Below are 70,430 nucleotides of genomic sequence, written 5' to 3' on the forward strand. Positions count from 1 at the left end.
TTGATTAAGGTTTGGAGGATGAGCTGCTCACCTGGGGGGAGGTGGGAAGACTAATTGAGGCATGGAAATGATGCGAGCAAAGGCAGAGAGATGTGAAGATGCTGATGTGCTCGGAGGGCTCGGGTGGGACAGGAGCATCAGGTGATAGGAGAGGGAGTGGATGGGCTGGGGCTAGGTTCTTGTAAGAGGAATTTTCCCTGTGGACAGTAGAGTAATATCAAAGGTTTCAAAGCAGAGAAATGACTTGATCAGATCAGTCTTGGAAAATACACACCCTTCTTCTTTTCTAAAATTAGCAATGAGAGCACAAGACAGAACAGAAAGCAGAAGAACCAATGTAGGAGAATACGTTGCCCTACCTCTCTATAGCCTTTTATGTATAGTGTGTTAACATACCTACACACACACATACTATATGTGTAAGTACAAGGTTATGTAAGTGTATTTAACTGTGTGTGTGAGACGTGCATATATATATATAGAGAGAGAGAGAGAAGGCAGCTCTGCGTTATCCTATTTATTTAACTCGCTTCCTGCTTGGTTGTTTGCATGGCCTCATGGTAAGAATCAGTAAGCTAGTACTGTTGTTATTTGACAAGAATCTTCCTGATTCCACAATGGAAAAATCAGTGATCTCTGAGCTGTGGTTCTAGCTTCTGATGCCACTTCTATTATTAATTGTTTAACATTAGAATTGGACTTCAGCTTACCTAACATAAAATGAGTTATCTAAGTTATAGATGATCTCCAGGTATAAAATATGTTAAAAATCGTAAGACTTCATTGTTCTATAAAGTCTAACTTCCTTCCTTCCTCTCTTCCTCCCTTCCTCTTTCCTTTCCTCTCTTTTTTCTCCTGATTCCTTTTTTTTTTTTTTTTTTTGGATTTTCCATTAAGAATTTCTTCGAATACAGTACTCAACAATCACCTTAGAAAAAGTCATATAGACTCTGTTTTAGCTAGAAACGTGTTTTGAACTACAAATAACAGAATATCCAATTACCGTGGCATAAATGAATTTGGGGTTATTTTACTCCCTTTATACAAAGCGTGAAGGCCAAACACTGCTGGCATTGCCCTTACTAGTGAATGCACCATCTGATCTGTTGCGGGCCTGACTAGAACAAAAAGGTGGAAGGACAAATTTGTTCTCTGCTTAAGCTGAAGCATCCATCTTCTCTTGCCCTCAGATACCAGTGCTCCTTGTTCTCAGGTCTTTGGACTCAGACTGAATTATGCCACCAACTTTCTTGGATCTCTAGGTTGTAGGTCATGGGACTTCTCAGACTCCATTGATGAGGTAATAATTATAATAAATATCCTCACATTATCTATATGTATTCTATTGGTTCTGTTCTCTGGAGAGTCCTGATAGACATTGGTTTAGGGGCTTGACCCCATCAAGGCCAGCATTTCTGAAACTGTGGTATTTCCCTCACACTTTCCATCGCTTGGGTATAAAATGCCTGAAAGAGGAGGGAATTGTGACACCAGGAGCACCTACTCCCTTCCATCGGGAAGGCAAATGTTTTTCCAGAACCATCTTTTCTCTTTCTCTCCACCAGCATTCCTCCAGTTAGGTTTCCGTGTCCAGAGAGTGTTGTGGGACAGCCTCAGCATCAGGAGAGTCTGCTAAAGATTTGTGATCTCAACCTTTACATACAGTTTAGGGGATTCGAAAACTTTCTAAAGCCCATCATGGTACCTGGCTTCAGAATCCTTGGTTTAAAAAGTGGGTCTCATTATCTCTGAAACTTTGCTTTTCAGATCCTCCCTCTTCAGAGAAAAACTAAAATCTAAACGGATTTTTAATAATCTGGTTTGAAGCAGCAACTTGTTTAAAGACCAGAGAATCAAATAATATAATGTATTATAAAAGTATACAAAGTATAAAAAGCATTCTAAAACCGTAACATTCTCCTTAATACAAAGGCATGTTTTTATTGTGAGAGGTCTGTTTTATTTATTTGTATCGGATCACACATCTTGGTTTCCACCTGTGTTGTGTGTGTGTGTGTGTGTGTATGTGTAAATAGTAAGAGGAGGACAAAAGAAAAACACAAGCAAACCAATGCCAATAACACACAGAAAATATTTTATTAGTTTCCAGATTGAGAAATGATGAGGAACTTATTTCAGAAGTAATCCATGACTCTCCTCAATGAGCCCACTCGGGCACTCGGGGCCCCCCAGTCGTGGTAGCGCCTGTAGTCCCCCGGTCTCAGCAGGTACTGCCGCCCCCGGTAGTTGGGCAGCTCGTAGAGGACCCAGGAGCCCTCCAGCACGTTGAGGGAGTAAATCTCATTGGAGCGGAAGCGGTCCTGAAGAGAGGAGCAGTCCTCCGTGAACTCCATCATCTGGCCTCTGTAATCTTCCCTCTCATAGAGTCTGATCCTGTGAGAGCCAGCCTGGCCCAGCCAGACATGGAAAGAGGAGGAAAGCAAGGCATGACACGACACGGTTGCAACAAATTCATGCAGTCCAGCTCAAGCTATTTGGAAATATAGGGTAAGCTTCAACTAATTCTCAATATTTATATATTCCCCATTTTCAAAGGCGGAGATTCACTACCCTTTCAAGACCGTGAAGTATGATAGAAAGAATTAAGAAGGAAATTTCACTGTTTATATATATTTAAATATTTCTCAGGATGAAATACTAACCACGCTTAGTATTCCATGCCAGAGAGAAACTCAAACCTTGAACAGTGTATTACTGTTTTTGCCATTTGAAGATATATTTTTATCTCTTATATTTTTCAAGCATGTGTGTTTGAACAGTAAAGTGAGTTCATGAAATGAATGGCCTTGCTTTTGGTTTAAGGTAAATCTTAGAAAAATCACCAAGGACTTGGATATTTCTATTTCTGTGGAAAGCAAAGTTAAATGTCCCAAGTTTCCCAGACAATAACGGATTCTCATTTAATAACTTAGGAATAGAATGAGGAAAAATGAGAAAGAAATATCAGTAAGATGCAGGCCTAATTTTTCAAAAACCTTAGCATTTTAAAACACATACTTGAAATGTATGTGGGTACGTGCATAAAATTTCTCTGTGTTGCTGTCCATTGAGAGAAAGTCCTTTCATTTGTGTAGGTGGGGTAAACCAAAATATACAAGTGGAGCAAAAGAGAGAGAGAGGTCTTAAAAAAAAGGACCTCTGCAAAAGTTTCCTTTTCAACTCCTATCTGCTCTGTAATTACCCCCTATTCGCGCTCATAATTATTCTTCTATGGGATATTAGTGGTTTTTCTACAACTCCAAGACAGGAACTATAGGTCGTACATGCCCATGGCAGCCAACACGTTGTCACTAAATATTTTTGAATTAATAGGTACCCCGGGTACCATTAATTGCTTTTATTTGGGGCCAGCAACATGGAACTGATCTACCATAGCTTGTCTTGTGTCCAAACCCTCAATTATTCAGAATGATCACTACTCCATATGTTCAAGATTTGCTTGAAACTTTCCATTCTGTGTCCTGTTAAGGAGCTAGACTCACGTGCGGGATGAGGCGGCAGGAGCGGACCGAGTCGCTGAGGCCCATCCACTGCTGGTAGTCGGGGTAGTCCCCGCGCCGCAGGAAGTACTGGCAGCCCGCGTAGTTGGGCTGCTCATAGAGCATCCAGCAGCCGCTGTCCACGCGCACCGAGTTGCAGCGGCTGAAGTAGGGCTGCAGGTTGGAGTGGTCACTGCTGCACTCGTAGTGGCGGCCCTGGAAGCCCCGGTCCTCGTAGAAAGTGATCTGCAAGGCAAGGGAGGGAAAGGCTCAGAGGCCTGGCCCCAGACCCCAGCATGCGGGGCCCCCTCCTGGCCTGCGGCTGCGCTGGGCTCACCTTCCCCATGGCTGCTGATGGAGGTCAGTGATGGGCCGCCCTGGCGCGCGTCTATATAGCAGGAGGGCTGCTGCGTTGGCAGGAACAACACAAAAGGAGCCCGCGGGGTGAGGAGGGGATTTTCATGTGCTCTTTTTTCTCTTTGCTGTTCTAGTCCACGGGGCTCATTGTGGGTTTTGGTCCCATTCTCTCTGGAATATTCAGGTTGCTATCACCGGCTGATGCTGTTGAGACAGTTTGTGGGAAAAAAAAAAAAAAAAGTAACTTGGAACATGGTTGATTTAATAGTAGAAATAGAGCTTCAGCCACTTCATATATAGTCTACACTTTTATGTATATAGGTTGGGGGAAAACAAAAACGTGTAAATGAGGGAGCAATAAAAAAGCAAAAATATATAGTAAATATAAAATTAATCTATTAGAACTGTCAAGGAACATGTGTGCCACAATGTTCAACACTAATTGTTAATAGGAAGAAAATGACATTAATGGAATGTTGATAATTTCAACTTAGTCCTTTAAGAGAATTTTCTTATCAAAGAGTATAAGAAATTGGAATGTTTTACCAAGGGAATTCACAGAACTTCAGACTTGCAGTATGGTAAAAACAAAAACCAACCAACCAACCAAACAAACAAACAAAAAAATCCCAGCAAGCAAGAATATTCAGTATTTGGTCTGAGTTTGTTACAGCCTAGAAGTAGACTGAATTTGTTAGAGTCTATAGAAGTAAACCGAGGATTAGATGTTTCTTCTTGGCTAATTGTAATTCAAAAGGGAGAAGAGTTTTAAGAACTCTTTTTTTTTTTTCTAAGAAAAAACTAAAAGGGAAATTTCTAATTTGGAAGAAATAAGAAGTTAAAACACAAAAATCGATTACCTACCTCTCAGGCTATTATAAAATAAAACCAAATTCCCGAGAAACCCATTTTTAGTAGGAATCTAGATTCCTACTACTTTTTCCTTTGGGGAACAAGAGTACACGAGGCTTTTGACTCAAAAGAGATTCATTGGATGAACACAAAGAGGAGCTACGGCTAAAATGGTGTGTGGAGAGGAAGGAATAAATCTGGAAGCTGGACTCTAGGAAGACTTTAGAAAGTGTTTACTAGGCTGGAAAGAATAGTTTGATGGACTGGAAGGGGCACTGAAGTGGAAGATGACCTATGCCTTTAGGTCATGTTCAAAGAATTATTCACAGTCCTGTGTTGTCTTGTGGAAATACTTTGTCTTGACTTTGAGTCATAAGTCTTTGTAAGTTAGTATTTTTAAATAAAATACCAATTACGTACATATGATGATTTCAGTTCTTGTTATCCTCTATAGATAGACACATGTTTGCAAAATTACTTCTGTTTACAGAGTGGAAAGTAAACAGCCCAAATCAAAAGAATTAAAAAAAAAACCCTATATCATTTTAATTAACCATTTAAAAAATAATAATAAAGTATAAGTTTTGGAATTGTCATTTTGCTCAGAGTTGTTTCTGTGGGGAGAGTGTTGATTGATAAAAACAGTAAAATATGAGAAAGAGGTGAATGCAGAGTCACAGAGAAGATTTAGGGGAGCAGGGTGGGGATGGCTGGGGATACCACCACCACCACAGCTGACGTGCAATTACAGATTTGGGATACATCTGGAGAGCCAAAACTTGGGGACTCTGGGTTCTAAAAAGAGAAAAGGCTTTACTTCAGCTTGGGGAAAAGAAAAAAGAAACAAACAAAAAACAACTCACAGTTTTCATCGAGCTAAAAACTGAATGGTTTGGGCCAAAGTGAGGCTTGATTTTAAAGCTTTATGGAAAATTCCATCATTGACAAGTGTGTGTTCAATGAAAGCCCCAAGTTGCACTTAGTGTGCTAAGCGAACAGAAGTTAAGACTCGAGAATCCTTCCACCTATAGCCCTAAAGCAGAGTTCTATACGAGTTGCCTGGAATGACTGATGGGGACAGTCTTTGGAAGGAGAATAAGAGGTAAGTGTGAGGTACCCTCATCCTGAGCTCTAGTCCAGCAAGGAACCTGTCACTCCTAAATATTCAGGTGCTTTCAAACAAAAGTGAAGACAAAAGACAGGAATTCAGTTTAGAGTTTTGTTGCATACAGAGTCAAAGATTTCTGTAGCTGCTATAAATGTCGGTCTCCAAAATGAAGTATATAAGAAATACCATTTTCCTTATCTTCTAGAACTCAAAATATTTTATGACTCTAAGTCTCATTTCCACTAGGATGGAGAGAAAATTTCACTGTAGTCATTGCTACATGCATTGTTTTGTCACCTCATGTTCCCAGGCTCCGTGGCTGGGTTCTGTGGGCTTAACATGAGAGCAAGTCATTCCATGGGGGGAGAGGGTGACCTGGAAACTCCCGTGCTGTCCTTGGTGGTGACTCTTCCCAGCTTTGACACGAGCGTGGAAATAAGAACTGGCAGCCCCGAGGGCTGTGGAACCAAGATGTATTTTATTTGACCGACACAATGTTTAGATGTTCTCCAGGATGCTATGGGTTGGTTTGCACTTTCCGCAGCTCACCATACTTTTCATCACTCTTTGTGGTCTTTAAAGAAGTTGTTTGCTCATTTACATTATCTCTCTGGTCCCTGAAGGCATTGACCTGCAACTTCAAATAAGCGTCTTCAAACTCTGCTCAGATTTTGCCAAAAGAAAACACTCTACATCAGAACAAATTCCCAAGTGTTCTTCCTTGGTCTGAGCCATACTTTATTAGGAACTTGTGTATTTGGTGTTAAAATGTCCTTTTTAAAATGTCTCTTCTTTTACAAAATGATGTATGAATAGATGGTGCTTAGTTTTACAGTTTTGTTGTTTTCTTTTTACTCTTAAAAGTCCTTGCTTGGTGAAATAAAAATAGGCAATCCTATGTTGGTCTCTGTTTAAAGAAAACTGGTCTAGGAAATCCAAAATACTGAGAACCATATGGTTTGATATCATGATTTAAATCATTTGGTATCATAAGAAATATGTAAATCAATATTACTCCATTTGTTTCCCCCAGAAATTTATCTTGGGATGACTTTAAAGTACTAAATGAAAGTACTTGATGGAAGTGTTTACATATGTATTATTTTGTACTTTGGAAAATACGTGACTTTAAAAAGTGACTATATGCTTATTGTTTAGTGTATGCATTTCATCTTATTTCTGTGTAGGGCTCCGTGGTGGGGGGTGGACAATGCCTTTTATTTGTTTTGGTTGTTTTTTCATCCTCAATGCTACACATGGTAGGCTCATTGTAGGCTCATCCTAACTCAAAGAAGTTAGGATCTTTGGTGGCTAACAATTGAGCAGAGTCTATTAAAATTAAAAATCTCTTGTGTTATCATTGGGCAGTCTCACTTCTAGATCTCTATCCTCTAAAATTTATGGCTCGTGTAGATAAAGGTATACAGACAATGATATTCTTTGCAGCCTTGTTTGTAAAAGGAGCATTGGACAAGCCCAATCACCAATGGGTAATGCTAACATAATCTAGGGAACCTTCAAATAATGGAACACAATGCAATCCATTAAACAGAAGAAGATGCTGACCTAGATCTATGTCTGTATCATTTTGTATGTTAAAAGCAAGTTGCAGACCAATATGTACAGTATGAGTCTACATTCAAATAAGTAAGTACATGCAAATAAGTAAATAAATAAAAAGAATGTTTCGTGGGATATACAGAAGGAGAAAATTCAAGAATGGTGCCCACCAAGTATAAAGGAGGGTTAACAGTGAAGAGTGGGATCAGAAGGACCCTCTCCACTTCTTTCTTTATAGAATTTGTAAAGTAGTGGGATTATAGGAGGCTTTTATTTTGGAGGAAAACTTTTAAAAATAAATTTCCTAATGATAAAAAGATTAAAAAAAATTTTTTTTTAAACTTGCAGGACTTTGCTTGTGAGCAAGCAAATTTTGCTTTAACTGAAGTCTATTTAAGGGCACCTGGGTGGCTCAGTGGGTTAAGCATCTGTCTTCACCTCAGGTCGTGATCCCAGGGTCCTGGGATGGAGCCCCATGTTGGACTCCCTGCTCAGTGTGGAGTCTGCTTCTCCTCTCCCCCTGATGCTCCCCTCTGCTCACTCTCTCTCCTGCGTGCTCTCTCTCTCTCAAAGACATACATAAATACAATCTTTAAAAAATCAAAATGTATTTAAAATAATAACATATATCTCATTAGTTTATTTGTATTATCTGCACTTCATGGAGGGTTTGGCCCAGGGAATATACACTGGTGCACTCAGGTCAGGAGGCATTTTAGAATAGGAGGGGAGATCTTCAAGGGATCCAAAAGTACAGTAATGTCCACTGGCAGCCTGGCCTTAGTTACGTCGTCCTGTGCTCCAAAGTAAACAATACTGCAATTCCTTACGTAGTCTCATCAGGCTTTTTGCCAGGTGGGCTTCTCTTCACTGCTTGTCTGTGACCCTCTATGGCTTCCAGTCACCTGCTGGGTCAGGAGGAAGCTCCTAGAACGCTGTTCCTCAGGGCCCTCCACGGAACGCCTCCCTCCTCACCGGTCCCCCTCTCCCATTTTGCTATGGTGACCTCCCTTTCTTTCTTACACAGGCTACCTCCTCTTTCTGCCCCTCCTTCTGAGCCTGTTTCAGACTCATTCTTACCTTGCAGAGCTTCTAGAACTGACCCTTCCCCACTTAGTCGCTCCTCAACCTTTAGCAGGGAGCATTTACAGGTGAATTAATCGGCACACGGTGAAAGAAAAACAGAAGTCAGCAATTGCCAACAATACAGACTAAATACTTTATTAGGTTCCAAATTGAGAAAATGGTAGTGCGAACCTATTTCAGTATAAATCCACCGCCCTCCGCAAAGAGCCTGTCTTAGCATCCATGGCCCCCCAGTCGTGGTAGCGCCTGTACTCTTGGGGCCTCAGCAGGTACTGCCTCCCCTGGTAGTTGGGCAGCTCGTAGAGGACCCAGCAGCCCTCCAGCACGTGGAGGGAGCGGACCTCACTCAGGTGGAAGCGGTCCTGGATGCAGGAGCAGTCCTCGCTCAGCTCCGTCATGAGGCCTTTGTGGTCCTCTCTCTCATACAGCCGCAGCCTGTGGGAGCTTGCCTGCTCGGGCCACCAAGAGAAGGAGTGGGAGAAGCAACCAAACAAGTGAACTTGGTAGGTGGGGGCACAGGATCGCCCAGGTGAAAGCCTGAGACTCTGACATGGCTGGGTATGTTGTGTATGGAGCGGTGTTCTACTGGCCTTGAAGACATGTTTGCATGCTCATTTTGTATTTCATATAGGACATCTACATTGTAAGAGGTTCAAAGTCTGGGTTAGAGCCCATCAAGAATTCAGCAATCTTGATTCCTCATTCCCTAATGTCCATTGATTCCTAGGTGATACGTCAAACATATATTTAGGGCAAAAATGGGAAGTATTTTGACTAATATTCTTTTAATATGAGTATTATCTTTTTTTAGAATAATAAGAGTGTTATCTCACAAACTTATAACTAAAGTTGGACTTTTAAAGTCACATAGCTCCATGAAAATTGGTTTAAATAGTCACTTGGAACCAGAATTCAACTGCTTTTCCAAATTAAGGGGAACTACCTCTTCCAAAGTTGGACACAAACTTTGAATAGCCTCTATTAACAATAGAGTTTCCATTTTTTACTAGTCTGTAGTGGAACCCATCTAAGCATTCATCACCTATTCTTCACGGTTAATTAAAGTTGCAGTTTTACAATCTCAAGTTTTTAAAATGAATCTGTTTGCAATACAGCCTCCTTATGTCCACCCAGCTTCCCATGGGCAAGTTGTGTTCTGTATCCCACTGTGAGAGTACATTTGTTACAGACAACATTGTAATGGACACAATGGGAGCAAAAATTAACAATAAAGCAGACCCTTCCCATCAGTGAATTCTTCTTGTATGCTCTGCCGTTTTTGTGCATTTCTCTATCTGGGGTTTAGGCAGTAGCTAAAGCCCACCTTACCCCTTAAGTGCTTTTAATGGCAAAACCTCCCTCCCCCTCACTGGTCAGTAATACAGTGAGGACCAGCAGGCAGCGGGATGGAGAACAAGTGAGGCTTACCTGGGGGATGAGACAGCAGGAGCGGATGGAGTCGCTGAGGCCCAGCCACTGCTGGTAGTCGGGGTAGTCCCCGCGCCGCAGGAAGTACTGGTGGCCCTGGTAGTTGGGGCGCTCATAGAGCATCCAGCAGCCACTGTCCACGCGGATGGAGTTGCAGCGGCTGAAGTAGGGCTGCAGGTTGGGGCAGTCGCTGCTGCACTCGTAGCAGCGGCCCTGGAAGCCGCGGTCCTCGTAGAAGGTGATCTGCAAAGGAAGAGTGAGTCCCAATTAAATCAGTGGCTCCCAAAGGATTTGGGGTAGATGCAATTTCCCCCCTTTTATTTAACTTGCATCCTGCTCACCTTCCCCATGGCTGGTTGACACGGATGTGCGAGTTCAGTGCGATGGTCCAGGAGCGCCGCGGGTCTATATAGCAGGGCTGCTGCTGCGTTGGCAAGAACAACACAAAAGAGGCCCCCGGGGGCGAGTAAGGGGATTTTATGGATCCCTTTAACGTGCTGCATTCAGTGGAAATGCCTGTAGAGTTTGCCTTCATTCTCTGGTATATTCCAACGCTGTTCTGGATATGTCCTAGTTTAGTCCCTAGACTTGCTTTTATTTGCATTCTTAGTGTTTTCTAAATTTATCAGCACATCAATCTGAACTTTTGACCTGAAATTCATGTCTCTACGGATATGACTCCATTATATCCCATGTATTTTCTGGGGGAAAAAATCTATGCCTTTATGGATGTGCTCCGCAATTCCAGAGGCTGTCTGTGATGTAGAATTTCACAAACACTGACCAATTTCCCTTGATGGCAGAGGTCACTGTAACTTAATTATTTCTTTCTTTCTTTCTTTCTTTTTTTTAAGATTTTATTATTTATTTATTTAGTTGACAGACAGAGATCACAAGTAGGCAGAGAGGCAGGCAGAGAGAGAGGGGGAAGCAGGCTCCCCGCTGAGCAGAGAGCCAGATGCGGGGCTCGATCCCAGGACCCTGGAATCATGACCTGAGCTGAAAGCAGAGGCTTTAACCCACTGTGCCACCCAGGTGCCCCAATTCTTTTTTCTCTATATGATTTGCCAGTTTAGTGCAGGACACAGATCTGGATTCTGATGTTTGCTAATTTTGGCTGTGGTGACCTGATGCTTTAAGACATAGCTACTAACTCCTCCTTGGCTGGGTCTGCTTCAGGTACTAGAAATCAGCCCTTGGACGTCAGCTTGTGATAAGAACCAAGAGGAAGGTTTCTATGATCAGTGGGTCCCAAACTGAGAAGGGTATTGCTTTTTGGAGTGCTTCCCCTTTCCAGGGTTGGAGAGAAGTAGTAAAGCTTCATAAACTCAGAATGTCCACTTAGTGGCCACATGAACATGGCAAACCACATAGCCTCTCAGAGTCTGAGTTATTTCATAGTACTTGTATCATGGGATATAGTAAGTGGAAAAAGAAAGGAGGGGGAAAAAAGAGAGAGAGAAGTATTTGCATTCAGAAGCTGGCCTGGCTTTCAGAGCTAAGCCATGCTATTCCTCTGTTAAGCATAAAGAGTTTCCCAGAATACCAGCTTCAGGAAAGGTTACTCTGAGACTCTGATGCAATGAGACAAAGTAAGGCCAATTCATAATTTTGTCTGAGCACAAGCAAAAACAAAGTCATTGCAGCACCCACACAATACCAAACACCCCCTCTCTCCGTCCTTATGATTAACTGCTCCTTTTTTATCAATTGCAGCTTTATCTTTCTAGGCTCCCCACCCCCCTGCTCCCCGCCATGAGTAGACTTATTGAGATAGTCAATCGTGAAATTACCCCCATGTTCTGACAACACCCTATTTAGAGTGAGCTTTTTTAGACTCTTCCCCAAGTCACCCAACCAAAGTGCAAATCCTATAATAATATCCTTTGCTAATACCCTTTGCTGAGACACCCCATGCATTCCCTGAACAAGTAATAAACCCAGCTTGTTCTGTGCCGTGTGTTTGGGTGGTCTTCGGCTGAAGGACATTGACATGAGTCAGTGGGATGATGTGTATAATGTGTTCGGCACATACTTGGCACAAATAAGCATTAAGTAAATGTTCCGTGTTACTAACAGTGCAACATTACTAAGGCTGACTTCAGCCTGTTTATCTCCAAACACAGTCAATCCTCTCAAAGATGGCTGAAAATTTTCTCTGCTATAAAGCCATTTTTAGTTTAAAAAAAAAAAGTAGAGGTGGAGGGTACTTTAGACATCATCTAGTGGCTTTCAAACTGTAGTGTGCAGGAAGAATCACCTGTGCTTGTTAAAACGGCAAATTGGTCCTATCCTCTCCCAGAACTTTGTGTCTTTACATGTGGAAAAGACTCCGGTAATCTTGATTTCCAAACAGCACCACATCATTCTTGGATCAAACTTTAAAAAACACTGTTCTGGTTTCTTCTTCTTCTTTTTTTTTTTTTTCCTTTTAGTAAGAGAAACGTGGTGTAGCCATCCCCAGCCAATGTTTTATTAGCACTTAGACATCATTTTCCTTAAACATGTAGACAGAAGACTCTCTGTTTTGTTCTACAAAGTTTTATATGCATATAATGAGAGAATCAAACCAGAAATACTTAAATGATAGTGTTGATTAGACAGGAAAAGAGGTGAAGATCTCAGAAAATGCTGAATGCTAAACTTCAGTCATGGGTTTTTTTTGTTTGTTTGTTTGTTTGTTTTTGTTTTTTGTTTTCTGGATCTTTCTCTCCCAGGGCTCCTGCCTTTCCTTCCTGTACCTACGTCTCCAATCTCCCCTCCCCATCACCTGGCCCTGCAGCTGCCTTTCTTGGACTCTCATCATATCTCAGCTGGACTGTCCACAGTCTCCCAACTCTGTCCAGTCTTGCCTTCTTCAAAACTCCATTCTGCCAGCTTGTGGGGGTGATCAGAATCAGAACACCTCAAGTCATGTCACTGCTCTTGCCTGAATGTTTGTGTCCCCTCCAAAGGCATATGTTGGAACCCTGTGGTGATGTCTGGAGATGGGGCCTTGAGCGATATAGGTCTCAAGGGTGGAGACATCATGATAGGATTAGTGTTCTTAGATGCTAGAAAGATGGGAAAGAGCTTGCTTCCTCTCTCTGGATCTACTAGAACCCTGATCTCCGACTTCCCAAACTCCAGAACTGTGGGAAAGAAATGTATGTTGAAGTCATTCAGTCCCTGGTGTTTTTGTTGTAGAGCCTGAACTAGGGTAGCCGCTCACCTGCTTGAAACACTTCACTGGCTCGTATTGTCTCTAGCATCGCGTACTGGTTCCTTAGATGGCACCGTTGACCTGAAATCCTCTGTCTCCAGACTTCCTGATGGGTCACACTGGATAACTTGTTTCCCAATGCACAATGTTATTTTCACATTTCTCATTCACCCCCACTCCTGTTTTGCTGAGATATAATTGAAATATTACATTGCATAAGTTTAAGGTATACAACATATAGATTTGATACATTTATATATTGCAAGGTAATTAGCAGCATAGTGTAAGCTAATACCTGCATTACCTCCCATAATTAATATTTGTGTGTGTGCATGTGTGTAAACATTTAAAATCTACTCTCTTAGCAAATTTCAAGTATATAATACAGTATTACTAACCATAACCACTATGCTGTACATTAGATGCCCAGATCCTATTCATCTTATAGCTGGAAGTTTATGCTATCCTTCTCTTGTTTTTAAATATACTGATCCTTCTCACTGAGATATCAGTTCTGCATTTTTCACTCAGAGAGATTTTACCCCCCCCCCCCTTTTTTTTGAAGTTTCATCTCAGGTATCAATTCCTCTTAAAGATTTTCTTGAACCTTTCCTACTCTTCCAGGCTGAATTTAATACTGACAACTTGGTTCTATCAAGCATCTTCCTTATGCCACTCTAATGGTAATTATTACTTATCTAATTATTTTGTCTAGACATCAGTTTCTTGAAATAAATGAAGGCACCCCCTTTCTGGGCCGGGACTATTCCATCTTTATTTTTGTATTCTCACTAACTGGCAGAATGAACTGGCACACAAAGGCTACTCAGTAAAAGCCTGGAGTTTATGAATGTTATTCCCTGGTCTGAAATCCATTGTTATAATAGCCCATGGGACCTGTTTTGAATGTTCAGCACATCAGGCATACACACTCACATCAAAGTTCAGTATTTGCAAATTTCAATGTGTAGGATGACACAAGCACTCTGCATTTGATCTATTTAATGGGCCTTTAGAACAGGGGAGATGAGTATGCAAAAGAGAGAAAACAGGAATGTTGTGTTGTCCCCTAAACCTTCAGTTCCTTGGTCATTGTGTCTAATTTTTCTATTTCCTGAGATGTCAAATTAATACCACAACAGCAGTGGCCAATTCTAGAGTATTGCTAATGTCTGAGATCCAGCCAGCTGTTGGTTTTAACACCCACCTTCCTGCTTCCTCGTAACTAGTGTAGCCTTTGTATGACACACAAGCTTGGTTAGATGAGATCCGGTCATTTGATTGGCAGCTACCTGGACGAAACTATGCCAAACGAGGCTGAGGGAGATACCAAGGATCACGGTCACAGCACCAGCCTTGAGTTCTCTTTCTCAGCTTGTCTTTGATGACTAATCAACAGATGACAAGCAGATAGGGGGCAACCAATGACCCACCTCTGTTGAACTCCTATGGCTTTCCATTTGGATCAAATTGGCTTTGGTGTGAAAAGCAGTACATGTCTTCTCACTCAAACGACGGGTGGATTGTCATTTGTATTTTAACAAACCCACAAGAAAATTAGAACCCCTAAGGTCTGGAGGGGAGGGAATGAGACCGTGGCATCATCCAGACCTAACCCTGTGGCAGCAAGGTGCGAAGCCATAATGAGGGATAACCTTGGAGGGTACAACTTAATAGAGACGTTTGTGGTCCTTCTTCATGGGATGACTTCAGTTTCTTTGCTTAGAGGTTCTTACATAAGATTAGATTGGCCAGAAGACACAATATGTTCAAAGGGAGAAAAGAGGGGAAAAGGAAGAAAAAGATTTAGGATCTGATGCTCACTTTGGCAACATGCGTACTAAGATGAGAGTGCTGCAGAGAAGATGAACATGGCCCTTCACAAGGACGACATGCAAATTCTTGAAACATTCCATATTGAAAAAAAAAAGATTCAACATGTGGACTTACTATAAACTAGGATATATAGGATACACTGGTGTGTATAGGGAATATAGGCTGACACGGGGGTCATCTTGAATTGTTTTTTCATCTTCATGGGGAAAAGGTTAGTGGGATCCTGTAGGATATCCCTTCTCCCATTCTTCTCTTGGAGACCGCTTTCCTCTCAGACCTTTCCCCTCTTTGAGGTTCCAGTGGGTACTTTTTAGAGCAGAAGGCGAGAAGGAGGAGGCATAGGTGAGGAGCTAGTTTGGTTGTATCCCCCTCTGCCCATGCCCCACCTCCCTCTGTTCATTGTTTTTAATGCTGGGATTAGAGGGAAAATACCATTCTCTTTGCCTGTTCCCCTGGGATGGAATGGAAACACAATTTTTAAGGAAAAAAAAAAACAATCAGTGACATCCAGGATCTCTAATTTTATGTATTTTGGCTTCCAGTGTTTTAGGATCATTTCCAGGTCTGAAGTCTGTGATTTTTATGCCTACAAAACAAATAAAGTAACATTCAGCACTGCAAGAAGCTTTTGACTTTCCAATTTATTTCTGTTACATTATGACTGGCAAACAGAGAAATCTGGCTAATGTCTCCAGGAAGCCAACACTAGTGCTGGGAGTTTAAGGGTTGAAGAACTGGGATTTAGGAAAAATCAATAGCAAATAATTCAAGAATCTGACTTTTTTTCCAGGCAAAGAACTTTTATAAATAGCCTAACCATGTGCAACCAGTTTGCCTTGAACACTCCTGATTCATGCCTCTTGCCCTGTTATAATCCCTAATAGCACACACTTTTGCTCTCAAAAATGATTCAGGTTAAGCAACAAATTAGATGCGTGTTCTGTTCACAAGCCACATGGATGGTTGGTAGGGGGCCCTGGAAAGCATGGGAAGGAAAGAGACTATAAAAAATGAATAGCCATGTGGGAACAGCTAAGAACAAAGGAGAGACAAGCAAGAATGAGAAAGAAACCAGGCCACGCAGCAGCAGGTTGGAGCTTGCAGATTGTTTAGAGCATGGCCACATAATATTAAATTTGATATTGTTGTACTTCTGTGATCTAAACTCCCTTCACCATCTCTGTAATGATGTTGGCTGCTTACATGAATGTTTTATGTGAGAGATGGTTCAGGAGCCCAAGGAAAAGGAGCTATTTCTCCCCCCCAAATTTATCCTGCATGATGTGGGTCACATCGGAGAAGACAGGATGACCCATCCAATGCAGGAGTTCAGAGTGTAGGGTGACTGGGGAAAGCATACATAACTCATTCCCTTCCCAGAATCACAAGAGATACTGAATACGTATGTGTCAGAGAATGTGGTTACACAAGGCTCCCCCTCCATGTGAGAAGACATTTCAGCCATTTCATTAAAATCTCAAAAAATGGGCTACGTTAGATAGATTTTAACCTGAAACTGTCATCTTCGTTGTGGAACTTTGTAAGAAGCAGACACAAAAAAGCCATATTTAATTACTGCAGGATGCTATTAGGGATGTTGTTTGCTCAGTATTCTCTTTACTAGGAAACTTTCCTTGCGGTTTCAGTACTGGGAATAGTTAGGCTAGTCTTGCATAATTCCTTTATTTGTCTCATGGACTCTGTTGGTCATGGAACTGATCTTGTTTCCCCTCTGTCTTAGCTCCTGGATTCAAATCTGGCTCTAACCTACAACCGACAAAGTGACTTAGAACATGGGACTTGGGCTCGAACTTCATTCCTGGAGGATAATATCCTCAAAGGAAACACACATACAGTCAAACAAACTTCTCCAGTAAATGTCATTCCTTGTTTTCCATTTAGTATTACTTTCCAGGTATGGTCATAATTCTTTACTTCCTATTAAAGTGATAGGGAGGCTGAGTTTCCCTATGTGTATGTGGTTTTTGGTAGAAATCCTGAAATTCTTCTATACAAGAAGACAGAGAATTCTTTTTGCACTGGAAATCTCCTGGAGGAATGAGGTATTGACATGGAATTGCCTGCTGTTAGAAGGATAAAGAACGCAAGAGGGGAGGGTGACAAGTCTGTTCATTTGTTTTTGAATCTAAAGGAAGTGTCTAGATACTGAGATGACTTTCCTCATTAGCTAAGATTTGGACTATATAGAAAAGATGATGGAGATAAACTATAAGGATAACTTGGAGTGTTATAGTAAGTCCTAGTTTAACATTATAGCTGCAAATTTATCCTTTTAAGGCTAACCATAAAGGTCTTTAGCCCAGTTGAATTGAACCCTGAGCCTACATGGTTTAGTCTTTAAAAGAATACTAGCAATGATACCCTTTACTTTATCCCCCTTATAAGACATCATTTCCAGCCATGAAAACTTCTGTCATTATATTTGGCTAAATGCCATTATTGTTTATGAAGTTTTAATAGATTTAAAGAAAAGCAGGACTCCATAGTGCCAGAAACACAAGCTAAATATTTTATTGGATTCTAAAGGAGAAAAGTGGAGAACATAAATACTTTAGTAAAAATCCATTACTCGTCTGAAAGAACCAACTTTGGCATTCATGGCCCCCCAGTCAAGGTATCTCCTGTACTCCCCGGGCCTCAGCAGGTACTGCCGTCCCCTGTAGCTGGGCATCTCATAAAGGACCCAGCAGCCCTCCAGCACGTTGAGGGAGTGGATTTCATTGAGATGGAAGCGGTCCTGAAGAGAGAGACAATCATCTGTGGTCTCTGACATTTGTCCTCTGAAGTCATCTCGCTCGTAGATCCTCATTCTGAATGTGCCAGAGTGCTGAGGAGGCAGACAGAAAAGAAAAGGTAGAATGAAGACAGATGGAGAGAAATTACAGTTTTATCTCCTACACCTCCCTGCTCCCACCAGCCCAGAAGTTCCTGCAGTCTGGGTTTGCTTCCAGAACAATCACGTTGCATGTTAAAGAGCCTTCCTGCTCCCATCGCCACCGCCCCCCCCACCTCCCCACCAGGCATCTGATGATTTCTGGGCTATACTAGGGACAGACCTCAGCAGCCTTTCAGTGCTATCCACCTGGTTCTGTCCTTGGGAGCTAAGGTTTGTCTCAGATAAAATTGATCACGTTAGGGTTTATTATTACAGAAGGTCCTTCTCGAAGAAGAAAATTGTAAGGCATTGGAAAGCAAAGTCCCATTTGCTCTAGTACTCTGTGAAAAAGAATCAATATTTAGCTACTTTCTCTAATATTTTTGGTTTTGTGTACACCATGGAACATAAGATTGTTAAGCTTTTGTAGAAAAGAAGATGACACATTTTCTTTGTCTCTGTTTTGATCACCTCAGTGTCACTTCAGATTTCAACCTATCTGACCCTGGAGCTTCCTTTCTGGTCTCTTTCCTTGCCATCTTCATTTCCCTCAGCAGCAAAAATCATCTCCATTGAGCTTGGAGGACAGTATAGCCCATGCCTTCCACACTCCAGCACATTCTTCGGAGAACTGTGCAAATTACTCTCTAGGAAATACTCAATCCCCAACTTTCACTTTGGAGTTGGCCTTCCCTCTAGTTTATACTACTCACCGAGCTAATAAATACTGACCATGGAATTAGAATAAAAACCAGAAGACAGGGCCTATCTTTTCCAGGAAGATCATTAAAAGGAAAAGTGAGCCAAAGCAAGCAAGTGTGTTTTTATCAATTAAGCAGACCCAGATTGTATCTAGAAGTTTTGATATATAATTTCTGAGTGGATACCACTCAGAATGACGACTTTAGAGAGCTGTATCTTAAACACATGGCAGCTTCTGTTTTCCCCATGTGTTGTTTTCTCTCAATTAGTCTTTGGCTTTTTAATTCTTTTTATTACATCTAAAATACAAAAATCTGGGAATGTGAAAATTCAAGCCACAGAGTTCACAAAGAATGGCTTCCCATCTGAGACCTCCTCCTTTGGAGTGCAGGCAATGGGCTCACTCTTGCTTTCTGCTCTCCAGTTGGAATGATTTGGTTGAAGAATGATATTTGTTCATGGCTTTCACTTCCAAAGAGACCAGAGACGAGGACAGAGCCACACTCACCTGGGGGATGAGGCGGCAGGAGCGGATGGAGTCGCTGAAGCCCAGCCACTGCTGGTAGTCCGGGTAGTCCCCGCGCCGCAGGAAGTACTGGTGGCCCTGGTAGTTGGGGCGCTCATAGAGCATCCAGCAGCCACTGTCCACGCGGATGGAGTTGCAGCGGCTGAAGTAGGGCTGCAGGTTGGGGCAGTCGCTGCTGCACTCGTAGCAGCGGCCCTGGAAGCCGCGGTCCTCGTAGAAGGTGATCTGCAAAATGGAAGATGTGGGAGCATGAGGCGATTCGCCCCCGCTGAAGAGGCTGAGCCGGGGCCCACCCTGAGCCTCAGATACCCGGCCCTTACCTTTCCCATTTTGGAGCGAGTGAGCAGGAGGCGTTGGCTGGGTGCTGTGAGGGCCGAGGGGGAGTGCCGCTGTATATATAGCAGCCCTGACTGCTGCCTCCGCAGGAAATCACACAAAAGGGGCCCATTTCGGTGAGTAAGGGGATTTGCTGGCTCCCCGCTCCTCCTCCCCCTGGCCATTGGGGTTAGCTGAATGGTTTACTCTCATTCTTTCTGGTAGGTTCGGGTTGTTCTAATTCACTAAAGCTGTTGTTGCCACCAAAATGAAAAGAGTTTTTACTCTTTTAGTTGAGCAAGAGGATGAGCGAAATCCTATCCCCGTGCTTTTATTTTGTCTCCTACTCTGCTCAGTTGACTCCTCAAAGGTAATTAAACTAAGTAATGTCTTCTGCTCCGGGACTGGTGGTTGGTTTTGTTTTTTAACTTTTATTAAAAATCAGAATTTAAACAATGAGTCTTATGGAAGAGGGCATCAAGGGAAATAATCTGTGAAAGTGCTTTAAAAAGCAGAAAGCTTAGTTCAAATTCGAGACTCTGTGGTCGTCACTGTTGTTATTTTGGGGTCTGTCTTGAGTAAAACTGATACTTGATTGGAAATGTGTAGGCTCCTGGAGGCTGGGAATTCTCTCTGACTCCTTTCTGCCTCTGGGCCTAGAGCAGAGGGTTGGCACATAGTAGACCCTCAATACTTGGCTTTGACCTAAAAGAAAGCCGATAGCTAAGGCCTTCCTCCTTTTCCTCACAACTCTCCAAGAGCCCAAATCCTTCCTCCTGCTGGTGGCTGCCCAGAGTACTGCTAGTTCTTTTTTTGTCCCTGTCCTCCTTCAACGTCCAGAGATCTTTCTTCCTCATCACCATTAGATACTCTAGCTCACTTGATAAGGGAGGTTTGAGTTAGTGTAAGGAGTAATGTCAAAACCTTCAAAATACCAATGGTCGCCATCCGCAGACTTCTGAGATGTTGGAGAGACCCAACCCAGCTGACAGAGCCTCTCCATCTCATGAACTTCACAGTGTAGTATGGGGACTCCTGAGGTCCCTGAGACACTTTCAAGGGGTTCATAAGGTCAAAACAGTTTTCATAATAATACCAAGGAGTTAGTGACCCTTTACACTCTTATTCTTGTGCAGGTATAAAGTGGAGTTTTCCCAGAGGCTATAGGAAATAAAGGAGGCTTGTACAAATGTAAAGCAATTCCAATCTTTTTGTTCATTATTTTTGTTTTGGAAAATACAGTTATTATCCATAAAAATATGTTATTTATATTAACATGTAATAAACTTCCCACCTAAGGCCTTGGGTCAGAGGCCTAGACTCAGACTTCTCAGTTATTTAGCCAGCTTTCAATGCTAGACCATCAGGGACTTGGATGGGGTCGGGTAGGGGGGTGGGTGGTAATTTCAGGACCTGTACCATTGGTGGGTAGAGGAGTAAGCACTAGCAAGTGACACTAACAGTGACCACCTACCTGCCTGTCCCATGCCTTGTTTTCACAGTGCTTCCTCTAAGGTTATTTTTCTTCCCAGTACTTACAAACACCATGATATGTTTCAGTAGGCATCACTGGTGGAGAACTTATTCAAGGATCGACACCTACAGACATCCACAGGCACTTCTGCAGTTTCCATTACTGTTGTGTCATCCTGGGAAAATCACTTAACTTTCCCAGGCTTCAGTTTCTCCATTTATGAAATAGGAGTGGGGATGGAAATCAATCGCGATAGTGAACTTGAAAGTACATGATAAATTGTAAAGTAATACCAGGAGTAAAAAAAATCATATCATTCATATTAATAAATGCTAAAGATGATAATATTAATAGGATTTCTTGGTACATCAATCAAATATAAAATATGAATGTGTTTCTGGGTTTCGATACCACAGTGTCTATACTTTTCCTTATTGTATGGAGACTAAGTGCCATCTGCAGATAATATCATATATTAAGATGCTTTGGTCTAACTTTGCAAAGATCTTCTGTTTGGTAATTTTGATTTCACAATCAAATGATGACAACCATTTGCGTATGATCTTGAAGCAAGGTGCAAAGAAGAGGAATAACGTAGGCAAGGTCTGTGCAGTCAGAGCAAATAGAGTCCTTGAGGTTCACCCACCACTGGTGGCAGATGCCCCAGCCTGGCACAGGCAGCTCCTGCTGTCCACTTGCATGTGTTAAGTTGGCGCAGCTAAAGCAGGTCTGCAGGCCGAAGTGGTCACTGCTGCATGCATAGGAGGTAATCTGCAATGCAACATGCCTACAGTAAGGGAAATACCCGCCAAGAACACATGACCATGAGTTTCATTGACAAGACCTCTTTCTATACCCAACCATGCTGGCCAACTGCAGATGCCGAAGCAAGAGTTGTCATCAGCATGCTAAAGGCTCAGGTATGTGTGCTTACATGCACGTGTGTGCACATTTCAGATCCATTAGATGATTTAGGCCTGACTTGGCTAACAGTAGAATTTCGCTTTTTTTTTTTTTTCTCATATCTCTATTACCAATGCTGTCTTCTCCATGTGTTCAATTTTTATTTTTCATTATATTATAGTTTCTAAAGTGCTTTGGAGATCTTTGAAGCAGCATGCGAGAGGAATGTTGATGTATAAAGGACAAGTCAGAAATGTCCCTGCTCATTATTTGATTAAGCCTTTTCATGTTTAAAGAGAGAAATAATAGGTATAGATGCAATTCATGCTGAAAACAGTGGGGATGTTTGTTTTAAATCATAGCAGCCTGGGAGGGCCAACTAGGGAGAAAATGTGTTTCCATTTTGCCTTCTAAATTCAAGATGTCTGGGAGGATCTGGACCAAGGGAGGAGAGCCATTCCTTGATACAGGAACATCTTCCCTTCTCAGAAGCATATCAGATCTCACTCAGTCTAGGCAGCTTATGTCCCTCTTCAAGGACAGCTCCTCTCCAAACCAGCTTTTCCTTGGCTGTCCCTTCTTTGAGCATCTACTGCCCTTCATCACCACTCAGCTTAGCTCCGCCTTTCTCATAGAATTTCTTCTTTCCCTTGTCTTCAGCAAGGTTATGAACTCGAGAATAAGGGCCATATCACACTTCTTTATCCCTCATCATGTATTAGTTAAGTAGGTGGATAGATAGAGCCCTGCCAACATGAAGACCATGAAAACACAAAGCTTCTGTTTTGGGAATTGAGAACTCTCCCATATGTGATCACCTACGTGGATGTTCAGAGACACAGAAACCACTTTCTCCCACTCACTCAGCTACCACCCTCTGGTTCTGATGCCCTCAGCTTCTGCCCATCCTTGCTGACGTGGGAGGACTTGGAGGGAGGTTCAAAATGGCCCCCAAACCCCAGACTGGCATGGGCCCACAGCACCCACAGCTTTCCTACAGGGTGGGGAGTTGTTAGAGCACCTCCAGGGCTATCCTGTTAAAGTCTCAGAACTTACTTCTAGTGGGTAAGGGAGAGAGACAGGGAAGTGGTCCTGAGAAAGAGAATAAAAATGAAAGAAAAAGTGGTAGACAACATTTTTGTGAGGGAAAATAATAAGGGAGATTTTTAGCTATTTCCTTGTCGTTTTTCATATTACACTTTTTAAAAAAGATTTTATTTATTTATTTGACAGAGAGAGATCACAAGTAGGCAGAGAGGCAGAGAGAGGAGGAAGCAGGCTCCCTGCTGAGCAGAGAGCCCGATGTGGGACTCGATCCCAGGACCCTGAGATCATGACCTGAGCCGAAGGCAGAGGCTTAACCCACTGAGCCACCCAGGTGCCCTCATATTATACTTTTAAAAAGATTTATTTATTTATTTATTTGAAAGTGAGAGAGAGAGAGAGAGAGAGAGAGCAAGGGAGGGGTAGGGGAAGGATGTGGACTCCCCACTGGGTGCAAGTCCAGTGTGGGTGCTTCTTGTGCTCTAGAAGATGGATGGATCAATGGAATGAGACTTCAGGTCCTGTTGCTGTTAAGACAGGCTTCATTATGTCTCTTTGTATTATCAGCCAACAGCCCTGTCTAATTATGTTGGAGGTTAAGGCACTGAAGCCACTGGGCCTTCTACCAGAAATATTTGAATACTGAGTATAACCGTAAAATTATGAACAGATTTTTTTGTTCCATTTTTAATAACTGCAAAACTCCCTTTGGAAGCACTGGTCTTATTTAAATCAGAACTAAAATTTAGAAAGCTGTATAAGGTCCTCTAGGAAGGAGCTCATGGTTAAATAAACTTGTAGATCAAAATATTTGAATGGATCTGATATAATGCTGGTTTCTTCCAAAAACAAAATCATTTATTTCAGAGCCATTATAGTTGCCTGAGGCCTGTTAGAAGTCTGAATGCAAATAGTTCCTCGCCCTTCTCCTTCCCCTCCATGCAAATGCTGGCTTTTCCTGAAGCATTTGCAGACTTCCTTCCTGACTCTCTGGTAAACCAGTCTTAACTGAAATCTCTTGAGTTCATCAGCAAGTCATTGACATGCCCCTGCTGAAGGAAGCCATGTCTACTTTCATTTAAGCAGTTAGGATTGAAACTGCAGAAACCTTTTAGCACTCACCTGGCTCATGATGATGAAAATAATAATAGGTAATAATAAATAGCCTACTATATAAAGAGTGTCTGGTGTGTTCCAGACATTGTACAAGGAATTTTATACAAAATACATCATGTAGCTAACACGGCACAATTATTGTGGGAACTTCCCCCAAATATTTGTGAGATCTTGGGCAAGAACATAAATAGTGGGCACCTGGGTGGCTCAGGTCATAGTCCCAGGGTCCTGGGATCGAGCTCCATATCAGACTCTGCTCAGTGGGGAGCCTCCTTCTCCCTCCTCCCTTCTCCCTCCCCCTACTCTACCCTTCCCTCCCCTTCCCTTCCCTTTCTTCTCCTCTCCTCTGCTCTCCTCATTTCTTTCTGTAATCTCTATACCCAATCTGGGGCTCCAACTCACAACCTTGAGATCAAGAGTTGCATGCCCTACTGACAGCCAGTGACCCCAGAGCATTAGTTTTTAAATGATCTTTATTCCGCTATAATTCACATACTATGCAGTTGGTCCATTTAAAGTATATAATTCAGGGTTTTAATATGTTCATAGATGTGTACAACCATTGCTACAGTCAATTTTAAGAACGCGTGTGTCACTACAGTGAGAAATCATGTGCTTTTTAGTTTTATTCCCTTATCTACCCATTCCTCCCAGCCCTAGGCAACCATGAATCAATTTACTGCTCTGTAGATTTGCCCATTCTGGATATTTCATATCAATGGAATCCTATAATATACATACTTTTGTGACCGGCTTCTCTCACTTTGCATAATGTTTTCAAGATTCATCCATGTTATAGCACGTATCAGTATTTCATTCCTTTTTATGGCCAAATAGTATTCCATAATATGGATATAACACATTTTATTGCTCTCTTCATCCATTTATAGACTTTGGGGTTGTTTTCACCTTTTGGCTATTGTGAATAGTACTGCTATAAACACTTATGTATAAGTTTGTGTTTGAACACTGCTTTCAATTCTTTTGAATATATATATAGAAGTAGAATCGCTGAATCATATGATAACTCTATGTTTAACTAAGGAATGACCAAACTATTTTCCATAGCAGCTGCACCATTTTACATTCCCACCAGCAATTTATGAGAGTTCCAATCTCTCTACCTCTTTATCAATATTTGTTATTTTCTAGGGCTTCTTCCCCCCAAATATCCTAGCGGCTATTAAGTGGTAGCCCATTGTGGTTTTAATTTGAATTTCCCTAAGAACTAATGATGTTTGAACATCTTTTCATTTGTTTATTGGCCGTTTATTTATCTTCTTTTTTTTTTTTTTTTTTTTAAGATTTTATTTATTTATTTGACAGAGAGAAATCACAAGTAGATGGAGAGGCAGGCAGAGAGAGAGAGGGAGGGAAGCAGGCTCCCTGCCGAGCAGAGAGCCCCATGTGGGACTCGATCCCAGGACCCTGAGATCATGACCTGAGCCGAAGGCAGCGGCTTAACCCACTGAGCCACCCAGGCGCCCCCGTTTATTTATCTTCTTTAGAAAGACATATATTCAAGACTTTTGCCCACCTTTTAATAATGTTGCTTGTCTTTGTGTTATTGAGTTGTAAGATACATACAACATCTGTTGTTTCCCGAGTTACTAATTGTAGTCATTCTGACAAGTGTGAGGTGGTATCTTACTGAGTTTTTGATTTGTATTTCCCTGATGGTGAGTAACATTGAGCATTTTTTCATGTGTCTGTTAGTCATTTGTATGTCTTCTTTGGAGAAATGTCTGTTTATGTCTTCTGCCCATTTCTTAACTGGGTTATTTATTTTTTGGGTGTTGAGTTTAAGTTCTTATAGATTTTGGGTACTAGCCCTTTATCTAATATGTCATTTGCAAATATCTTCTCCCATTCCATAAGTTGCCTTTTAGTTTTATTGATTGTTTCCTTTGCTGTGCAGAAGCTTTTTATCTTGAGGAGGTCCCAATAGTTCACTTTTGCTTTTGTTTCCCTCGCCTCCAGAGATGTGTGTAGTGAGAAGTTACTACATTCACTTTCTTGATAGTGTCCTTTGAGTCACAAAATGTTTTAATTTTAAGTCCAATCTATTTTATTGTTGTTTGTTATTTCATGTTTAAGAAATCATTGCCTAATTCAAGATCGTAAAGATGCTTGTGTTTTCTTCCAAGTTTTTGAGTTTTTACGCTTAAGTCTTTGATTTTTTCAAGTTAATTTTTTTTAAACTTTATTTATTTATCAGAGAGAGAGAGAGAGAGTGAGCACAGGCAGACAGAATGGCAGGCAGAGGCAGAGGGAGAAGCAGGTTCCCCGCTGAGCAAGGAGCCCAATGTGGGACTCGATCCCAGGACGCTGGGATCATAACCTGAGCCAAAGGCAGCTGCTTAACCAACTGAGCCACCCAGGTGTCCCTCAAGTTAATTTTTATAAAGGGTGTGAAATAGGGGGCTAACTTCATCCTTTTCATGTGATTGTCCTATAGTTTCAGTATCATTTATTGAGAAGCTATTTATTCCCCAGTGAATCGTCTTAGCATCCTCATCGCAAATCAGTTGACACATGGGTTAATTTCTGGACTCTCGAGTCTATTTCATCCATCTCTGTGTCTTCCCGATGCCAGGACCTCACTTTCTTGATTATGTTGTTTTGCGGTAAGTTCTGAAATTGAGAAATACTCCTACTTTGTTCTTCTTTCTCAAGATTGTTTTGGCTATTCTGGGTTTCTTGCAAGTCCATATGAATTTTTAAAATCAGCTTTGACAAAGAAGTTAACTGGGACAGGGCACTATTTTTGCTCATATAAATTTGGAAAGAGAATTAGCATTCTGGGAGAGCAGGTTTACTATAGTGGAAAGAAATTCCAGAGGTACACAGCCGAGGAAAGATTAATACTTAACTCTGTGTAAGTTAGTCTTTTTAAAAAATTTAAATTCAATCAATGAACATATAGTGTATTATTAGTTTCAGAGGTAGAGTTCAGTGATTCATGTACTCCTTACATGATGTGTGTAAATGAATCTTTTTAAAAAAATATTTTATTCATTTAATAGAGAGAGAGAGTGAGAGAGGGCGCATGAAGATGGGGGAGAACAAAGGGAGAGGGAGAAGCAGACTCCCCACTGAGCAGGGAGCGCGGTATGGGGCTCAATCCCAGCACCCCAGGATCATGATCTAAGCTGAAGGCAGACACGTAATCACCTGAGTTACCCTGGCGCCCTGTAATTGAGTCTTGACAGAAATTCATTTTGGAGTCCAAAATAGAGATGACCGTATTGTACTCTTGAATTTGAGCAGACACTGGGGATACATGAATTTTCTACATTTACATTTGTGTAATAATGTAAAATAACAAAATGTGTTCACAGTCTTTCCTTATCTTTTCATCGAAATTATCCTGGGATTTAGTGAAGCAGGAATTTCTTATGCACCTATAGTCTTGAATAAGGTAATTTAGGCACAGAGAGGATAAGAAATGACTTGATCAAAGAAGTAATCAGTAAGTAGAGGAACAAAACACCCCAGTTTACCTAAGACTGAGGGCCTTTCCAGGACATAGGACTTTCTGTGCTGAAACTGGGAAAGTCCCTAAAAAACTAATCCGAGTTGCTCTTGTTACTAGTAATTAGCCAAAAAAAGTAAGGTACCAACTCAGGCCCTTTAACGCTTACTTTAAAACTTCTCTTACCAGCTGAACTCATCAAGCGCGCTTGACCTTCTCTACCTTGGGAATTCTGCTTAAACGTCTCTTTTCACTCAGCTTTTCTTGACTAATCGGAGACTCACGCTGCTCTAACCTCTCCAGCAATCCCTTGACTTTGGCATCCTAGCCTCAACTTATTCTATGTTTTCTCCTTTATATGGGGTCTAGTAGTTTGTCCTTCCCATTGCCTTTCTTCTCTTTCTCAGATTATGGGTTGTAGAGGCAGATTCCTCATGACGTAAGTGGGGGCTTAAAGAATACTGTTGCCTGACCAATAGGAAGTAAGTAGACATTCCAAACACGTGACCTTCAGGGTCATGTACGTTGCCGGGGGTCACCAATTATTACAAGCCAGGGATGATTTAAAGATAAACAGGAGTCACTTAGTGCCAAGAACACAATTTGTATATTTATTGCGTTTTTGTGTGAATCCTAACAAGAAACACACCGCCTAGTACAAATCAATGACCCGTCTCAGAGAGCCCACTCGGGCATCCAGGGCCCCCCAGTCGTGGTAGCGCCTGTAGTCCCCCGGTCTCAGCAGGTACTGCCGTCCCCGGTAGTTGGGCATCTCGTAGAGGACCCAGCAGCCCTCCAGCACGTGGAGGGAGTGGAGCTCATTGAGGCGGAAGCGATCGTGGATGCAGGAGCAGTCCTCCGTGAGTTCAGACACCAGGCCCCCGTAGTCATCTCTCTCGTACAGCCTTATCCTGTGGGAACTGGTCTGTTGTGACAGTAAACGAAAGAAGAAAAATCAATTGTATGGATCTCTGATCTCAGTAAAAGTGACTTAGTAACCTGCATCTTCGGGAAGCCTGGTTTTCAAACCATCCTGCCATATGCGTGTCTTCTCCGCACATGGTTGGTCTAACAAATTAGGAAGAGTGTTAAAATAAAACTGACCTGATCTTGTGGAAGAAACAACCGCTGAAATAAAGGGAACAGAAGGGATTGCTTTGTAGGAAGCCACTGGTCACGATATTTAGTGAGTCTGCAGAGAGGATTTTAACTCTTTTCCATTATGACGGCACATAACCGAGTCCTAACAAGCTTGTTTTTAAGTCACTCTTCGCACTTATTTACAATTCCTATTTACTCTGTGTCCACATATCTGACATTTTGCCAAGTCACTTGAACCATTTGAAGTTCTTGCCTCAAAGAAATTCCTGTTTTATTTGTATGTCCTTTTGCACCTGCAAATTTCTGTAGCCTACTTTTGGTCTCACTTGAATCTGCTTGTCATACCACATAATTTGGTGTCACCAGTAACCAGAAACACAAACTCAACATGTTTATAAAACCTTAAGCAGCACTTTGATGAGGACCATGTCCCATGAAGTCCTAATTAATGCTCTTTGACCCTCGTAAGAAAGTAGTTGATAATGACTCCTGGGAACCAGGGAGCCCCTTAGGAGCTGAGACATACTGTTCTAGTTTCTAGATCCTTATGTCATACAGACTGTGTGGAAGGCAATTGCTAATACAGTCAGATACATTAGGGTGCCTGGGTGGCTCAGTGGGTTAAGCCTCTGCCTACGGCTCAGGTCATGATCTCAGGGTCCTGGGATTGAGTCCCGCATCGGGCTCTCTGCTCAGAGGGGAGCCTGTTTCCCTTCCTCTCTCTGTGCCTGCCTCTCTGCCTACTTGTGATCTCTCTGTCAAATAAATAAATAAAGTAAATAAAATTTTTAAAAATAAATAAAATCTTAAAAAAAAAAAAAAGAACACATTACACCTATGCTGTTCTGCCATGGTCTGTTAAGTGTTCCTATCATTAAAAACTAATGACCTAGATAGGTTTTAATTGTTTTTCTCTTCCAAACATGGTGATTTTTATTTAGAAAGTAGGAATCAGCTAGATGCTACCAAATTTAACTTCAGAGTCTATGTCTTACGCACTGAAAACAATCTTAAGTCCTTAAGTAAGGGGGGGAAGAGGTTACAGTGATTCACAAGGCTGCTCACTTTTTTTTTTCTAAATGCTTGAGAGTCAGGAATTGGCATCCTTACTGTGAACCCTCGTCTTGAGTTGAAACAAACTGACTTTGACCAATAGAAATGTAGGGTCACAGATCAGGGATGCTTTCCCATCAGTCTGGGTGGCAGCAAGACTCACGTAAGGAATGGCCCGGCAGGAGCGGATGGAGTCGCTGAGGCCCAGCCACTGCTGGTAGTCGGGGTAGTCCCCGCGCCGCAGGAAGTACTGGTGGCCCTGGTAGTTGGGGCGCTCATAGAGCATCCAGCAGCCACTGTCCACGCGGATGGAGTTGCAGCGGCTGAAGTAGGGCTGCAGGTTGGGGCAGTCGCTGCTGCACTCGTAGCAGCGGCCCTGGAAGCCGCGGTCCTCGTAGAAAGTGATCTGCGGGGCGGGGACAAACAAGGGACGGCCAGGAGTCAGCGGGGAAGGCGCCCCCAGCACAGGAGACGCTCAACAGATGCGGCACGACCCCTCGGAGGCTCACCTTCCCCATTGTGGTTGGCAGCCGATGAACAGCCTCCAGTGTAATGGGGACAACAGCGGCCGCGGGGCTATATAGCAGGAGGGCTGCTGCGTTGGCAAGAACAACACAAAAGGGGCCTGGGGGTAGTGCGTGAGGGGATTTCTATGTTCTCTCTCTTTTTTTTCATTTGGGATCATGGGGCTGGGGGCTCTCATTCTCTCTGGCATTTTCGAGTTCTCCTCACTAGCTCCAGTGAAAGGAATCGAGGTCAGCAGAGCCATTATGACCTTGGAGACAAAGGGCGCACTTCTCATCCTATGCAGCGCTCTAGAAATGCATTACGTGCCCAGCATTTTGTGTGTCTGCCTATGGAAACTGCTGAGATGGGGTTGGTGGTTCCGTCTGGGGTGACTCGTGACACTCCTATGAGTCCCAGAAGGACGGGACGAAAAATCCTCTAATCGAAAGACAATTTACATTTTCTAAATTACCTCCTCAGTGTGATATGGTTTTGCTACAAGGATTTCATATATGTTTATGTAGGGGGAAAAGAAAAGATTAGAATGTTGGAGGTATACACCAAACTGTCAGTCACGGTTATCCATAAATGGCAGGATTATAGGTCCTTGTTTTATGTTTTTATTTCTCCTTTTTGATTGCCTTAATTTTCGACCATAAATATATAGTACTTTCATGAGATGAAAAATAAACTTATTTTGTAAATGCATAACTCTGAGATCCTGGTGAAAAGCAATACATTTTGAAAATGAGTCTATTTCGTTTTGAGATTAAATGCTTCTCCTTGGACTAAAAATAAAGAGATTTCCCGAGACTCGGTGAGACTGTAGATCACATACAGGATCTTCCCATTCCTCCCTCTCCCACCAGCTGTCTCCTAGGGCTGCCTCTTTTTTTTTTTTTTTTAAGATTTTATTTGTTTATTTGACAGAGAGACATTATAAGTAGGCAGAGAGAGAGGAGGAAGCAGGCTCCCCGCCGAGCAGAGAGCCCGATGCAGGACTCGGATCCCAAGGACCCTGAGATCATGACCTGAGCCGAAGGCAGAGGCTTAACCCACTGCTTAACCCAGGCACCCTAGGGCTGCTTTTTGTTTTCAAAACCAGCATCATGATTTGCCTGAGTTTTCCCTTCCTGGAGTGTCACTGTTTCACAGAGCCCAAGTGACGGCCTGAGGAGCTTTCTCCACTGCTGCTGTCCTACTGATTTCCAAGCATTCCTCAGCTACGCAGGGCTGCGGGAGGCCTTCAGTCCCCAGCTCATCTTTGTCATCCAAGTGTACGTAGGAGGATGGAGTCAAACACCATCATAGTTTGTGACCCATAGACGGCCCTGAAAGGGTACCCAGCCACGCTATCACTAAGTGTTCATGATGCCATTTGTGAAAGTCGTTGGGCAGCATATGAAGCAGGTGTACAGCTGTCAAAAGGACAGACAGCAGTAGCCACAAAGAAAAAAATGTTCCCTCCCAATTAGCAGAGCTAGAGCACAGGAAACTGGGCAAAGTCCTCTGCTGCTAGACAGCATACCCAGGTTCAAGTCACAAGTAACTGATACATCCCCTTCCTCCTTCCTAGTGCTGCGGGCTTCCCGGTAAACCTCAGTTGCGGTCATAACCAAGCCCATGCGGAAAAGGTGTCCTCGGTCTCCCCAACCACAATGCCACATCAGGGTGCACCACCATTTCCAGCGAAAGCCAACAAACCAAACCCTTGATTTTGCATGTGTTGAAGACAAAACTGTTTTGCAGACAGGTGGCCCAGTGAAACCTTAAGAGAAGGTGTCATCTGTACTCACATTCATTTGGTCGAATTGTTGCTGTGTGTATTAACAAGCCAAACCACCTACCTCATCAGCATTTTGGAAAGTGCTGAAAGACTAGCACATTTTCATTTTCCTAAGAGTCCTTCTATTTACTGAAAGAAAGCCTGCGCTCATGTTTCCTTTAATGCTTTATTGAAACGATTTTAAATGTTTCCATGTGAGAACGTAGGAAGGGTAATGAATGACAGATTCATTTTATTTCAGATCGAAACTTCTGGAAACTACCTCCAAGTCCTCCACTTCGCAGTATTCAGTGCTAAGCATTTGTGAAATGTGCTGCAGAGTCCAGTTACAATGAAGCAGCATAGGATATACACTTAACAACAACAACAACAACAACAACAACACAATAGAGCCACACAATTGGGTTCTAAGAGGAGAAAGCCCAACATCCAAAGTAACACTTCAATAAGTTTTGTACCACAAGCTGACTATAAAGAAAAATGTGCTGGCTAGAGTTGCAGTGTTAGGATGTTTCTTTTCCTTTCCCAGAGGCTTTATTATGAACTTCCATGGTACAGTTCCAAGTTTCTAAGTGACCTGCAGGACAAAAAAACAAAAACCAAAAAACAAAACATGTTGGTATCAAGCCCGTCAATTTAACATTCACACAGACATGAACTTTCACTCTATAGAGACTTGAGGTCAAATATTCAATACTAAATTACTGGCAAAGGTGGATTAAAATACATGTCGGTACAAAAGAACTTCCATGGAATTGTTCTGAGAGGTTTGGAAATTGAGTTGTATTGCTCAACTACATACAGTATACGATCTCACACTGCATCCTATACAGAAAGTAAAAAATGTTTAACAAAGGACATTATTGGGTCAATTGGAAAAATTGGGACATATATGGTAGTTCAAATAAAAGTATCAGTGTTCGATTTTCTGAAGTTGATCATTATATTAAGGTTATTTAAGGAATGACTTTGTTCTCCGGAAATACACACTGAAGTATAGAGGGGTATAGTGATAGGGAGGATGTAATTTGGATGGCTCAGAAAAAAAAAATTGTGTCTATATACAGAAAGACAGAAAAAGGGACAGAGGCAGAAAAAAATGGTGATGCTAATGGAGCAAAACGCTAACAATTGGTGATTCTGAGTAAAAGGTGTCCTAGGGCTCTTTGCTATTCTTGCAACTTTCCTCCAAACTCAAAATTATTTCCAAATAGAAAAGCAAATAATAAAAGTTCTACTTCTTTTGACTAACCATATCCACAGCTAATCATTTCTTTTTGCCCCTGAGCAGTTGTGTATTGCGCTTATGCCATATTAGTTTGAAGTGTTGTATATTGCTTTGAATTTAAACTTGCATTGCCCTCCTTCCATTTCTGATAGAGGGGTGCTGAACTCTCCAGCTGTGATAGTGGAACCAGTCTTTTGCAGTCCTACCATTTTTACCTCATGTAGTTTGATGCTCTGTTGTCCAGGACACACATGTTAAAGTTTGTATGTCTTCTTGGAGAATTGACCCCTTTATCAATTGTCTTTCTTTATCCCTGATCATTTTCCTTGCTTTGAAGTCAGCTCTGTCAGAAATTAGTAAACCCTTTTTCTTTCTTTTGATTTGGGCTGGTGTGAATCAAAATTTGTCTATCCATTTACCTTTAATCCATATGTGTCTTTATATTTGAAGGAGGTGTCTTATAGACGACATATAATCAGGTCTTGTGTTTTGATGCACTCTGAGAATTCCTTTTTTCTTTTCTTCTTCATAATTTTATTATGAAAATTTTCATATAGAAATGTTGAAATATTCGTACAGTGAAGGTACATGTGCCCACCACCTGGATTCTTTAGTTAACAGTTTGGATTTCTTTCTCTCTGCTTACATTGTCCATCTAGTCTTGCATGCTACTTTATCCATTAGCACTCTTAACACTCTTAGTGTAATAAATCAGATTTATTTCAAATTCCTGGTCTGATAGTGCTTACATCCCTGTCCTGTCTGTTTGCAATGCTTGCTCTTCTCTTTAAATGTCACATTTGACGCATTTTAGTATGCCTTGTAATTCTTTCTTGATAACTAGACATAATGTCCTGGGTAAAGTGAACTCTCTAAATAGGTCTTTAGTGATGTGATGGGGGCGCTGGTGAGGGAGGAGGGGAAGGGTTCTGTAGTCCTATGATTAGATCTCAGGCTTTGGTGAGCCTGCGCCTCTGGACTTGGAAATTCGCAAGTGTTTCTCAATTTTTCTTCTTCTCCAGCTGGGACCAGATTACTAGATCTGACTGGAATGGGTATTTCCCTTCTTCTAGGTCGGTTGGGTTCCAATAAAATGTCAACAGGCTAGGCTATAGTTAACTAGTTGTCACTAAGGGCAGGCCTTTTAAGAACAGAATTCTCTGTTGTATTTAAAAATGATTCCTCCCCCACCTTCCACTTCCACCCCTACCCTCACTGCTGGAAAAGTGAAAGAAATTTTCTCCAATACTTACTGTGAGGACCTGGCAGAGCTCCTGCAGGTAAATCTCACAAAATTGTGGGTATCCAGCTAGGACTGGGTCCCCCTGGAGTCTGGAGTATTTAACCCTCTGAGATGTCTGCACTGAGGTTCCTGTGATTTGCCAATTGCTGTTAAGGGTTTCCTACTCCAGTACTGTACTCGTGGCAGCTTCTGCTTGTGAGCCTTTGCTCTGGAAAACCCTAACTCCCGATATCTGCCTGTCTCTCCAACCTTGGGGGGGACAGAGGTTTGCCCTTTGACCCCTGTCTTACAGATCCAAGAGGAGTTGTTTTCTCACCCTGTTCAGCTTTTTACTTGTTAGGATGAGTGGCAGTTTCTAAATTCTTTGCCCATGGAACTGGAAACCAGAATCTCTCAAATTACTCTCTCTCTCTGTGTCTTGTTCCATTCCATGATACTGTGACTTTGTCAGGAGGGTAGTCAAGGGAGCACTTGTATTATTTTTAGCCATGGCTCTAGTTTTTTTCTAAGCTGTTCCATATAGGTTAGCTCATTTGGTCCTTGTAACAACCTTATGAGATAGGTACTGTTAGAATCCTTTCTTTATAGATGAGAAACGGAAGCAGAGAGATTCCCTTAACAATTCATGACAGTTATTAAATGGGAGAACCAAGAGTTAACTCTGGGCTGTGTGACTCCCAAGTCTACACTCTTTTTACCAGGGTATCTGTTTTCTAGCTCTTTGGTATGGCCCTGTCCATTTGGAGTCCATTTCCTGGTAATGTGCTCAGTATCAGCACTTTCCTAGGATATGGTGTTGCTCGTATTCATTTTGACTAATAAATGGATTACTAGTATCAATACAGTACAAAAGAAATCCTGAAAATGATTTCACCAAATGCCTGGATTATTAAAAAAAAATTCTCCCTTTCCTTTCCTTAATGAAGTATTTCTGTGGCTGGAAATAAATAAAAAATTCTGAATGAGGCATTGTTTTATCTTGAGGTTGAAAAAAGTTGTTTACAAGCTAAAGGACATGATACAATATCCATAAAACATATGGGTAAGGAAAAGACTCAGAAGTTGAAATACATAAAATGAAAAACTTTTTCAAGTGATAAACTGTGAAAGTGTATTTTCCATACTTTGTTTGTTTGTTTTTGTTTTTTTTAATTTTTAATTTTTTATAAACATATAATATGTTTTTATCCCCAGGGGTACAGGTCTGTGAATCACCAGGTTTACACACTTCACAGCACTCACCACAGCTCATACCTTCCCCAATGTCCATAACCCCACCCCCCTTTCCCAACCCCCCTCCCCCAGCAGCCCTCTTATTTAGGTGCACCTGGGTGGTTCAGTTGGGTAAGCATCTCCTTCAGTTCAGGTCAGGATCCCAGGGTCCTGCGGTGGAACCCGGTGTGGAGCTCCCTGCTTGGTGGGGAGTCTGCTTCTCCCTCTCCCTTTGTTCCTCTGCCTCTCTACCTGCTTGTGCTTGTTCTCTCTTTCTCTCTAATAAATAAATAAAATCTTTACAAAATAAAAATAAGATATAAGATTTATTTATTTTAGAGAAAGAGCAAGTGTGAGTGTGCAAGTGGGAGGAGGGGCAGAGGAAGAGAATCTTCAGGCATGCTCCCCACTGAGCATGGAGCCCGATATGGCGCTTGATCTCATGACCCATGAGATCATGACCTGAGCCTAAACCAAGAGTTGGATGCTTAACCAACTGAGCCACCCAAGCACCCCTTTTCCATCGATTTAAAAAAAATATTTTTCATTACTTTATAACAAATCACTAGAACACATGCACATATATTTATATGTACATGTACAGCAAATATTTGAAGATCCCAAGAGATATTAACAGTGATACAGGGTTGTGGCGAAGGGGGAATTCTTTTGTTTTTCACTTTATATGTCCTGTATTGTTTGAAATTTTTACCATAAACATGTATTACTATCATAATGTTTTAAGCTAATTTAAAAAAATACATGACTCAGAAGTTGGAAAAGATGCTAAAGCACACGAAAGATGAAGAATGAACAAAAATCATAGATGTGTTTTCTGCTGTTTGGTTTTCAAGAAGAGGATTTTATGGGAAGGGTTCATCTCAAGGCCTGTCCCTATTGCAAAATGGACATTTATTCTTTGGACAGCCTAGGCTTACAGGCATTGATTAGGCTATAGAAATGGCTGGTCCTTAGAAATGAACTTCTCAATCAGTTTAGACAGAGCCCAGTGCGTTGAGAGCCCTAAGGACCATGTAGTTACTGCCAATTCACTTATCTACCATAATAACTGAACAGCCACTGCTTCCAAAGCACTTTATATACATGTGGGAAATAATAAAGAAATAAAAGACCCACTTCCATCAAGAAGCCAACAATCTTCAATGGTTATGGAAGAAAATATACAGCCAATGGAATTATATTTTCAAAATAAACACACCAATGAGTCATCTTGAGAGCTGGATTTTCAGTATGTAGGATGCACAGATGGGTCTCCCCACCATTTTAAAAAAAGATTTTGTATATTTATTTGACAGAGAAAGACAGAGACTACCAGTAGGCAGAGAGGCAGGCAGAGAGAGAGGGGGAAGCAACTCCCCGCTGAGCAGAGAGCCCGATGCGGGACTCGATCCCAGGACCCTGAGATCATGACCTAAGCTGGAGGCTGAGGCTTAATCCACTGAGCCACTCAGGGGCCCTGAGAATATAGTAAAGATTTTCTGATAGTGGTGCTGTTATGTTACTAGAATAACACTTATTAAAACCCAAATGTGAAAAAAGAATTCAGGTTGTTCCTAAAGCATTTGCTATGATAAGGTTACATTTCTCACCAATTGACTGTTTGCCTCTAAAACCTGAATGAATCCTGGGCTTTACATGGTCCAGTCTATTCAGAGATTCACATTAAAAAAAATGCACAGTATAGCAACCAGACTAGATAGTAACAAATTTTGATTTTTCACTTGCGTTTAACTTTCACTTGTGTTTCTTAAAGCCAGAGCAATCCATAACCCAGTGTAGCAAGTTTCAAAATTCCCTTTTCCCGTTTCTACCTTACAACCCTGCAGCTGGCCCACAGCCTCTGATTCAACAAAGTCCTAAAATACCCCAGCCGGCCAGCTGTACCACCAATCTGATTCTCCCTTCTCTCAGCTTGTATTGTGTTCATTAACTTGGTCTCCTGATGTCTCTTTAAATTTCCTTTCCACTTTGCACATTAAAGTAGAGAGTCCAGGGCTGGAAGGGCCAAGGACTCTCCTGCCTTTCTCCTTTGTCTCCAGCCTTGGGCATCCCTAGCCATTCTCTGAATTCTGCAGCACAAATGTGCCAGGAATCAGGTAGCCAGGGCGGCAGCAGCAGAGACTCAAGCAGGCAAGAATAAAGTTTCATTAGTGAGAAAGGGACTGCGAAGAGAAACCTTTAGGACCCAGACATTCGTGTAAACCTCCTTGACACACTTACTTAAATCAAAGAATAACACCTGATTAACTGGTGCATAGAACATCTCAGAGGCTAAAAGATAATCATGGTTCGCATTTATTTAGAGTTTACTCTGCACCGAGCCCTCACCTAATCTCTTAAAAAGCATAATCCTTGGTATTTATCCTGACAACCTGGAGAGGAGGTACCTTTATGTTTCCCACTTTGTAGAGGAGGAAACTAAGGCACAGAGAAGTGACACAGTCTGCCTGAAGTCACACAGCTGGGACGCAGTGGCTTTATTTGGATTCAGACCCGCAGCGTCGAACTCCAAATGCTAGACTTTTTTTTTTTTTTTTTAAGATTTTTATTTGTTTATTTGACAGAGATCACAAGTAGACAGAGAGGCAGGCAGAGAGAGAGAGAGAGATAAGCAGGCTCCCTGCTGAGCAGAGAGCCCGATGCGGGACTCGATCCCAGGACCCTGGGAATGACCTGAGCCTAAGGCAGCGGCTTAACCCACTGAGCCACCCAGGCACCCCAAAGGCTAGACTTTTAACCACAATATCAGTATTCTCCAAACCCTTGGTATCAGTTTGGTCCAATTTACATATTTAGACCTACTTTGTTCCTTGGCTGGGCGTCCAACGGTACATTTTTTGATGATTTCCACACTGTGGCATTTGATTCCCTTGCAGAGCGGCTGGTGGCATTTTTATTTGTCGTTCCCCTTCTTAATTTGACACCTGGAGACACATGTGGTAACCATGAGCATATAAAAAAACTTTTTTAAAATGAGCCCTCCCACAGTTTTCGATCCTTCCCTTCTAGAATGCTTTGCTCCCATCCCTAAGGGTCCGAGCAGTAAGACGTCTCTGGTCTCTGTATTGAAGGGAAATTAAGTCATGGATCCTTCTGGTTTGCTTTTCCTTTATTCAGCCGGCCAGAGAAATACTACTGCCGTAACAACTTTGACCTTACTTTCTGAGTTTAATTCTTAGTTAAATTTCCCTAAGCAGGTGGAAGTAAAGAGGCTCACTCTGCTTGCGGGCGTATTCTGCGGCGTGGGGCGCTGTTAACATGGCAAAGGGATGCAGGGAGAGGCGGAGAGGTGGAGCTCGGGGAACCTGGAAGGAAAACAGTCCTATTTGTAACAGCTGCGCGTGCTCTGAGCTGTAACCTCCTGCTACTTACAGCACTGGGTCGGTTGAAGCAACCCATGGTCCTTAACCGGAAAGACACACGTTTCACACTGCAGGCACGTTCCTATTCCGTCTTTTGCTCCCACTCTTGGTCCCCTTTGTCCAAAATGCCCTTTCACTCACGGTTGCTCTTCACAGGGTTGTCTTATACCTGGGATAACCATTTGCTCCTTTTCTGCCTAGAGGCTCCCAGTTTCCTTTGAGATGTAGCTCAAATACCACCTTTTCTGAGAAACCGGCCCTGTGTCTCCCCACGCCTCCCCCCTGCTCTCCTCTGCTGGTACCCCACACCCCCACCTTACCTCAAGGCAGAATTACAGATTCACTCATCTGGGGACTCAAAGCATGCGCTCACAGAGAGCAACTCCAGTGTGCTGTGGTTAGTTTTAACCCACTGTCTGCCGCACTGGAAATTTCTTCAAGATTAGGATTGTCTCTTCATTCATGCCTTCCTTCGACAAGTTCTCAGTGAGCACCTTCTATGGGCACCCCTGTGTCAGGAGCTGCGGTCACTCAGACAGACAAGGCTCCTGCCCTTCTGGAGCGGAGTGAGGAAACGCAACGATAAATCCTGCATTGTGGTCAGTTTAATAAACAAAAGAAGATGGTGTGCTCGCACGTGCCTGGATAGCCTCCACTGCACACAGCCAGAGAAAGCCTCTAGAAAGAAGCAGTGCATCCGCTGAGGTTTCCAGAATGAGCAGCCGCCAGTTAGGGGAAGAGCTGGAGAGAACTGCTCCAGGCAGAGGGAACAAGAAGGTCTTTTTGGAATAACCTGTGTTTCCAGACACAGAAAGGAAGCCAGGGTGACTAGAGCAGAGCAAGAAAGGCGAAATTATAGATGGGCTGAGAGGGAGAGGGGGGCGGGGGGATCATCTGGGTCCTTGTTGGCCACGGCACGGAGCTCCACGTTATTCCAGGACTCAGGGGAAGCTATTGCAATATTTTTAAGCTGTAGTGTGACAAGGTCTGATTTAGTTTCTTAAGAGATTGCTCTGGTTCCTCTGTAGAGAATGGGTTGGAGTGTGGAAGTAAGGAGCTCAGTTAGCTAATTGAACCTTCTCTCTCCAGTGCATTAGTGAGTGCCTAGTACATAGGAGAGCCTCAGGTGTCATTGACTCGTTGAATGACTACCATCCTAGTCAAGCAATAGTGGTTAACAGCAAAGACTTTGGGGTGTCTGGGTGGCTCAGTGGGCTAAGCCTCTGCCTTCGGCTCAGGTCATGATCTCAGGTCCTGGGATCGAGCCCCACATCGGGCTCTCCGCTCAGCAGGGAGCCTGCTTCCTCCTCTCTCTCTCTCTCTGCCTGCCTCTCTGCCTACTTGTGATCTGTCTGTCAAATAAAAATAAAAAAATAAAAAAAATAAAAAAAATAGCATAGACTTTAGTGTCAAACAGGCTGTATGTGAGCACAGGCTGCACCATCTATCTATAAGATGTGTGACCTTGGGCATGTCACCTAACTCCTCTCTGCCTGTTTCTTCATGTGATAACAATAATACTGGTAATGACCTTATAGGGTTGTGGTAGGAATTAAAGTTAGCATATGTAAAGTACTTAGAATAGTGGTTGGCACATAGTACAGTATATTGCCTTTGAAATTAATGATAATAATTATTATTTTTTGATAATAATAATTATTGATATTTGTCATCATCATCACCATCATCGTCATCTTCATCCCTGCCTCACCTCTCTCTCTGTGTAGAGTGACCCGTGGAACAACTTGGGCACCATTTCCTTTACAGGATCCTGCTTGGAAATAACTAATCAGATAACCAATAACAAATGACTAATCAGAGCCAGGAGGCCTGAAGTAATTAGCATCCCTCTTCAAGATCAATCGTTTTCTGCTTTCTCACTGAGAGAGAGTCAAGCTTTATATTTACAGATGCTCTGGTTCCTTATCCCCTGGGGAAGATAGAACCCGATGATTTCAAAGGTCACATCCAGCTCAAATATTCTGTGAGTCCTAATAATCTGATGGCTCATGCAAGAAGTTCCTGTAGCTTTCTGTGTGGTATATATGAGATACTATTCTCAAAGTAGGATGAAAATAAAATCCTAAACCTAGAGTTGTTCATACATTCTTTTTTTTTTTTTTTTTTACTTTAAAGCTACTTACTAATACTATCTTTGTGTCAATAGAGATTATTACAATTGTTATTTCTTGATTCATATTCACATTAAGTGCCAAATTATGTCCAAAGCAACTCAACAAAAATTTCTTCTAACTGGAGGTGGGAAGAGAGAAGAAGATGGGGATGTGTCATATAGGAACTTGCACAAGAAATGACCTGGGTACATCATTGAGGGATGAGGTATAGATTTCTTTTTCTATTTGAGAGAGCATGAGTGGGGAGAGGGACAGAAGGAGAGGAAGAAGCAGACTCCTTGCTGAGCAAGGAGCCCGATTCAGGTGGGGCTCGATCCCAGGACCCCAGGATCATGACCTGAGCTGAAAGCAGATGCTTAAACCAGTGGAGCCCCCCAGGCACCCCAAGGCATGAAGAGCATAGCCAGTAATTTTTATCTGCCTTTCAGCCTGAGCAGTAACTTACTAAAATGTCATTTGGTATCACTGAGACAGAAGGTGGAGAATTTGAAATTCTCCACCAATGTCAAAGCAACTGAACATATGCCTATGACAACCCTATTTTCCAAAGCAAAAGCAGGGCACGTGGTCTGGAAAGACATTTTGTACTGTCCAAGAAGCTTTTCAGATGTGGTTGGGATGGTGCCACATCATATTTTCTAAACATGTTAATGTTTGTGAAGAGAGAGGACACATTTCAAATAGGAAGAGAACTGGCAAATCTAGGAATTGATTATATCCTGTAACAACTTTTTAAAAAATGGAGGTTCTGTGGAAATTAAGGAACGAAGAAGGAAAAGGAGAAGAAGAAGAAAACGAGAAGAAAGAAAGACTCAACAACAATGACAAAAGTGAACGGAAGACTTTAGCAGGCACTTCGCAGAAGAAAAAACAGAGAAATAGTTTTTCATTGGTAATCAGAGGAATGTGATTAAGACTGTGGCCACCTAACAGACTGACAAACTTAAGAAGCCTGAAAATAGCAGGTGTTGGTAGCAGGCAGATAATCTCATGGCAAGCGGCAGTGTACATTGGTGCGACCATTTTGGAAAACGGTTCGGCTTTACGTAGAATTGGAGATGATGCACATGTGTCTGAAGGCACGGGTGTGGCATCTCTGACGTAATGATGGCGCAGTTTCACGCCTCGGCCACACAGAAACTCTTCCACTAGACATGAAGAGACATACAACTGAAATCATCCAGATGTCGAAAACGGAAGAATATATAAAGACCCTGTGGTGTATTCTTACAGCGGAATGCTATCTAGAGTGAAAATAAACTATATTGACCACAAGGATGAATTTGTACAATGTAGTGTTGAATGACAAAAGAAAGCCATGGAGTAAAACGTTTGCTTCATATATAAAGATTGCCGTTTGTATTACTTGTCTCAAGTTCAAAGAACATGCAAAACTGAACAGTATGTTGGCGAGACATGCGTATGTGGTAAAGCTAGAAAAAAAGTCAAGGAAATGATAAACCCGTGACTGTGGATAGTATAAATGTGAGGCAGCAGGGAGGGGAGAGGTTGGAGCGGAGGCCCGGAGAGGTCCCAAACTGTTGATACTGTTCTATTTCATCCCTTTGGTGGCTTTGTTGTTTGCTTGGTTTTGTACTTTAAACATACATTGTAAGTATTCGTTGGGACAGAATGGATTTTGAAAGCATGGTTTCCATCTCCCATCATGAAGATCTGCCAATACTGAACTTTTGTTTCAACCTAATGGGTCCCTCTCCTTATCTTGAAAATGCTTTTTCATTTCTCTACCCTTCAGATTCAGTCAGCCTCCTCCAAGAAGAGAAGACACTCGGCAGCTTATTGTAGTAAGTGCCTGGAGACCAGGGCTGTAGAGGGTGTGTGTGGGGGGAAGATGAGCCTCTTTCAGGGAGACCCGGCTGCTGTCCGTGGACTCCTGTGGATGGGAGATGGGCATGGGGGTGGGTTTGGAAATAGTACCACTGATGTTGAAGGCTCCCTGCCCTAGGCCAGCACCAGGCACCTGACACGTGTGGTCTCACTGAATGATCAGAAGGACCTAGGCCAGTTTGCTAAGTGTGATCATGCGTATTTACACATAGGGAAATTGGGAACCAGACAAGTTAAATAAGTTATCCAAGGCCACACAGCTAGCAAGTGGAGGGGCTGGGACCGGACATTAATCTGTCTGCCTCTGAAGAGCCTGCCTGGGAGTTGGGATGGAGTTAAATGATGGCCAGTCGGACTTTGGGGTGTGGCTGCAGCAGGAGAGAAGGAGTAGATGTTCTGATGGTCTCCAGCCACTTCTTTGTCTATCTCCTCCCTCGGTGACACTAACTTTTCCTCTCTCTGCTTCCCTTTCCCTTTTTCCTCTTTGACAAATGCAACTGAAGAATATTTTTATTGCTTTCTTGCTGTGTTGAGGGCAGATTTATGCTCTTTTTCTTCAGCTATTTTATATTTATTTGAAGTGAATTGTAAACACCATATTTTGTGTGAGACCCTTGGTTGATTTTTTTTTTTCTTTCCCCTATAGGTCCAGGGTCCTGAGCAGAAAAACGGCTCATCAAATAATAGCTCTTTATCAGGAGTAGAACCTTTGGATAATAGAATTAGTAAGCAACACTGGGCTCATGATGCCTTTCTGTCACCAGGTGGCAGCAAATACTCCCGTTGAAAGCCATCAAACCTAAGCACAACCCGTATTAAATCCCGTAGCCAATTCTAGTGGCCAGAACTTCTCCATAATCTAATTAGTATTCTACAGGGCTTTAAGCTGTTGCTTAGGAGACATTTTCTCCAAAGGAATCAAAGTTCATTCAGATATATGCAGCAATTAGAGAAGAATCTTTGTCAATAACATCTTTTGAATAACCTCATCTTCTGGTTAAAACAGTTTTTTGAAATTATCTTGAACTTTGAAAGACTGTTTTAAAATAGCTCTTACAATTTAGTCTTTGAAAGGCTAAGTTTCCATTGAGAGGTTCTACAAATTTCCAGAATTATCTGGACTGAAATGCTGAAAAAACACTTGATTTATGGGAATATAGAGGAAATCAGATATTCAAATCTCAAGTACCAGAACTTTAACTATAGTTACTGTTTTGATGTTAATATGTGCCAACCGTGAAGCGCTATCCTGGTACTAATTCACCTCATTTCCCACAACAATCCCATTTTCTGGTCCCTGTTTTTATGATAAAATTAAGGGTGGGGGAATTTAGAAGACTTGCTCAGGATTCCCCTGCTCAGAGTTGGTTCAAAGCCAGGCATCCCCCCTTCAGAAACCTCATGTTGAACCCTTACCCCATGCTGCCTTCCAGATACAAACCAGTAAATGAGCTGATGGCCATGTCGTATAACAATGTGCAAACGCAGATATTTGAAGGAAAGCTCCCTCCATGACCATATTATTTACTTCCCTTTGGAGCTGGTCATCATGTAGTCCGTGTGCACATCTGGGCTTTTTGGTTTTGGTCACTGATGTGAGAATAGAGACTGTGCATAGCCAAACAGGGAATGTGCTGAATAAAGTCTCTTTACTGGATAAGTGAAAGACTGATGGATGGATAGAAACTGGCCAGCCCACCTCTAAACAGCATGGCTTCCTCTAATGGCCCTTTAAAATGATCTTGGCTGCTTGGTTACATGGCCTGAGCTACGTGGACACCCATGTTTGCAAACCTTCTTGATTGAGAACCCAACCAAGACTTGAAGTGTTCATAGGGCCACCCCCCCACACACTGCCCAGCCACGAGGATGTGATTTTCCATATTTGCCCTTTGACCAGGTAAGTTCAGGCCAACCAATCAGTGCCAGATGCCTGCCCTAGTCATTCCCAGGCACCAGAAGATGTGGAAAAACACAATGGCTGAACCAGAGGGGTTAGGCTGAAATATTTGTGTGTATATGTTGCGGGGGAGGCTTGTGGGAAGGTGGAAAGAGGGCAGTCTGGAAAGGAGAAAGCTGCAGAAAAAACGAGCAGGAATGAAGCATTATGGTTTGCTTGCTATCTAAGGAACTAAAAGATCTGGGCTTTCTTTAAAAGCCAAGGACAGCTTGGTACCTGAGAAGCGCTGGGCCTGGGGTGGCTTATATCTCAACTAAGGCAGAATGTCAGCTCCAGCATAAGATAGAAGACCCACTAGAAAAGTTATCTTGTCTGACTTGCTCACCATGATATCCCCTGCACCTATAACTGTATTGAATGCATGAATAAGGCTGAAACTAGGGTGATCTGAGGAAAGGTGCTGATGTCCTCACTGTTTAAGGGACCTTGAGTCTCAGGAAGAGAGCCAGCTTGCATACGGATTAAGGTGATGAGACAGTTGGATTCAAAGTTTCAACACTTCTTGTAAATGCTGGACTCTTAGCCTTGACCTGGTGACCTCTTGATTTTTATATGACCCCGCTGGTCACTAGATGGTCTATGGGTAAAAGAACAAGGAGGGCAGACATTTCTGTGGTCATAGTCCTGCCCCTGCTCTGGCCTTCCTGCCAAGTTGTGGTAGGACATCAAAAGTGACCGTGTGAGCAGAAGGCTGGGTGTGAGGGTGTGGATTCTCTCTTTCCTCCCTGCACAGCACTCCTGCTCTACCCTGCTTTCCTCTTCCCTTTTCTAGAGGTACCTAAAGGTAAACTGATTAGAAGTTCACCTCTAAATACCAGCCTGTATTTAATGTTTACCTAATATGCGTATGTTCATAAATAGCAAAACTGAGCTGGCTGTAAAGATCATTCAGAATACTAAATAAAAAAAAATTTTTTTAGATCAGTATATGGAAAGTCAAAGAGGGAAAAGAACCTAGGGCTCGGTGGAACTCATGTCATTGGACTTCTGATAGTTGCTGCTTCTACTGCTGTGATTTAAGGGACTGTCACGGGAAGGAGAAGGGTGGCAGCAGCGAGCTATAGAATTTGTCACAAGATTGACCCTTGCAGGTCTTGTCCTAGTGCGAAATGTTCTAGTACATCATGCAAGAGGAGCGCTTGGACTTGCCAAACCTACATTACAAAATGTGTAAGTGAGAAATTCTGTTCCCCAGAAGCAGAGGCAGATTCTAGACTCTAAGCCTGGTGCCCTATTTACTGTCTCTACTCAGCCTTATGCAAAATATGGTTGTTATTCCTACCACTGCCCTCACGTAGGGAAATCCTTTTACAAAGATTTGTTATTCGAGTGAGATAGGGATATATCTGGTTTTGCATATTTTGATTAAAAAACTGTTGTTTCATGCAGTTGAAAAGGTTAAAAATACATTATAAATTTATAAAATACATTTTCTCTAAAAATTCCTTTTATTGATAGTCTTGGATCACCCCTACCTTTGTAGCCCTAGAATTGGTAGAAGAATCAGCTCCATACATTTTAAAGACTTCCTCAATTGGGATACTGTTCTGTTAAAACAAACAAACATACAAATAAAAGAAACAATAGCACCAACAAATGCATTATCATATCATTTTTTTTTACATTACAAAACAAAGTAATTATACCTCTGGTATGTCTAGTATCATGCCTGGATAGCATGGACATTAATAAATAAATTCTGAACAAATGGATAAGTCAGAGTCTCTAGTATCTAATTATGTATGTCTTTCATTCTGGTTTTTTTTTTTTTTTGCCTTTTATTTTATTTTTATTTTTAAAGGTTTTATTTATTTATTTGACAGACAGAGACACAGCGAGAGAGGGAACTCATCAGAGGGAGTCGGAGAGGGAGAGGGAGAGGCAGGCCTAGCAGAGAGCCCGATGTCGAGTTTGATCCCAGGACCCTGCGATCATGACCTGAGCCGAAGGCAAGCGCTTAACGACTGAGCCACCCAGGCACCCGTTTTTTGCCTTTTAAGTAAATGTTTTCACAATACCATATAGAAGTGAAAGACTTTTTATTATATCTTAAAAACTGAAACATTTAATATTAGTAAATGCTAAGCATTTTAAAAGATCAGTTGAAAAATAAAATAAATATGCATTAATGTAAAAATGCACATAATAAATATAAAATCTCCATATATTCAAATAGTGTTCTTTTCCTTACCATTAGGATTCCAGCATAAGATGATAAAATCATTGCTTCTCTTTCTTTCCGGTTTGGATATATAGGTCTGTCATGAAATGGCATTTTCCTAAGGGGGAATATCAATAGATAACAGTAGAAGGTTTACTTTTGTTCTTTTTGACACCTGGTAAGCTTATGACAATAATAATAATAATCCATCATTAATCTCCAATGGGCCATGTGTTATGCACTTGTTTACAAACCTGAGGTGTTTAGTCTGACATCGGTAAAGTACATACTTTGAATTCTGAATCTTCCAACAATGGGGATGACTTTGCCTTCCTCTATCCTTCTTTTCACAGCTCTGGAACATTGACCACTATGGTGGACAGTCATGGTTTTGCAAACTTGTATCCTCCTCCCCTTCTTGTGGTAGAGCTCTCCCTTCCTGCTGGGGGAAACTGCTTTACCCACTGTAAGCTCATCTGCTCCTAAGGGAAGCCAAGAACACCCCTAGATTCCAAGGGTAGAAAACACAGAGTGGACTAAGTTAGTCAGAGTACTCTATTCCCCCCACCCTCCACCTCTGGACAAGTTAGGGGCCCAGGCACAATGAAGACACAATTCTACGATTTTTTTTTTTCTTAATTTATTCTCCTTTGGACTCAGTATTGTGATAAAATGGGTTAAAATCAAGAATAATGTCCATCATTATGTGGATCAGTTGGTTAAGCATCTGACTGCTGATTTCAGCTCAGGTCAGGATCTCAGGGTCCTGAGATAGAGTCCTGAGACTGAGCCTTGCATCAGGCTCTGTGCTGAGTGTGGAGTCTGCTTGGGATTCTCTCTCTCTCTCTCCCCTTTTGCCCTTCTTACCACACTCATGCATGCTCTCTCTCTCAAAAAAAAAAAAAAAAAAAAAAAAAAAAAAAAATCCACACAGAGTAAATAGTCCAGAAGTAAATCCTGATGACATGATTTGAGTTTTGAATCAAGCCATGCCTAACATAGACCTACCCCTGGACTTTTCAAATAAAGTTAATAAATCCCTACTCCCCTCCCATTTGGGGGTGTGTTTAAGTCTGTTCAAGCTGGATTTTCTGCTTATTACAACTAAACCTTAATTGATACAGCTATCCGGGACAGAGTATGTGTTCTAAGGAGATGGAACAGAAGAAGGAACTGGCCTCTGAGATGAAGCTATTAAATCCTGGCCTCATTAATTCCTTATTCTTACCAACTGAGTGAGTCTGCCCAGCAGATAATCCCGGAAAGGATTCGAACAGCTATAGGTCAAATAGCTCAGCTCAGGGATATTTCTATTTAAATGTTTAAGAAATTGTGTTTGATAGTTCTTTGAAAACGACTGCAGCCATTGAACATTTAAAAAAATCATGGCACATGCACAATAAAGCACTAACATATTTAAGATACAACATTATGTGTGAGAAAGATCATTGGACAGAAACCAATCGGCAGAGACACAAACTCTGTGAACAGGTCTATGTTGACAGCTGTGAGGTTTCTTCAGGTGCCTCGCTGGTGAGGGATACTCATCCTGCAGTGTTTCAAATCAGAGTGCCTCCGGTGGAAGATGCCAGACAGAAGCTTTCTCTATTGCTACTCATAGTCATACATTAAGAAAAAGAAGAAGAAAAAACCATTTCAACTCACACTTTTTCCCATTCGAGCCAAGTTAAGTCTTCTGAGTGATCCAGCCATTGCAAAGCGACATTGATGGCCAAATCATAGTGTGCCTGGAAGCAGGAAGCAGAGACAGAAGGGGAGGGGCTTAGACGTTGGCCAGAGCACCCCCTGGACCCAATGACAATGGCATTGCTAAGCTTAGTCTACCCTTTTGTCATGTCCACTGTGTGAGGATCATCCACTATGTCCAGTAACCCAACCCTCAGACAGATTATTGAGAGATCTTCACTCATTAAGTTTTCCTCTCACTAGGGCCAGTTTTGGTTCCTGGTGACAGGAAAAGAAAGGATTGATTCTTGGAAAGAAACTAGGAATCAGGGCAGTATGTGGGTGGCTCAGTAGGTTAAGTGTCTGCCTTTGGGTCAGATCATGATCCCAGGGTCTTGGGATGGAGCCCCATGTCTTGCTCCCTGCTCAGTGGGGAGTCTACTTCTCCTTCTCACTTTGTCCCCTCCCCCCATTCATTCTCTCTCTCTCTCAAATAAATAAAATCTTAAAAAAAAAAAAAAAAAAGAAAACAAACCTAGGAGTCAGGGAATCTAGATTAAAATCTAGATATTGCCAACAACTCACAGTATAACTTTGGATAGGAAACTGATGTTCTCAGGGCCTCAGAAATGAAGGTGAGGGAAGAGGGCCACAGAGAATGATTTTCAATTCTGTGAGCAGAAAGTCAGGAATGTGCTTCCAGGAGCACAGGGGAGTCAGGCGGAGATTGGGAGGCTTTTGAGGGGAGTTGGAGCTGGGGCTTGGAGGACAGGACGAGGAGAATTTCTATAGATGGAGAAGGATGTCCTGGGTGGAGGGGCCAGCGTGAGAAAAGGACTGGAGGTAGACCCAAATGAGTGGCTTGCCGAGAGTCTTGTATACGGTAAAAGCTGAGGACCAATTCGAATGTTCATTCCTATCCTACTGACCATCTTTCTGGTAAGTTCTAAGCATATTTACCTTGTCCTTGTCAAAATCCCTTCTCTCCTATCTATCCCCACCTCCAGAAAAGGGAAGGTTAGTTTTGTCTTGGAGGTTTTAGAAGGGTTCTAAGGTGCTAACATTTTCTGTACAACGTACAGTTGACCCTTGAACACCCAGGGGCTAGAAGCACTGACGCCTGCAACCTAAAATCCTTTTATAACTTTTGACTCTCCCAAAACTTAACTACTAACAGCCTGCTGTTCACTAGGAGCCTTACCCATAACATAAACTGTTGATTAATACATAATGTATATGTTTTATATATATATAGCATTCTTAAAATAAAGTAAGCTAGAGAAAAGAAACCATTATTAAAGAAATAATAAGAGAAAATACATTTATAGTACTGTACTGTATTTATAAAAAAAATTCCACATATAAGTGGACCCATACAGTCCAAATCCATGTTTTCAAGGGTCAACTGTACTTTTTTCTTTCAATGACTAAACCAAACTAGAGTGTGAACAACAACAAAAAGAACTGTGGTCAGTGGTTGAAACCTAATCCAAAGGTTGGATCCTGGACCAGCAGCCTTGGCATCACCTGTTTGCTCATCACAAGTGCAAATTCCAGCCCCATCCCTACCTCCCAAATCAAATAAGACCTCATTAAAGCTTGAGAAGCACGTATTTAATTGATTTAGTTTCTCCATTTAACACGTGAAGGGAGAAGCACTTGAGAATCCCAAGGCTGAACTCCCAAGGCTGAGCTCCAGGGAGGTCAGACAGGGAGAGGGGGAGGGGCAGGGAGCGAACCCTCCTCCTAGTGCAAGAGGAGTAAACAGGTAAGCATAAAAAAGCTGAGGGTTTCCTCATTTCTTTTGAATTAGATCTTTACATTTCTTCCTTAATGTCCGTGAAGTGAACTTCCATTACCTAACATAAATCTGAGTTTCAACGTGAATAATGATGAGGGATTTTAAGATAATTCAATTCTGTGGTTTTCTCCATGAATGCAAATGGTAAAAAAACAAACAAACAAACAAACAAACAAAAAACAAAAGAAAACATTTATTATAGTAGAGAACTACAGAAGTCATTTTGTCAAAAAAAAATTTAACATCATGTATCTAACATGTAACCTTGCACTCTAAGAGAGAAAGAGCAAATAGCAGAAGTCTCATGACTTTTATTTTCTCATTCCTTTTGCTTTCAGTGTAATGAGCTGCGAAGACTATGTGGAGGGCCCTAGGCTAAGAAGATGAGGAAGAGACCTTCTGGGAGGATCGAGATTAGCCTTGTTCATGATCTACATCAGATCCTTGGTCCGTCCCCTGAACACAAAGAACACGGATGTGACTTGCATGGGCATGCCTTTCTTTACCATATCATCTAGAAAGGTGAGTTGCCTTCTTCCTTTTGGGTCAAATTCATTTTCCCGAAGTCTGATGCCAATATAATCTCCCCTTAAAAGCAAGAGAGCAGCATTGAACCATTGGGAATGAGAGGGGATCTCCATTTGCAGAAGAGCCTTCTTCCCAGTCCCTCCCTCCTCCACCAAAATACAAAGTCACTGGTGGTTCTGGTAGCTCAACAGATACTCATTTTTATTTCAATAGCAATCCTGCAATGGTATAGGTTTAAAACATCTAACCATTATGAACTTCAATCATGTTTATCTAAAAATAAATACTCACGTGGTCGGTACAGAATTGATAGGAAAGCGGTGGGGGGGGGGGCATGACACGTCCCACACTCAGAAAAGATTTTGCAAAAAAACAAAAGGATTGAGACCCACTGTTTAAAACAAAGATTCCTTTGCTGCCCATGTTAAACTCAGGCAGAATGACCAAAGTTGAAAAATTCCAGCTATATGATGTTCTGTACGGATGTATTCTCTTACCCTAAGGCCTGCCCACCCCCTGTTAGAATGCAAATACCCTGAGGAGGAGTTATGCAAAAAAAACATACCAGGAAGTCCACTTTAGTGTGTCCTGTGCAATCCTTTCCTAGCGGCCCTGGCAGGAGAATAGACAGGGGGCTACCCCAGGGGGAAGTCAGGAAGAGGAAGAGGGATCCGATGAAGAAAAAAGGATTCTGGGTCCCCAGAGTCCATCTGTACAGATCACCCCTTGGACAAAAGGCTGGTTCTGTTTTCAAGGTCTTTACCATGCACTTTGGGCAAGCCATTGCCAGGGTGGAGGGTCTGGGGGATGGGGGAGTCAGTTTGTATCTATTTCCCAAAAGCTCTTCTGAGTCATTAAGCTAAAATCAATAAAAATTCTCAGGTTTTGCTTTCTAATCCCAAGATACTCTATTTAAAGTAGCTTAAATGTATTCTTTGGATATAAAATAATTCCAATTCTATGTGGAGGAATTGACATTTACTGATAACATTTTTTAAAACTATTATATCAGCCTCCAAACACATACATGTAAATATGTGTAAAGTCACACATGTTTTATTCCAGCATTTCTTAAGGACTTAGCAAAAAATAATTATCATAGTAGGCAGAAAAAATATATTTGATGGGAACTGTGAGAAGGTTTTTGATAAAAAGGACATTGTTGTGCCTGTAATGTATAAGAAATAGTCTTTCCCCTGCTTTTTTATGTGCTCTGTGATTTTCACCAACCTCTTAAAAAAGTACCAAGTCACAGAAAAGCTACCACAAGGGCACCTGGGTGGCTCAGTGGGTTAAGGCCTCTGCCTTCAGCTCAGGTCATGATCTCAGGGTCCTGGGATCGAGCCCTGCATCGGGCTCTCTGCTCAGCGGGCAGCCTGCTTCCTCCTCTCTCCCTGCCTGTCTCTCTGCCTACTTGTAATCTGTCTATTAAATAAATAAATAAAATCTTTAAAAAAAAGAAAGAAAGAAAACTACCACAGGAGAAAAAATTTTTTTCCAGGGGAAAACTTGACATATCTTTTGTTTTTTGTTTTTTATTTTTTTATTTTTTTAAAATTTCAGATGTCAAGAAAAAGGAGACGAATTATTTAGTCAGTAAGACTGACAATAATAGAGGCAGAGGCTGCAGTTGAAATGCTGGGCCCCTGGGTACTGTCTGCAGAAATCTCTGCTGTATTTTTTTACCAGCAGGGCCCTTTTAAAGGCATATCCTGACCGGTACAGGCAGCCGGCTGGGCTGGGGACTCAGCTGTTCGGCTCTAGAATGGGGATGCCTCCGAAATGCATGATCCTGGCAGAAACATCCTCCCAAGACAGTCAGCATCCTCTTTGCTCCACATGTGAGGCCTCTCAGGCAGGAGGCAGAGGCTACATCTTCTGGCTTTCTCCTACAGCGCAGGAATAGATTCTTCCTCAGATTTTTACCCACCCCCATCTCTGGCCAATATCCAGACTATCGATGACCTGAAACCCACCAAAGGCCAAGTGTAATAAACAAAAGTTTATTCTCAATCATACTTACAGGAGCTTTTTAATTTCCTTCTTTAGGAGCTTTCTCTCCATGATTAAAGTCTTGTCCAGCTGAGCAGGTATCTGTAGCTTACACTGCACCTGATATCCTCGGGGAAGACCCAGCCTCTCTGAGCCTATAAGCTACAGCAGCAAATCAGAGAGAATTTGAGTTAGGGATGCTATCACTCCAAATACCAGTCATGGAGTCCCAGGTTCTGGAAGGGATTCGGGAGTGTGCAGAGCTCAGACCTCTTATCTAGCAGGTGAGACCAGGTGAGAATTAAACCAGCTGGGGGAGGGGTGGGAAGGTAGTGTGCTGTACCTTGAGTTTGTCTGACACCCCTTATTCTTTCCAAGTTTCCCAACTTGCAATAAATTAGCAAGTCAAACAGTCATGGCTCATGTAAGCGAGACTATTAGGACAGAAGCATCCCAATATGCTGTGATCTGAGTATGTGAGTTCTGTGTGCATTCAATAGTGACTCCCAGTGAATCTACCTTGGCACAATGGCTCATAATGGAATTTTCTGTAGAACCCATGTACAACTTCCTGGGGCCAGAAGGTTCTGGAAAGAACGTGTCACCATGGAAAATACAAAGCCATGTCTTCAATTCGTACCCCCACATTGAACCAGAAATTGGAATTTAGGTAATGGGGTCAAAAGGGGTTTGAATCACAAAAAGGAGTTTATGAAAAAAAAAAAAAATCATCGCTTTTCAACAGGGTGCCCAGTAAGGGTATAAATACGTTTTGCAATGTTTTCTTCCTGAAACAAGAACAAAAGCAAATTGTAATGGTTGATTTTATATGTCAACTTGGCTAGGGCACTGTGCCCAAAGATTTGGTCAAAAATTATGCCGGGTGTTTCTGTGAAGGTGTTTTTTGGATGAGATTGACATTTAAATCGGTGAACTTTGAGTAGGGCATATCACCCCTTTTATGTGGGTGGGCTTCATCCAATTACTTGAGGGCTTGAATAGAAGAAAGATCGACTTTTCCCAAGCAAGAAGGAATTCTGCCAGGAGAACCCCATCCTGAGTCTCCAGCCTGCCAGCTTACCCCTTCCAATTTTTGGACAGGCCAAGGCACTGCAATCTTGCGAGCCAATTCCTTAAACTAAATCTCTTTCTGTGCATGTATACACATATATACATATATTTGCTGTTTCTCTGAAGAGCCCCAATACACAAATATAAAACAATTAAAATTTGTTGACTCTGGGAACATAAATCCACACATGTTCATTATATTACCTTCTGTACTTTTGAAATTGTGCATGTGTTCTTTAATCACTACTGTAAATATGGTTGGGATAAATAAAACTTCAGAAACTTTTGAAAAAAATTGCAGTCTATAAACATTAAGCTTTACATGATTCAACTCACCAACAAGAAGCAGAGAGAAAACAGGTGTCATTAATTTAAGTGAATTCTTCACCAGACTCATTTCCTTATTTTGGACCATTCATGCTGCTTCTACATCTGCTTCAGTCGTGGATGGGATGTGGAACAGATGAAGATGGGGGGTACAAAGTAAGGGCATTCCAAGGGAAATGCATGAACTACAAAGCCAGTAATATAGCTCTCTATGGGAGAGTCCATTGGGTGAAAGTACTACAAGCCACAGAGGGGACCTATAACCTCGAAGAAAAAGCACTGGACTGGGGAGGCCAGATGCTGAGATGTGGTGTCCACTCCACCACCAACTGACTGGTGTGGCTGTGGCCACATCTCTTGGCTCTTCTGCATCCCAGTTTTGGGTGTTTTCTGAAAAATGATGAGCGTGGCTCACGTCGTCAAGAACACCCTAGCACTTGAAACTTCCTAAAGGCTAGCACTGTGATTCTTCTACTTTACTAACTTAGAAAAGCATTTGTTGGTAGAACATTTGTCTTCTCTCAATTCCTTAATAAGGGGGTGGTTTGGCTCCCTTAACTTTGATGTCCTTATAAAAAGCAAAAAACTTAGCATTTGCTTTAACCCATGCTTGCTCGTAATTCTGAGTCAACCCTTTGATTTTCAGACTTGCAAAGAATAAAATATGCGTCTCTTGGCCACCGTGACAGTTTCTTCTTAGACCACCCTCCCTGGCCACCATTCAATGTAGCGTAATATAACAAAGGTGGAAATCTTAAAAATATGATCATGTCCCACCCTCAGGAGGCCCAAAGACCTAGTAAGCCTATCCACCAGCTGAGTCACCTTGGATAAGCGAATTTGTCTCTCTGTGATTTTGTGTTTTCTCTTCTGTAAAACAGTCATTGCATGATTGGAGAGGTCCTTTCTCACAGTAGAGTTCAGTGACCTATATGCACTGAGGAGCTCTGCCTGGTTGAAAGGGGGCCATTTGCACAGACGATTTAGTTTAAATGTGAATTCAGCCAGTCCCTCTTCTTTTCTGTCTCTAGAGCTTTAACAACAACAACAACAACAACAAAACCCAAACCAAACCAAACCAAACAAAACAAAAAACCAAGACTTCAGCTGGAAATACACACAAACGAGCTAATGGAAAGATGTCAGCTGTCTCAGGCATTAGCAGTTTCATAGAAACCAACCCCCCAGAAGTCACAGCCTTGCTCTATAAGCACATCATGCCCTGAATATCTGCACACTCCATGCAGATCCCCTCTGTACTCCGACCTCTATGATACAGGACTCTCAGATGGTGTTCTATCAGGTGCCCAGCTCTTAACAAATTTCCCTTTCAGAATCTCTCACCAACCAGAGACCGATTCCGGAGCTTTTCTTCTCTCCCTGCTTCTGGAGGCGTGCTGGAGCACCTAACGTCATGGGCTTGGGCTGGTGCTTGCCAGACATCAGGAAAGCACAGGCTTTTTTTTTTTTTTTTTTTTTTTTTTTGGTTGCTAGGAAACAGTGACTGAATGAAAATAATTTGTTTTTACCCAGCCTGCTCTCCCCTGCCGTCCTGCAGGGGAAAGAATGTCATATATTTAGGGCAGGATTGTGATACTGACCTGGAGGTCACGTATCTTTTTACCTAAGAAGGCTTTGGTTTCCCACCTAAATGATTAATCAGAAAGCTGAGAGGATGCAAGAAGTCCCCCTCCCCCAGGGCTTTTTTTTTAAATAGCACTTGGAGTCAACTGACTGAGCAGGGATTGCTGGGGAAGCCAGGGTACCTGTGGCTCCTTGCACACTTAGGATGCCCGGAAGCACTCCGATGAGTCTACCTGCTGACACGGAGCATGCGCGTCCTGAAGAACCATTCCTTTGGTGCACAGCATCACCATTTCCCCCCTGCTAAGTGGTCTCCCTGCTCACACACTTGCCTCCTCATCCTAAATCTTTCTCCCCTGCTTAAATCTTACTCCTGGTTTCCCACTGCTCTTCGAAGACAGAAACTCGTCGTGACCTGTCTGTGCGTGAACTCCACGGCCCGGACAGAGCCGAGTTTATTCCTGTTCATGGATGTCTGGGCCTCCGCATCACTTCCACTCCTTTCCCCTGACCAAGGCTTTTGGTCTCTCAGGTGTTCCAGGGGTGACAGTAAAAACTCCAGATTTGGATTTTTATAGACTAGTTGTTCCCTCCACTTGAAATGATATTATATCCAGGTGTTTCCAGGTTTTGCGAGACTAAAGTTTATACCATTTGAATTTTATGCAAAAAGATGCAGGATTGTGAATACAGAACTGAGTGTTTTTTAGAACCATCAATCACAAAGAGCTGGCAAATGCCACACATTAAAAACACAGGGGAAAAAAAATCACGGTATTATCTTTATTATTGACTGAAATAGCCTAAAATTCTTTTTCTTACATACTTTTTGATGACTTCTTAATATGACCAAGATTTTTTAATATTATTTTCTATTGAGAGATTAGAAAGATAATTCAGTCTTTCCTCAAGTGTGGTTCTTTACAATTATTTTAAAGTCTGAATAAAATGTTAAAATAAATGGAAGTTGTTTTTAGGCTAGTGGCTCCCTATTAGTGATGCTGGCTCTCTGATGTTTGCCACAATTTCCTGGGCCCTGGAGATGCTCCTTGCCCAAGGGACAACCCTGGAGAACTTTAGCCTTGACCTTCCCAGGCCTGTTCACCCCTGCTTCCCTTCCTCATCTCCCTCCCACCCCAGCTGAAGCTGCTGCAGCTGGTCGGACTCAGACAAGACTATTAACTCCAGTGCTCTCCTCCCCAGCTTCAGTCCTTGGAGACCCAGGGAGAGTCAGGTGCTCAATGGACCAGCAGGGGCTGCTGGTTGCCAACACCCAACATTGGTGAAGGAAATGCTAACAGTGTGCCTACCCTGCCCCAAAGCCACGGCAGCCACCAGGGCGTGGAGTGTGACCCCCAGGCTGTGACCATGCTGCCTCTTCCTGCTTCCCCCGTAAAGAACTCGTCCAGCCTTTGAAGATGCCAAGAAAGGCTGCTTTAGCCTTGGAAGAAAACTCACCTCTTCTTATACTGATGGTCAAGACGTTAAATTGAAACAAAACAACACAACAGCCAAAAGTACTTTTATGCCACGGCGAGAAATTCTCAGTTCTCACAGCATATCCCGGAGGCAGATGTGAACATAACATCCATGTTTTATACATAAGGAAACCAATGGATGAAAAGGGGAGTAATTTGAGGGAAAAAAATCCACTTTATCAAGTCTGACTCCTCAGGCAATGCATCTTTGCCAGATGTTTTTGTTTGTCTATTTGTTTGTTTGTTTTTAAGTAGACTCCATGCTTCACATGGAGCCCACCGTGGGACCTGAACCCACAACCCTGAGATAGAGACCCAAGCTGAGATCAAGAGTCGGATGCTCAACCGACTGAGCCACCTAGGCGCCCCTTCCCCAGACTTGTTGATGTATTCTTTAAACTTCCTAAGATTCTTATAATATTCAGGATATTTCCATATAATATACTGGCTTGACATTGTGGAACATTTCCACAGAATGTAGATAAGAATTTTTCATCTTCATCAAATCTTGCATTTACACTAAAAAGTAACATTACTACATAGTAGTAGCATTACTAGTCTACTACTAGTAAGACAATGGAGTGGCAACTATGTGATTTTGGTTAAGTTACTCAATTTCTGTACTTTATTTCCCTTTCTGTAAAGTGCAATGAAAATCAACCTCGTAGGTTTCCAAACATTAGAAATATCATGTATCTATTTGGCATGGAACACCATAGGTCCTTTACAGAATGGTTGTAATTACTAGTACAGCTTTTACACCCTATTCGATTGTATATATTCATCTTTTGTTCTTTGAAAGTATTCTCTTAGTGGGTTTATATTGAATCTCCTTATTTAGATGGCAAGCTTCTAAAGTGCAAACATTATGTTTTCTATTCTTGTGTTCCCCAAATGAGATGCATAGAAATGCTTTGCACCTATTATGCATTCACTAAATATTGTCTGACATGGGGAAATTTTTGTTGTCCTGAATATAATGTGAACTCTGAACACATTTAGCAGATAAAATCTTTGCTCTCTCGTTTGTAGTCATGTTCTTGAACCAGGGGGTGAGGGCATTGTCAGCAGGGGTTTACAAGATGGCAGTGTTTTTAGCATTTGCACTTGGCGGTGGGGGGGAAGAGAAACCATCATGTGCGTATAAATAATGTACAGTAAGCCAGCATATGTGAGCACAGAGTTTTCACATTAAAAAAAAAGATTTAATAATCTTCCCTGTGAACATAAGAGACTGACTTTACTCGCCTTAGGATTTAGACATGTCTGAGCATATCTAGGCAAGTCAGGGGGATCATGGGTTACAGAATTGTACCAAAATTCTGTTTGCATCAGTGGTTCTCAACATCCGCTATACTTTAGACTCACCGAGGAGCTTTTAAAACTCCCCAGATCAATTAACTCAGAATCTCTAGGGGTAAGACTCAGGCAACCGTATTCTTCAAATTTCCCCAGGGGTTCCAATATGCAGATGAGACTGAGAATTACTGACATGTGTAAGACAGAAGAACAGCCTAGGGTTTGTTCCATTATTGCAGTTATAATAGCCTTTAGTTTGAGGAAAAGTTATCTTCACTTCCCCAAAAAGACATGAGGAAGAGATGGACCACTTTCCCCTCTTGGTCAGGGTCACACTAAGATACGACGCCCAACACTATGACAATCCACTTATTACCAGTCTGAAGATGAAGCTAGTAAACGGATGAAGGCAGAGCCAAAGAACTTCCGGCTATGGGTTTTTATGTCTTGAAGTTCTTATTTTTAAAATAATCCTTATTTTTAAAACCAGTTGTGGTTAGAGATTAAGAGTAATTTTAGCAAAAGACATCCTAAGGGATATACTTTTCCTAAATCTAACCCCAAACTCATGCCAGAATCCTTAATAGAAGGGACTACATTAGAAGAGCGAATGAAAATGAAAAGCATCATTTTCTTTTGTGATCACCATGGGACAGTGGGAGCACAAGTTGGCAGCAGCCATGCTACCACAGCTTCCGCCAGGATGGAAGTAATATCAGCATGAGAGCGAAACTGGAGGCAGCCTTAATTTCAGACATCAGCACTTGGCCATTAGGCATCAGTAGCTTTGATGCAGATGTTTGTAGGGATGGAATCCTTTTCTTCTATCCTCTTAGGTTATGTACCTGAGGCCTGTGACTTAAACTGACAAAAGGCAGATTAACAGGAGAAAAGGCATAGCAATTTTAATTGATGTTAATATTTTTATGTGCATGGAGGCTTCACAGGAAAGTGAAAACCCAAAATGATTATTCAGGGGCTTATATACAATTTCAACAAAGGATAATAAATTGCAGAGAAGTAACCGGACAAAGGGAAGCATGTTTGGGCTTCCAGGGATAATAAATTATAGGAAACATATGGGAGAAAATAATGGTGGATGATGGTTTTTTAGTCAAGTTTGTTTGTGCAGACACATCTTGGTGTTATCTCTGTCTTAATAACAGTTGTTCTCTTCTTCTTGGTATGGGAGAGAAGGGCACCTTCAGATGGGAAATTTATGCCCTACCTTTAGGCAGATGGAGGGCAGCGAATTCTTCTTGTGTCTGATTTATCTCAATGGCCTTTACATCAAAATAACCCTTACGCCAAAGTTGTATCTTTTGGGGTGCCATATTCCGATTCCCTTCACCTTGACAGCTGCTTTTGAGTGTAGCAGTGATATTCTTCGGTGGGTACAAGCTGCCGTCCATCTTTCCTTGGGGCCATTTTATACTTAGCAGCAGGGGACATTATATAGGACATTTGGCTTCATGCAACAGAAACAGAATCCTTATCTGTCAACTTCAAACAGGTATCTTATTTCTAGATCATCATGGATCTATACCTTTTCTCCTATCATTAGCTTGTGAACATCACATTTTTATTACACTTTGATTCAAGTATTCCTGGTATTAAATTTCAACATTTAAAATATACTACTGTTTGTATAAACCTATTTTGACATTTTTCTTATTATAGTACAAGCCTTTAAAGATGGAAATGTTCTACTCTGTGACCGCTCTCATAAAGGATACAAAACCCAATAGGACAAGGACCCTGCCTTCAAGTAACAAACAGTGAATAAGTGACAGGTAATGTAGAAGCCTTAATTTTTTTTTCCAAATCATGTTTTGGAAGCATGGTGGGGATTGGGCTCACCCAGAGCTCTTATTTCAAACCCAAGGAGATAAATCATCACGAAATAGTGCCTTTGTAGCAGTATTTCTTAAAACAACAAACAACTTAGAAATTAATCTACTATTCTGATAAGAAGGAATAAAAATCATGCCTCAATTTACACTTGCTTTCTTATCTTAGAAAATGTTTTACTTTAAAAATAAAAGGAGAGGGGTGCCTAGGTGGCTCAGTCAGTTAAGTATCTGCCTTCGGCTCAGGTCATGATCCCAAGGTCCTGGGTTCGAGCCCCGAATCAAGCTCCTTGCTCAGCGGGGAGCCTGCTTCTCCCCCTGCCTGCTGCTCCCCTGCCTGCTGCTCTCCCACTCTCTGACTAATAAATAAAATCTTTAAAAAATAAAATAAATAATAAATAAAAGGAGAATCTGAACTTAACTTCAAGAACTTACTGTAAGCATTGGGGAAAAAAAAAAGTTAACGTGTTTTGGTAAACTGAACTATTTCCCACCCTCCTTAGGTATTTGTAACATTGAAGTAAGAAGATTTGTACTACTCTCCCCAAATAAAATCAGAAAATAGTACAGAAGCTGCTTCTGTCAAAGAACACATCTCACCTCCTCCTCCCTTCTATCACCAGCTCCTTGTTTCCCCAGTAGCTGGGAATCACCGAGCTCATGAAGAGTTGGAGAGGGAACCCTTCACTGGCTCCACCGGAAAGTTAGTGAGATTCGTCTCGGAATCATGGAGCCCAGCAGAAACCCTTTCAATTTTCTTTCTTATGTCAGATCCCCCGTTACCTGTCCTGTCAGTTTCCTCCCCCTTCCTGCTCAGGACCTTGTTTTTAACTGTCAGCTGTACACGGACCAGATTGGAGATTTCAGAAATGGAGGAGGACTTCTGGAGATGAGAGAGAGAGAGAGAGAGAGAGAGAGAGAGAACGAGCGGGGAGAGCAGCAGGCAGAGACAGAGGGAGAAGCAGACTCCCCGCTGAGCAGAGAGCCCATCTTGGGACTGGATCCCAAGACCTCAGGATCCTAACCTGAGCTGAAGGCAGACACTTAATGGCCTGAGCCTCCCAGGCGCCCCTGGACTTGGTTTTTAAAAGTAGCCCGGGTTTCGTCAGCCCCATCAGGCTGACTCAGAGTTTATAATAGACTTTCAGTTGTAATAATGAGCAGTGTTCATAGACTGGTTCTTTGCTAGAGTTGAGGAAACCCTAGTTTCCCATGAACCCCTCCCGCAAAGCTCAGAAAGTTCCTTTGGGGTAGTTTTATTCGACCGCACCTGCAGTCCCCTGTTTCCCTGGGCACTGCCAACATTTCACCTTCACCTCCCTCAACTGATGTGACTTGAGATTCAGGTCACTCTCGGCCTCTTAGGACTGAGTGGTAGTCTCAACCCCCTTTCATGGATGACACCCATCCTGCAGTCACCTCTCAGGAATGGAGAGACCACCCCACACATGCCCAGGTTCATTCCTCCTAATGGCTTATCATGCATTACTGTCTGCTGCTCTTGGTGACTCCGACTGTGAGGATTTTTATTTTGTTGGTAGGTTCATGTTTCAAACAGCCTTCTTCAAGACTTTGTTAAAAATCCCTGTGTTTGAGAGCAGTCCAAGAACTCCCTGGGATTATACGTGTATGTATTCACAGATGACCCCTCTCCTTTGGGATGGTTCTGCAGAATCCTTAAACTAAGCTTGAGGATTTTTACTTGGTCTGTCATATGAATTCCTTCTGGGAGTCTCTTCCACTCCTGAAGTAATTAGATCCCAGGATCCTGGGTGAATATCCTCAGGAAATCCTGGATTTGTGTGAATTTGCTACAGGTACGTGATTTAGATATTCTCTCTGAGATCCCGTTTTTATAGAGAAGGTCTATGTAGGGAAGTAAATAAGATTTGGGGAGGATAGTCAAAGTAGTTAACTTAATCATTTTTTTAAACTTTTTATTTATTTTTATTTAATTCACATATAGTGTACTATTAGCTCAGGGGTAGAATTTAGTGATTCATCAGTTGCATGTAACATCCAGTTCTGCTTCTATCGAGTGACCAGCATGTGTCACTATCGAGTGACCTCCTTCTGCCCATCTCCAAGTTACCCCATTCCTTCCAACCATGTCTCAGTTTGTTCCCTATAGTTAAGAGTCTCTTATGATTCGCCTCCCTATTTTTATCTAATTTTTATTTTCCTTCTCTTCCCCAATATTCATCTGTTTTGTTCCTTAAATTCCACACATGACTGAAATCGTATGGTGTTTGTCTTTCTCTGACTTATTTCACTGACATAATACCCTGTAGTTCCATCCATGTTGCAAATGGCAAGAGTTCCTTCTTTTTGATGGCATTTTGTTTTTATACCACGTCTTCTTTATCCATGCATCTGTCAATGGACATTTGGTCTCTTTCCAGAATTTGGCTGTTGTTGATAATGCTGCTATAAACTTTGGGGTGCACATGCCCCTTTGAATCAGTATTTTTGTATCCTTTGGATAAATAACCTGGCAGTACAATTGCTGGGTCATAGGATTGTTCTATTTTTAACTTTCTGAGGAAACTGCATACTGTTTTCCAGAGTTAACTTAATTATCGTTACCTTTCTTTTTAAAGGCAATTAGTTAAAATGATTCAAGTAGTGGTCAAATTCACTCTTGCTGAAAACTCTAATGATATAGAGAGATATTGAGTCCCATGTTTCAGCCTCTTTAATTTCCCCAGCTAACTTTTTTCTCTAATCATAAGCATTCTGAGTATTTCAGCATGTGTCACTGAAGACATTATATTATATCTTTGCCTACATAGGTAAATATAGAAATAGTTGTGACATTTGTTTCTTTTAGTATAATGGGATTTTAGTGATACTCTGTGTAGTTTCCCCACTCCCCCTTAAAAACTTCTTAGAAAGCTCTCCTTGCTGGGGTGCCTGGGTGGTTTGGTTGTTAGTGGCTGCTGTTGGCCCAGGTCATGATTCCAGGGTCCTGGGACTAAGTCCCACATTGGGCTCCTTGCTCAGTGGGGAGCCTGCTTCTCCCTCTGCCTGCTCCTCCTCCTGCTTGTGCTCTCTTTCTCTGACAAACAAATAAATAAAATCTTAAAAAAAAAAAAACAAAAAAGAAAGCTCTCCTTACTGGGACGCATACATCTACCTCATTCCTTTTAACTGCTATGCCTGTTCCATACTATTACATCATAATACACTCAACTGTTCCTCTCGAAAGAGACATTTGGTGGTTTCTGATTGTTTGCTATGGTAAGAAATTCTACAGCAGCATTGTTACAAAATATGTACAAAAATATGTATTTAACTTTGTGAATAAGCATGTCCTTAAGATAGATTTCTTGCAGTGGGTTTGCCGAATCAAGGGATAGGTACATTTCACTATTGATAGAAACTGTTAGAATGGCTGTCTCCATTTCCCCTTCCTCTGACACTGAGTGCAGAGTCTGACAACCAGCTGATTCTTTTGGTGCAATTGGGGAATCACCAGGATTTTGCACCAACAGCCAAGGAGTGATTTTGGCAGATATTTCAGAGTACACTGGACTCTTGGGCTATTGAAAGCAGTCTTTCAACATCTCGGTTGCAGATTCTGATTCAGGAGATGAAACAGGCTTTGTGCACTCGTGGTTTCTGAAAAAAGCATTTCCTTTCTTGTCTGTGAGGTCTCTTTCATAACGCTGTGTTTTATTAATACTACTTGCACGGCACGCTTTCCAGCCTCAGCAGTAGTTTGTGTTCTGCCCGTAGTGTGGTTTCGGCGGTTAGTGGGTCAGTTGTAAATATCTGACCTGGATTGTAGGGGGAAAAGCCTTACCCTCCTCATTAAAGACTCAGGCAGGGGAAACTGAAACCATTTTTTTAATCCTAGAAGTTGTTCCCTTTGGCTTTCCCACAGCTTACATAGGAGAGACACGACCAACTGCTAGTTCACCTCCAGTGAAGAGCAACATTCCTGATGCGTCTTTGAGGAATGAGCCTGCATTCTGTGGCTGCTAAGACCCTCTAGGTCTGCTGTCATCTCTTGTCCCTGGAATAGCCCGACTCTCAATTCCCCAGGACCTGCCATCTTTCTTGAGCTGGGGAATTAAAATGCCATAGTCTTTATGACACTCTATGTATTGCACTTTATGGTAATACATTTTCCACAGTGTGAAAAGCTGTGCAAAATGAACTCACACCCGCCATGTTAGGTGGAGTGGAGTGGTGATGGGGAGGAAGGAGACGGCTGTAAAAATATGGAGTTTGGAGATACTTTAGACTTGGGAGTATTAGGGGAAGGCAGCAAAAGCCACAGTCTAGGCAAATTAAGCAGAGCATTTGTGGAGAGCTTGCTAGTTGCAATATATGCTTATTTCTAAACCCCGTGATGACCCGATGAAGGAATGCCATTTCCTCATCTTAAGATGCGATACTGAGGCTCAAAGAGGCTATAGACATGCTCAGAGCCTCATGACTAATAAGTGATCGTGCAAGATTCAACCCTCATTTGTCTTATTTCAAAATCCTGGTGGTTCTCACGATAATGCAGTTTCTACCAGTTTATTGCGATACACAATAAATAAATTCTTTTTAGTGTATCTCAAATATTCTATCTGGGTATACTTTACTAAAAAGTTATTCATCATTTATCTGAAATTCAAATTTAACTGGACCTCCTGTATTTTCATGTGCTAAATCTGGCAACCCTAGGCTCCCGAACCTATTCAGAGCCAAGAGAAGGGATGGGGGATGGGAAAGGACAGGACTCTCTCCCCTTCTCTCCATCTTTCCTTTCTCACCCCCCTTTCTCTGACCTCCTTAAATTTCTTCCCCTGTTTTTCGCAAGATAGCATGACCCATACCTCATGGTATTCTTGCCTACCCTCTAGATTTTGATTATAGTTTCTAGGAAGAACCTGGCTATTGCCTTAAATCAACTGGCCTCGTGAGGACGCTATGAAGCCTCTCTCATTTCCACTTTGGACAGCAAAGCCAAAGGTGGCTAATCTCTGTTTTAGATAATGCAGGAGATACATTCTTTAGGATTAAAGTTGTCCGATTTTAGCTTGATACAAAAACTATTCTGAAGAAAAGATATGCAAGAAACACGGGGTAATTCTGCCCAAGGATGATCAGCTCTATTTGATCTCCCTGGGTTGTAAATCAAGCAATCTCTACAACCATGTGACAATCACTGTTTGTGGCTCCCTGCAGGATTCAGCGGTAACATCCTATCCTTGAAAAGAGAATAAAGGCACTAAAAGAGAAATACATGGAAATGGTGCTTCTTACAAAGCGTGACAATGTCTGTGGACACCAAGCTGTATGCCACTGGTACACCATCAAGACTGGGACAGTTTAAAATGGTGGCTCTGGGTGTCTAGAAGTGGTGATGTCACAGACTCATGCGGTCAAGCCAGGGACGTATATGGTGGTCGGCGGTGTGTGTGTGTGTGTTTGTGTGTGTGTGTTGTAAAACCAGATTGTTATTGAAGTTTTCTGTTGAGCATTAACCTCAGCATTGAAGAAACCCTTGTGATTTCCTGGCCAGGTTTGCTTCTGGCCATTCTGAGCCTGGGAGCTGCCAAGGTCTAGGAGGGTACAGGCACTCTGTGTCTACTCGCTATGCCTAGGGGTGATCGGGAGTGTTGGCTGCAGCTCCAACTGGCACAGTGAGTGGAGGACTGGTTGTCCAACCACCTTGCCAGTACTTAGGGCCAAACTTAGAAAAACTCGTGAAACAGGAATTTGGTTTTTGGCACCACCTCCCTCTTGTGCCACACCTCTTTCCTGTGACCCAGGGTAGCTGTCACATCTCAATTTCCTGACTTCCAGGCAGTGATCTGGGTGAGAGCTTGTCCTAGAAGGCATTGGTGTTTTGCCATTTATAGGGAACTTCTGGAAGCCCCAGCACCCTAGCAATGCATAGGGAGGCTTTCTTAACAGAAGAATTTTAGACACCATGACACCATGATTGGCAACCTCCATGTCATCCTTCAGAGGTGGAACTCAGAGTCACCTCTGCTGATACTGACCATGACAGTCCAGGCCCTGGTGGCTGGAACATCACTGTGCTTCCCACAAAGACATGTCTTTTTTTTTTTTTTTTACCTCATCTCAATATTCCTGCTGGAGTTGGCAATAAACTACCCACCAATATAAATGGTAGTAGGGTCTTTAATAACATCACCTTAGATGTGCTTCAAGAATTCCAAAGGTACTGGGGCGCAAGGTTGGCTCAGTGGGTTAAGCCTCTGTCTTTGGCTCAGGTCATGATCCCAGGGTCCTGGGATCGAGCCCCACATCAGGCTCTCTGCTCAGCAGGGAGCCTGCTTCTTCCCTCTCTCTCTGCCTGCCTCTCTGCCTACTTGTGATCTCTCTCTCTGTGTCAAATAAATAAATAAAATATTTTAAAAAAAAAATTCCAAAGGGACTTAAAAGAAATTTGGCGTTCCATTTCAGAAGTGTGGTGTCAAACAGCACACTTTATTTTGGGGGGTCTGTACTTCTCTGCAGCCTGAAAAACTACCGGTAGAGTAGTTTTTCACTCTTTCCTGAGTTATTATACATGTAGACTGATAAATGCACTTTGGCGTAAGGAGCTATTACTGAATCAACATGAAAAATGATTTGCCAGTCTTGTGGCAACTGATGAATCATAGCAAGATATTTGGAGTTTTTACTACATTCTTTCTTTTTAAAAAGATCTTATTTGTTTATTAATTTGAGAGAGAGAATGAGCGAGTGGGGGAAGAGGCAGAAGGAAAGGGAGAGGCAGAGAATCTCAAGCAGATTGTGCACTGAGCATGCAACGCAATGAGGGGCTCGATCTCTAGACCCCGAGATTATACCTGAGCTGAAACCAAGAGTCAGACACCTTATTGACTGAGCCACCCCAGGCACCCCTGCATTTATGATCTTATTTTCTAATTATAGTATTAATGAGCATTAGTTGGAACAGTGTAGAAATTACAGAAAAGGTATAGCAAAGAAAACATTCTTCCCTTTAAAACCTCTTTCTTTGGAAGGAGAAGGACATGGTCCAAATGCCTTCCATGCCTGTATACTCAATCTACTTAATGTCACAGAACAGACAAAGGACAAAGAGGAATATGTAAGGGCCAGAAAAATAGGGAGTCTTATTATTTTTTTAATGGAGTAAATTTTGACCAAAAAATGCTTTTCTTTTATCATCTGAATATAGGAAAATGTTTTTGACACTTGACATCTCTGAAAAGATAAAGTTTAGACCTTAAGATTGGCCATGAGGTTACTTTGACTCCTACTCTACAAAAAGGATTGTTTTCATCAAACTCCAAACCTCGGCACTGATAACAGAAAACCTCAGCCCACAGCAATCTCTATCCTCTGGGAACATCTGGGTGACATAGTCCGTTAACTACCTGTCTCTTGATTTAAGTTCAGGTCATGATCTGAGGGTCATGAAATTGAGCCTGGCATCAGGCTCCTTGCTGGGTGTGGAGCCTGCATATGATTCTCTCTCTCAGGGTACCTAGGAGGCTCAGTCAGTTGAGTAGGTCTGACTCTTGGTTTCTGCTCAGGTCATGATCTCAGGGTCCTGGGATTGGGCTCTGTGTGGAGTCTTTCCATGCTCAACATGGAGTCTGCTTGTCTCTCTCCCTCTGCTCCTCCTCTTTCTTTCCCTCTTTCATAAATAAATAACATCTTAAAAAAAAAAAAGATTCATTCTCTCCCTCTCTCTCTGCCCCTCTCCACACCTCTCTCCCTCTCTCTTAAAAAAGAAAAAGTCTAGAACCCTTGGAGGTATGAGTTTAAGAAATGAAGTTGGGAATAAATTCTGAATAATTTTCCAAATTATTACCCTGGAAATGCTACAGAAGGTTTATCAACAGGCTCCAAAGGAAGTTCTACAAAAATTTGCCTACCTATGTGTGTTGTGACAGCCCTGTCTGAATAATATGGCACTGTATCAAAAGAGACTATTTAAAGAGACTCATCACAATATAGTCTTTCAGGTATTTTTGTTTTTAATGACATGGCTTTGGTTTTAGCGTAAAGCTGCCTTATTCTTTTAATTTTTTTTTTTTTTACTTAAAACATGCCAGAAATGCTGTCTTACTAAATGCCAAATTCTTTTACATATTGGGGTTGGCTTCTTGGCTTTCTTCGTAAATCTGTTGAAGCTTCCCAGAGTATCTGATCTGAAATAGCCCCCACACCCACTCCCTGCTTCATTTTATCAAAGACTTGTGGTGACTGGTTTTTCATATTTGGTTCCCCTGTAGAATATGTGCTTCATGAGAAGGGGACCCTATCCATCTTGTTTCTTGCTGTTTCTCTAGGGCTTGGCACAGAATAGTTTCTTAAAAGATCCTTTTAAAATAATGGATGAAAAAATGAATGAATCTCTTCTTACACATCTTTTATTGACTATTTAATAATTGTTAATGAATGCTACCTTTTTTTTATTCTTTTACCAAATTTTTCCTGATGGTTCTTGCATGTTTTCCTTCCCAGCAGACTTTAATTGCTTTTCCAAATTTTGTATCCAATCTCATTTGGTTTTTGATTAAAAAATGCATTCCACTTTTAAATTTGTGAATGCTTGGAACATTTGTAATATTGGCTTACCATGTGCAAATATGCTACATCTTTTCATTTATTAAAAAGTATCTTCTTTTATGTGCTATGCCTAAGAAAAATGAGTTCCCACTTTTTATGGTAAAATGAGAGGCACCAAAATCACTTGCAAGAATTTTAATCTATAAGAAACAAGTAAATTTAAGCTTGGAAATCTGGAGTTGTAGGTGCTAATTCCAATTGTACCCCAGGTTGTGTGGTTTTGGAATGTGGCCAAAGGATAACCAAAGTTCAAACTACCTAGTCCACTATCAGGGGCTGGGCTGGACTGGAGGGTGAGGAGGAGCATCTGCAATGGTTGGATAAGTTCTAGGTAATCATTATCTTCTTCAAGAATAGATGAAATATTACCTACATGTCTACAGTGCCTCTTCAGCTATTTTTAAATCTGAGAAGTTCTGGAAGCTGAAAGTGTTTTTAGTCATCGAATCTGAACTGACATGAGGCTATAGTTTTTAATCTGTCCCCTAATGAGAAGATTCACGTTTGGTTGTAAGAATATGGGGACCTGTTCTGGACCCTTTTACAGGTGGTTTGTCATAACAAACCTTGTGATATTTCTAACACCTGAAATCTGACTCAAGATTCAAATAAAGAATTTGGAAGCTTTCGATTGCTAAATTGCCACATCTCAAATCTTTAGGATAATATATATTTTTTTAAATCACAGTTGCTGGGGATGTCTATTGCTTGGTTATAAAATGAAAGAATTTATTGAATAAATGTTCTTCGGCAGTGGCTTTGGTAAGTAAATGAATTAAGTAATTTTCCAGACATAGGCTCTAAGTTTTGAGTGCTGAATGGTGCTTAAATTGCCCTTTCTGTATTATAATAAATACCACCCCCGCCCATTCAATGCCTCCACGATTTCTTCTAGACTTGTTGTTAATTCTAAAGCCATGTACTATTCTGGACAATGCTCTGAAAGGGGAATTCTGTAAAGAAGACCATTCAGAAAGATGACAGAGATGACAAATAACTCTACTGTAAACCTCTCCATTACACAGTTAGACTGAATGAACTCACTATTGTAACCACTGTGACCTAGTAGTGTACACATTAATCTGAGGAAGAATTTAAAAGAATTTAGTGAAAGGGGTTTTTCTCTAGCTTTCCTTTTCTAGGTTCCCATTTCTTAAGTTTCTAGTTACACATTCTCTCACTTATTATTTGCTTGGTTAAATTCAATTTTTCTGGTACCATTTTTAAAAAAGGTTTTATTTAT

General features: G+C 41.9%; 5 protein-coding genes and 1 non-coding gene across 8 annotated transcripts; 1 reads left to right on the forward strand and 5 right to left on the reverse strand.

Annotated features, from left to right (window-relative positions):
• Window positions 1–2,135: 2,135 nt before the first annotated feature.
• On the reverse strand, window positions 2,136–3,846 carry LOC132012851 (gamma-crystallin D). Its single transcript, XM_059392653.1, has 3 exons — window positions 3,838–3,846; window positions 3,504–3,746; window positions 2,136–2,408 (listed from the first exon to the last, which is right to left on the reverse strand). Exons 1-3 carry the CDS (start codon window positions 3,844–3,846, stop codon window positions 2,136–2,138), a joined length of 525 nt encoding a protein of 174 aa, XP_059248636.1.
• Window positions 3,847–8,639: 4,793 nt separating this feature from the next.
• LOC132012853 (gamma-crystallin C) lies at window positions 8,640–10,241 on the reverse strand. Of its 2 annotated transcripts, none has more exons than XM_059392655.1 (3): window positions 10,233–10,241; window positions 9,892–10,134; window positions 8,640–8,912 (listed from the first exon to the last, which is right to left on the reverse strand). In XM_059392655.1, the coding sequence occupies exons 1-3, from the start codon at window positions 10,239–10,241 to the stop codon at window positions 8,640–8,642; spliced, it is 525 nt and encodes a 174-aa protein (XP_059248638.1). The 2 variants fall into 2 exon arrangements, with proteins under 2 accessions (XP_059248638.1, XP_059248637.1); XM_059392654.1 differs by having other exon boundaries at window positions 8,640–8,915.
• Window positions 10,242–14,909: 4,668 nt separating this feature from the next.
• LOC132014774 (U6 spliceosomal RNA) lies at window positions 14,910–15,015 on the forward strand. The gene has a single exon (XR_009403415.1). It is a non-coding gene; the product is annotated as a U6 spliceosomal RNA (small nuclear RNA).
• A 2,486-nt stretch (window positions 15,016–17,501) lies between these two features.
• On the reverse strand, window positions 17,502–19,382 carry LOC132012854 (gamma-crystallin B). Of its 2 annotated transcripts, none has more exons than XM_059392658.1 (3): window positions 19,374–19,382; window positions 19,036–19,278; window positions 17,502–17,777 (listed from the first exon to the last, which is right to left on the reverse strand). In XM_059392658.1, the coding sequence occupies exons 1-3, from the start codon at window positions 19,380–19,382 to the stop codon at window positions 17,502–17,504; spliced, it is 528 nt and encodes a 175-aa protein (XP_059248641.1). The 2 variants fall into 2 exon arrangements, with proteins under 2 accessions (XP_059248641.1, XP_059248639.1); XM_059392656.1 differs by having other exon boundaries at window positions 19,030–19,278.
• Window positions 19,383–28,032: 8,650 nt separating this feature from the next.
• LOC132012856 (gamma-crystallin A) lies at window positions 28,033–30,052 on the reverse strand. Its single transcript, XM_059392659.1, has 3 exons — window positions 30,044–30,052; window positions 29,698–29,940; window positions 28,033–28,305 (listed from the first exon to the last, which is right to left on the reverse strand). Exons 1-3 carry the CDS (start codon window positions 30,050–30,052, stop codon window positions 28,033–28,035), a joined length of 525 nt encoding a protein of 174 aa, XP_059248642.1.
• A 1,949-nt stretch (window positions 30,053–32,001) lies between these two features.
• C3H2orf80 (chromosome 3 C2orf80 homolog) lies at window positions 32,002–55,853 on the reverse strand. Its single transcript, XM_059392660.1, has 9 exons — window positions 55,751–55,853; window positions 53,036–53,166; window positions 50,991–51,072; window positions 48,663–48,745; window positions 47,028–47,115; window positions 46,312–46,383; window positions 38,749–38,836; window positions 38,334–38,455; window positions 32,002–32,404 (listed from the first exon to the last, which is right to left on the reverse strand). Exons 2-9 carry the CDS (start codon window positions 53,074–53,076, stop codon window positions 32,396–32,398), a joined length of 585 nt encoding a protein of 194 aa, XP_059248643.1. The 5' UTR covers window positions 53,077–53,166; window positions 55,751–55,853; the 3' UTR covers window positions 32,002–32,395.
• Between the last annotated feature and the right edge of the window lie 14,577 nt (window positions 55,854–70,430).

The sequence above is a fragment of the Mustela nigripes genome, chromosome 3 (genome assembly GCF_022355385.1).
Source record: "Mustela nigripes isolate SB6536 chromosome 3, MUSNIG.SB6536, whole genome shotgun sequence".
Taxonomy (NCBI): Eukaryota; Metazoa; Chordata; class Mammalia; order Carnivora; family Mustelidae; genus Mustela; species Mustela nigripes.

Coding starts and splice junctions, on each gene's coding strand:
- LOC132012851 (XM_059392653.1), bottom strand. Junction 2,409..3,503: donor CCTGCCGCCTCATCCCGCAC/GTGAGTCTAGCT, acceptor TGGCTGGGCCAG/GCTGGCTCTCACAGGATCAG.
- LOC132012853 (XM_059392654.1), bottom strand. Junction 8,916..9,891: donor CCTGCTGTCTCATCCCCCAG/GTAAGCCTCACT, acceptor TGGTGGCCCGAG/CAGGCAAGCTCCCACAGGCT.
- LOC132012854 (XM_059392656.1), bottom strand. Junction 17,778..19,029: donor GCCTCATCCCCCAGGTGAGT/GTGGCTCTGTCC, acceptor CTGCCTCCTCAG/CACTCTGGCACATTCAGAAT.
- LOC132012856 (XM_059392659.1), bottom strand. Junction 28,306..29,697: donor CCTGCCGGGCCATTCCTTAC/GTGAGTCTTGCT, acceptor CTGTCACAACAG/ACCAGTTCCCACAGGATAAG.
- C3H2orf80 (XM_059392660.1), bottom strand. CDS start 53,076: ATGGAGAGAAAGCTCCTAAAGAAGGAAATTAAAAAGCTCCT. Junction 48,746..50,990: donor TCACCTTTCTAGATGATATG/GTAAAGAAAGGC, acceptor TCCTGCTTCCAG/GCACACTATGATTTGGCCAT. Junction 38,456..38,748: donor AGAATACGCCCGCAAGCAGA/GTGAGCCTCTTT, acceptor ATGTGTCTCCAG/GTGTCAAATTAAGAAGGGGA.